The sequence below is a fragment of the Theropithecus gelada genome, chromosome 11, assembly GCF_003255815.1.
Source record: "Theropithecus gelada isolate Dixy chromosome 11, Tgel_1.0, whole genome shotgun sequence".
NCBI lineage: Eukaryota > Metazoa > Chordata > Mammalia > Primates > Cercopithecidae > Theropithecus > Theropithecus gelada.
In genome coordinates, this window is record NC_037679.1 from 60,881,888 (window position 1) to 60,953,597 (window position 71,710).

At 38.9% G+C, this 71,710-nt stretch overlaps 3 protein-coding genes and 1 non-coding gene across 6 annotated transcripts in view; 1 reads left to right on the plus strand and 3 right to left on the minus strand.

Annotated features, from left to right (window-relative positions):
* Positions 1 to 798: 798 nt before the first annotated feature.
* CHPT1 (choline phosphotransferase 1) lies at positions 799 to 30,530 on the plus strand. The gene is made up of 9 exons (XM_025401489.1): positions 799 to 1,309; positions 15,249 to 15,396; positions 15,666 to 15,807; positions 17,894 to 17,978; positions 21,291 to 21,422; positions 24,367 to 24,525; positions 24,926 to 25,051; positions 27,772 to 27,882; positions 30,357 to 30,530. Exons 1-9 carry the CDS (start codon positions 1,037 to 1,039, stop codon positions 30,399 to 30,401), a joined length of 1,221 nt encoding a protein of 406 aa, XP_025257274.1. The 5' UTR covers positions 799 to 1,036; the 3' UTR covers positions 30,402 to 30,530.
* SYCP3 (synaptonemal complex protein 3) lies at positions 30,106 to 40,897 on the minus strand. Of its 3 annotated transcripts, none has more exons than XM_025401490.1 (9): positions 40,795 to 40,897; positions 39,268 to 39,413; positions 38,684 to 38,750; positions 38,491 to 38,525; positions 36,387 to 36,504; positions 35,041 to 35,140; positions 33,022 to 33,120; positions 30,566 to 30,670; positions 30,106 to 30,436 (listed from the first exon to the last, which is right to left on the minus strand). In XM_025401490.1, the coding sequence occupies exons 2-9, from the start codon at positions 39,398 to 39,400 to the stop codon at positions 30,383 to 30,385; spliced, it is 711 nt and encodes a 236-aa protein (XP_025257275.1). In that variant the 5' UTR covers positions 39,401 to 39,413; positions 40,795 to 40,897; the 3' UTR covers positions 30,106 to 30,382. The 3 variants fall into 3 exon arrangements, with proteins under 3 accessions (XP_025257275.1, XP_025257277.1, XP_025257276.1); XM_025401492.1 differs by having other exon boundaries at positions 40,784 to 40,897; XM_025401491.1 differs by having other exon boundaries at positions 39,268 to 39,417; positions 40,784 to 40,897.
* Positions 40,898 to 46,919: 6,022 nt separating this feature from the next.
* GNPTAB (N-acetylglucosamine-1-phosphate transferase subunits alpha and beta) overlaps positions 46,920 to 71,710 on the minus strand; it is an 89,481-nt gene continuing 64,690 nt past the window's right edge. The window contains exons 11-21 of the mRNA XM_025401488.1: positions 70,865 to 70,988; positions 68,900 to 69,103; positions 66,980 to 68,082; positions 64,381 to 64,580; positions 63,944 to 64,163; positions 62,857 to 62,970; positions 60,771 to 60,856; positions 60,411 to 60,509; positions 56,528 to 56,695; positions 51,135 to 51,225; positions 46,920 to 48,687 (exon numbers count right to left, since the gene is read on the minus strand). Of these exons, the coding sequence (XP_025257273.1) occupies positions 48,610 to 48,687; positions 51,135 to 51,225; positions 56,528 to 56,695; positions 60,411 to 60,509; positions 60,771 to 60,856; positions 62,857 to 62,970; positions 63,944 to 64,163; positions 64,381 to 64,580; positions 66,980 to 68,082; positions 68,900 to 69,103; positions 70,865 to 70,988 (2,487 nt within the window). The 3' untranslated portion in view covers positions 46,920 to 48,609. The remainder of the gene's footprint in view (positions 48,688 to 51,134; positions 51,226 to 56,527; positions 56,696 to 60,410; positions 60,510 to 60,770; positions 60,857 to 62,856; positions 62,971 to 63,943; positions 64,164 to 64,380; positions 64,581 to 66,979; positions 68,083 to 68,899; positions 69,104 to 70,864; positions 70,989 to 71,710) is intronic.
* Positions 68,186 to 68,289, minus strand: LOC112635650. The gene has a single exon (XR_003121992.1). It is a non-coding gene; the product is annotated as a U6 spliceosomal RNA (small nuclear RNA).

Sequence of the window (71,710 nt, forward strand, 5' to 3'; positions counted from 1 at the left end):
TCAGAACCATGAAGTGAAGAGCAAAGCAAGAGACAGGCCTGTCTCAGGTTGTGCAACAGAACATGTTTATGACAGATGTCCCCTGTCCAAGTGAGCGCACTGTGAGATAAGGGGCCGGTGACCTACCAATGCGTGTGGCAAGCCAGCCTGTTCCCCCGTGCAGGGGGAGGACACTCCTGGGTTCCTGACCTCTATTCCAGGGAAAAGCATGTGTAAAAATATCCACCCTTGTTGGTATCAAATGCGCTGAAGAAAATAGGTATTGGGATTTCAGCCATTCGGTCTCCTTCTCAGTGTTTCTCAGCCTTGATTTTCAGTTTCAAAACCTTGGTCTCTGAACCCGCAGTGAGGGGTTTCTAGGGCGAATACATGGCAGAGCCGCCTTCCTCCGCGCAGAAAGGGAGAATCGTGCTTATGTGTTTTACCAAGCGGGACAGATGGGGTCGTCACCCCGGTGACCCCAGACCTGCAGAACTGTGTTCTCACACGAAAACCCCCAGGCTCTGCAGGCAGCGCGGTCCTGCAGCGGTTGACACTGGGCGACAGGAGTCGTGTTCCCACCCCTAGGAGAGAAACTGGCTAGGTCGCGGTGCAGCCCGCGAGGAGACGACCTCAGGGCGTAATCGGACGCCGCGGGTTAAGAAATCAGACCTCAGGCGCAGTGCAGCCGGCCCCTGGGGAGTCAGGGACCTGGATGCCAATAACAGGCTGCCGTTGGCTGGCGCCGAGGGTGACCCGCGAGCGCCGCGACCGCCTCCCCGCCCCTAGCCGGACCCCTCCGCCCCGCCCCCAGCCGGACCCCTCCCCAAGGCTCGGCCCCACCCGCGAGCCGCACCCGCGGCCCCACCGCTTCGGGGCTGGGGCCCCGGGACCCGGGCAGCCCGGCTTGACCTCGACCTCCGCCGTGCGGGCCCGACCGGTGAGTCCAGCCCGGCCGGCGCAGGTCCCGGCCGCCAGCCCCTCCCTCCGCCTCTCCCTGCCCCCAATACCAGGCGCGGGCTGCGCTCGGTGGCGGCGGCGGGGCCCGCAGGCGGCCATGGCGGCAGGCGTCGGGGCCAGGCCCGCGCCGCGCTGGCTGAGGGCGCTGAGCGAGCCGCTGAGCGCGGCGCAGCTGCGGCGACTGGAGGAGCACCGCTACAGCGCGGCGGGTGTCTCGCTGCTCGAGCCGCCGCTGCAGCTCTACTGGACCTGGCTGCTGCAGTGGATCCCACTCTGGATGGCCCCTAACTCCATCACCCTGCTCGGGCTCGCCGTCAACGTGGTCACCACGCTCGTGCTCATCTCCTACTGTCCCACGGCCACCGAGGAGGTAGGGCTGGCCGCTCGCCCGAGCCTGGCCCCAGATGCGCTGCGGGCGGGTCACTGCAAGCGCCGGGGAAAGGGCAGACCCACGCGCGGCTGAGCCTCTCCTGGGTCCCGGAGGGGCTGACTGGCCTCTGCCCCGGGCGGTGCCCACCCCGGGCCGCCTGGAGACTGTCACGCCACTATCCCAATCCTGTGACCATCCTGAGCCTTCCCTGGGCAGTGGAGGGGCTGTTAAGGTCACTGCCCCCGGGCCTATGTCCGCGCAGATCCTCCCTGCGGCCGCGGACCGGCCGGAGGGCCCCTGCCCAGCTGCCATCCCATGGGCGCCAACCTGTGGGATGGACCCGCGGTCGGGTGCTTTGCACACTAGGGGCTGAACACCCCCATCTCCGTCCTGCCTGGCACAGGGACTTGTGCCAAGCCCGAGACGCTCTTTGAATACTTTCATAACCGTTCGTTTCTGGAAGGTTGAACTAGTGATCTTGAAATGACTGATAGCGCTGATCAAAGATAAGTTAAGAGGTAACTTCCTCTTTGCTTCATCGACTTTTTCAAGAAAAACAAACTGGAATATTATCAAGGCAAATTTTTTTTTTGTCATCACAACCTAGGGATTAAAAAAGCCCAACATTTTATCAGCAATAATTACATTTGACCTTTGTCCAAAATAAGGAGTAAATTTAGGCTTTGGATAGCTGTTCATCAGAAGCACCCTTTGGGTTGACTGTGGAGAGATAGGGGGCAGAGTGGAGTTCACTCCCATCTATAGTTTATACTACGTGGGATAAATCTTACATTGCACATTCTGTGACATTACTTTCTATCCTCTGCTCCAAATAGTGAAGTCCCTTTATAATAATTTGAGTGTAGGCCTTGTGGAGGACTCATGGGGGTTGAGGTTGGATTAACAGAAATACAGTGGAAATATTTCATGCCCTCCATGCATGCATCCATTTTGTTGTTGTTTTTGAGACAGGGTTTTACTCTGTCACCCAGGGTGGAGTGCCGTGGCTCGATCTCAGCTCACCGCAACCTCCGCCTTCAGGGTTCAAGCCATTCTTCTGCCTCAGTCTTCCAAATAGCTGGGATTACAGGTGCGCGCGACCACGGCCGGACTAACTTTTGTATTTTTAGTAGATACGGGGTTTCACCATGTTGGCCAGGCTCATGGATCCTTTAAAAACAAAAATTTGATTGAGCCTACATTTTAAAATATCTTGTCAATTGATCGATATGCTTATTATGTATTTCTTTTCTTTTTCTTTCTTTCTTTTGAGACAGAGTCTCGCTCTCTCACCCAGGCTGGAGAGCAGTGTGGTGATGATCTTGGCTCACTGCAACCTCTGCCTCCCGGGTTCAAGCGATTCCCTTGCCTCAGCCTCCTGAGTAGCTGGGACTACAGGCGCCTGCCACCACGGCCAGCTAATTTTTGTATTTTTAGTAGAGACGGGGTTTCACCATGTTGACCAGGCTGGCCTCGAACCCCTGACCTCAAGTGATCCGCCTTCTTTGGCCTCCCAAAATGCTGGGATTACAGGAGTGGTGAGCCACTGCGCCAGGCTTATTACATATTTATTAGTAGACATTCCCATTGTCATTTGCCATTGCTATTCATTTACATATTACATATGAAAAGGTAAACTGCTTTAGTTTTTGGTTGTTTTGCTGCCTGTTTCTAGAATTTACCAGAGGGAGTGTATTAGAATGAAAGGATTGCTGGGTTGGAAGTGGAGGTCTTGGTTTCTAACTGACTCTTCCACCACAGACCTGCTGGGTCTGTGTTCCCACATATAAAATAGAAAATAATGCCTGCCAGAACAACTTGAGAAGGATGCAGTGAGGACCAAATGATATATATGCAGATAAATGTAAAAGATTGTGATGTGCCTAACAAATTAAAAATATTACTCAACACATTATAAATATTACTGTTATTAGACAACATCCTGAAAACACATAATGAAGTTTAGTTTTGATTGGGTCCAGATTTAGCTAACAGCATTTGGATGTTTCTGATATTGGCCAGTTAAGTTGTGGACTCTTCAATGTTATTATTAATTTAAGAAGCATTTGTTGAACACTTAGAAAGAGCAGGGCATACAAAAAAAGTCAAGACCTTCTGCTTAGGGAGGTAAATGGAGGCCTGATGGAAGAGGTACATTTATGATTAATTAGTCTTTAGGATCAGCCTCGTGAAAAAAAAAAAAGGGTGGAGGGTGGGGATTGGAGGCATTTAAAAATAAAGTGCAAAATCAAATGGCCCCAGAAGGGAAAATGAGAGTTAAAAACAAGAGTTTCTGAAATGTATGTCATTAGAACCTGCATATGCTTCTGAGTGACTGATGCAGGGAGGGGATATGCCGTTACAGGATCCACATTGTTTGTTTGGTGAAAGCCCAGCAATAGTGTGAAGAGCATAGCAGTTTCTGGCTATTTTCCCTTAAGGTCATAGAACTAGCAAATGACTGGATCAGGTAGGATTCAGATCTAAGTTGGTATGACTTCAAAAATAAAAAGATCTTATGTTTTATATAATACAAATATGTAAAGTGCTCTTACATCCATGGTTGCATTTGTGTCTTGTATCAGCCAAAGAGGTTGGCAAGTGTTCCTCTCCCTGCAATGGCCTTCCTACCACCTCAATATTTCTTCTATCCATCTATCCTAAAGTAACAGTAGTATATGATTTCATAAGAGGAAATTGAAGCCCAGAGATGTTACGTGACTTTCACCTAGCTTGAGACTTGTTTTCTGATTCTCTGACTTAAGAATTCTTAGTGCTTTTCAGACTTGACAGGTTGCTTTCAGAAAGGGTCAGAAAAAACACATAAGGTTTTTGGATTTAGATGCTTGGCCTTATCTACTCATATAGGCTTTAATACTGAGTGCATTAATAACAACATTTGATATGTTTTTAACTACAATGCTAATTTCTAGAACATGACTGGGGATAAAGGAAAACTAATAGAAAAGAAAGTTGTGATTAATATTTACCTTCTGCAAACTGCTTTTCAAGCCATCATTTCTTTTAAGGAACTTTCTACTCCAGCCAAATTGAACTTCTTACTATAGCAAGGATTTTTCTCCTTCTTATCCCTCTCTTTTCCCCTTCCTCTTCCTTTCTTCTGTACCAGTTATCCAACTATGTACCCATCTTTCAACACCCAATTCTAACACTATATCCTGATGAAAGTTATATTCCTTTTCCTAAGTGAAATCTACCACTCTGAATTCCCATGATAATGACAATAATAACTTTTACCGGGTATTTACTGTGTATCAGAGATGATTTTAAGTCACTTTTATCCTATTATCTCATTGAATCCTCTCACAACCTTATGAATAAGGTACTACTAATATCCTCATTTTATAGATGAGAAACTGAAGGAAAATTAACCTCTTCTAGAGTCACATACATTTAAGTGGGGGCCAGGATTCCAAGCCAGAAGCTATGCTTCCTTTGTAGGGCTTTGTAGCTCTCCTGTGGATCTTCACCATTTTATTTTGGTTATCTGTGTCCTTATTGCGCAGGACAACCTACTTGATTTTAAGTTCAGACAGCAATTGCTCGTTCATTTGTATAATCTCTATAGCACAGTGCTTTACATCAAACAGATGCTTATAATTTTGCATCAAACAGATGCATGAATGAAATAACACAATGTAATGTCAAGAGATGATGTTTTTCAATCCTTATTCAGTTTTAGCTGTTCTTGGGTTAAATACCTAGCAATTGTTTGGCCTTGGTAGTTTTAAGTAGAGTAAGCAAGTGTTAGGGCAAATGGAGAAAACAAGAACTTTGTCTCCTCACTTTGATGAAGCAGTTCTATCTGAACATCACCCTAAGTAGGTAGTCCCTGGTCCCCATTCCTTGGCTACCTAATCTTAAAATAGAATCACAGATTCTTAGAGTTTGGAAGGACCTTAGAGATTATTTAATGCAATTCCTACACACACACACACACACACACACACACACACACACACACATATATATATATATATATATATATATATATATATATATATATATATTCCTACCCAGTGATTTGAATCTAGTTCTTCTAGCTCCAGCCTAGTAGCATTCTCTCCTACTAACTCCATGCACTTGTGTTTGACTGGTATAAACTGTTACTCCATTCTCTATTACATATCTGATTAAATGTTTCTGCCCTGTCTTTGTGATCTGTACATATAAATCCATGTCAGTGTCTTTATTAAGAATATGTTTATAGCAGGAACAAGTGCCTAGCTTAAGGTCAGTTCAAAGGGCATTAATTAATGCATTTCTTGTGTTTATGATGATAAAGAGTTGAACTGAAAAGCAAGTATACCTGAGCATGCCAGAAACACCTTAAGAAATGGTTTATTCTCTGTTTAAATAACTCATTTAAATAACTCATATTTTAAACAGAGAATAAACCATTTCTTAAGGTTATCTTTGTACTAAATATTGTCTTTGTATTACATATTGAAGAGTTATTTTTTTGGGGGGGGAATAATAGAAAGAAAAGAAAATAACCTTTAGATTCCTACTCAGACTTTTTTTTATAGGTTTGGTTTCTTGAGATCTAGTATATTTCCTTTTTAATCACTCTTTTACTCCCACTTTTTTTTAAACCAGCTGAGTAACATTTCAAGCATCATTTATTAAGGCAGGACTCTTGTAAGGGCGTGACCTCTCTCATTAAAACAAAATGTAAACTCCAGAATGTGGAGGTAGCTTTCCCTTGATTCCTATGGCTTCACTATACTTAATTCCTAAAGAATAAAACTGTTTCTCCTTTCAAATTCTGGTTCAAGTGTGGATAAAACATGGCATTGTGGTATTTAGAAGAAGCTTTAAATTTTCCCCCTGGTGCATTTGATTGGGGTATAAGGCTACAACCAGACCACTTGAGTTTTGTGAAGTTAAAGAACAGAACAGAAGCTACCCAGTACAATTGATGTGGATAATACATTTGGCCTCAGGACAATTCTCTTCACACCTCTCGCTCTTTTTGTCCTCCTTAGCACAGTGACAGGCTGGCATTTTCAACAAGAACCCTAGTAAGTATTAAAGAAGAAAGAAAATCAAAATGATTCACACTAAATATAAAAATAAAGGCCACCTTTCAAAGTACAGATTTCTCAGGTCGTGAGAAAACCCCGTTGGCCCCGAAGTGCTGGTTTAACTGCATTTATGTGCGATGTCTGTCTGGTTTCCTTTGCTGCAGCTTATAACCTGCCTAATTTCCTAAAAATGGATGTGCTCTTCTCAAATGCTGATTCTTAAACTGAGCCAAGACCAAAGGTCTGGGTCGAAACCAGTAAGTCCCTAGGGCCTTCCTGATTGGCTTGGCAGAGAGTGGTCTTACCTTTTCTGACCACCAAGGCTCCTCTGGAGCCTCCGCAGGTCTCAGGTGGGAACCCTCCCTCTGTAAACAAGGAAGCGCTCTGCCTATCACAGGCTCCCAGTAAACAATGTCATAACCACATCTTAGGCACTTACTGGGTTAGAGCAGTTGCAGGAATGGAGCAATCAGTCATTTCTACTTCTTATGTCTTCCAGAGTCAGGTTAGCAGTCTATTAGAAATTCCATAAATTCTCTTTTAAAAATCATAGAGTCTCTTGTGACCCTTGGAATAATGAAATGAAAAAAAAAAAAAATCTTAAGAGTCACCTGTCTGGGTAGAAAGTCTACCTTTAACAGCATACTAACATTACATTTTTTTCACATATGCACAGTATGTCTTCTAATTTCCTTTCTTCCTACCTCTTAGAAATGCGGTTTCTATTTTCATGAAGAAAGAAGTCAATCAATATTTGGATAATTGAAATCTTCTTGTTACCAGCTGACCTAATGGTTATTGGTTATCTAATTCTCTTCTGCATAGCTGTCAATTCATCCAAGGCCATTTCAAGCAAAGAGTTGGTTTTTTTGTTTGTTTGTTTGTTTTCAGTATAAAAATTTACATAATGAACATTGTATAGTTCCAATATTTCCTAGTTTGGGAAGATTTTTGCTTTTATATATTATCTATACTCACTTTTATTTACTATTTTTCTTTACGTCAACTTTAAATCAACTCTCTTTTACAAACTTAGACTCTTACTCTGACTTAGTATTTATTAAATCATAGATATGATATGCTATTTTTCTTTTTTTTGAGATGGAGTTTCGCTGCTGTTGTCCAGGCTGGAGTGCAATGGTGCAATCTTGGCTCACTGCTACCTCTGCCTCCTGGCTTCAAGTGATTCTCCTGCCTCAGCCTCCCAAGCAGCTGGGATTACAGGTGTGTGCCACCATGCCTGGCTAATTTTGTGTTTTTAGTAGAGATGGGGTTTGACTATATTGGTCAGGCTGGGCTCGAACTCCTGGCCTCAGGTGATCCAACCACCTCAGCCTCCCAAAGTGCTGGGATTACAGTCATGAGCCACCACACCTGGCCCTATTTTTCAAAATACATTAAATTTTTTCAAAATATATTAAAATAAATATAAATATTCAGATGAAAAGTTTACCTACAGATCACCTAAAATTATCTGATGCAGTATCAGTAATAACAGTAACTAACAAATACTGAGCTCCTTCCATATGCCTAGCACTTTTATAAACATTTTACATGTGATAAGTCATTTAATTTTCACAATGAGAGAGGAGCAATGATTATTACCATTTTCAAATGGAGAGACTAAGGCACTGTAAAGTAATTCATCCAACTCACTTAGCCAGTAAGTAGCAGAGCAAATGTGGATGCAAGTAGAATATAGAGTCTATGCCCCTAACCACTCTGCAAGAAAAACCTGGGGCATGTATTCTTCCCGTTGCTTTTTTGTTTTGTTTGTTTGTTTTTGAGATAGGGTCTCACTTGGCTCACTGCAACCTTGGCCTACTGGCCTCAAGTGAACCTCCCACCTCAGCCTCCCGAGTAGCTAGGATTACAGGCGTGTACCCCCACGCCCAGCTAATTTTTGTATTTTTAGTAGAGACGGGGTTTCACTATGTTGGCCAGGCTGGTCTTGAACTCCTGGCCTCAAGTGATCTGCCTGCCTCAGCCTTCCAAAGTGGTGGGATTATAGGTGTGAGCTACCACACCCAGTCTGATTTTCATCATCTATGTATTTAGCTCCTATAGAAGATTTTTTAAAATAGAATACGTGGCCAGGCATGGTGGCTCATGCCTGTAATCCCAGCACTTTGGGAGGCTTAGGTGGGTGGATCACAAGGTCCGGAGTTTGAGACCAGCCTGACCAACTGGTGAAACCACGTCTCTACTAAAAACACAAAAACTAGCCAGGTATGGTGGTGCACACCTGTAATCCCAGCTACTCAGGAGGCTGAGGCAGGAGAATCACTTGAACCTGGGAGGCAGAGGTTGCAGTGAGCCAAGATTGCACCACTGCACTCCAACTTGGGTGACAGAGCGAGACTCTGTCTCAGAAAGAAAGAAAGAGAGAGAGAGAAAGAGAGAAAGAGAGAGAAAGAGAGAGGAAGAGAGGGAGAGAGGAAGAGAGATAAAGAAAATACGTGTCTCATGCCCATGAGAGGATTACATTCTAATATGAAAGAGAGGGCCACATACCAATGAGATCACATCAATCTAGACCTGAAACATACCTCAGAAACTATCTAGTCTACTATTTTCATTTAGAGAAGACCTAAGATGTTCCAGAAAAATCAGTATTTTGAGGCTGTAAGTGAAATTTGTCCAGTGAGCTCAGTGGATCTCAGCATGAGGCTTTCATCAGATGCCAGTGTCATGCTCTTGGGCTTCCCAGGCTCCAGAGCCATGAGCCAAATGAGTCTTTTCTTTCTAAATTATCCAGTGTCTAGTATTCTGTTATAGCAACAGAAAATGGAGTTAGACAACTCTTATTTGAAAAAATGGGAGGCTATAATTATGAAACAATGACTTATGTAGAATTACTTCCCTTGGTTAAATTAGATCTTTACTTCATTAACTAAAGACGATAATTTCAAAGCTTTGCTTTTTAAATTTGTTCTGCTGCCTGTGAAGTCATTTAAAATCAAGGAAACTATACAACCGAAATAGTACATTGTTATAAAGCCATGAACATCATCCTTATGTAGTTCCTTATATTTGTATACCTGAGGTACTAACCATCTAATGAGCATGTTTTGTACAACAGAAGACCTATATATTTGTGAAGACTGCTTTAACCCTGAAAAATATTTGTAGAAGGTGTATTTTTAAGGGAGTAGGTAGGAATGGAATGATTGGAGATAGGTAGGTTTGTGTCCTTTGATTTCTCCCTTACTCCACTCTCCCTAGGTGGAGTAAGAGGTATATCAGGCAGTCCTTGAAGGAGGGAGCACATGAGTGCTTTGCTGAATTGGGTGAGAAGAGTGTTTAGAAAGGAAAAAGCCATGAAATAGTATGAAGTCATAAATAAACAAGAGGACTTTGTGGGTGGAATGGAGCTGGAGTATGAAGGTGGGTGATTGAGAGTTATGCTGTGAAGAGACTCATAGTGAATAAAGAGCTTGTGGGCATTCTATATCTTTTACTTTTTCTAAGATTAGTTTAGGAGTGGCCAGAAGAGCTACTCCTAAACTCATGTGCTCCTTGATGTGCTCCTAAACTAAGCACGTGAAGGCCCTCCCCTAAATCTCCTGTAATACAAATAGAAAATTATTTCTGCACAAAGACCTTTATTGTCACACTTGGTCCATTAATTGAGGGATATTGGTTAAACATATAGTCTGTGCCAGAGTAATGTTCTACAGTCCTGGGAATGTAGGCGTGAGTGAGAAAGACACAATCCCTGCCCTCTCTGTGCTTTAATCAGTTCAGCCTTAGAAAATGAAATATCTTAGGTGAGAGGGCAAGGAAAAGGGAAGAGTTAATTTTGGAGTTTTGGATTGGGTATGTGGGGGGCACGTGGCGTTGATTAGGGAGACAGAGATGAAAGTACTAGTGCTGTTTCTCAGTGAGTCACAGGGTTGTGGGCAAGGAAGAAGAGAAGTAGATGCCTCCTCTCTCACCTCAATCTCTCCTTCAGTCACTGTGTACTTCTGTCTCTTAATATGGAAATGTTAAGATTCTTATACTTATGGGCCTTTTCCCAGAGAATGCAGAGAGCATACAGGATTTTGTCAGAGGTGCAGTTCACCTCTGGATGTTTTCTGGAAAAGTAAATCATGTGTAAAATTGAATAAATTGATGGACTATCAGACTTGGTTTGCTTTTTTCCAGTATAAGCTTTGTGTCTTTGAGACTATAGTGGGAGTGTATAACTTCCTGGCTAGGAAATTAGAAAAAAAGTGAGAATATGCAAACTATTTAATAGCTTTCACCTAGGAATGGAGGTGGTGACCAGTGGAAAAGAGAAGATAGGTCTGGCTTCTGAGGCCTTGGGAAGACTGGGAAAACTTGGAAAGATTTGGGAAGAATTGGAAAAGGAGTGAATCAAATATTGGCAGATCATTGTGCTTTTCTGGGTTTTAAAGAAAGACTCTTGTGGCTGGCACCATTTCCTGTGGCTCACTGCCACTTGAAACTGTATTGTGTGAGGGGGAAAGTGCTTATCAGCAGGTTTGATGGAATAGGGAGTTTGTGAAGATTTCAGGCAAAGAGTTCCATTCAGTCTGTGTGGCTTGTGGTAGGATAAACCTCATCAAAGGGCAAGTCGGAAGACTCGATCTAGTTCCTGGACCCAGCCTAAGTACTTACCTTGATGTAAATTATCACTCCTCCGTATGTTTCACTTTCATCTTTAATAAAAAGAATATGATAATAACTGCCCTATCTCTGTGGATTTCTTTATTAATTGAAATAATACATTAGAAGTGCCCTTTGTTAGCTGGGCACGGTGGCTCACGCCTGTAATCCCAGCACTTTGGGAGGCTGAGGCAGGTGGATCACCTGAGGTCAGAAGTTGGAGACCAGGCTGGGCAACATGGCGAAACCCTATCTCTACCAAAAATACAAAAATTTAGCTGGGTGTAGTGGTGTGTGCCTGTAATCCCAGCTATTCGGGAGACTGAGGGGGAGGTTCACTTGGGCCTGGGAGGCGGAGGTTGCAGTGAGCCACGATCCTCCACTGTACTCCAGCCTGGGCAACAGAGGGAGACCCTGTCTCAAGAACAAAAAAAAAGGAAAGAAAAGAAATGCCCTTTGTTATACTGTTTAAGATCACATTACCTTTGCAATATTATCTCTTGTAAATTACCTGTTCCAGGAACATGGATCTAGTCACTGACTCCAGTAAACCTTTTACTTTCAGCCGGAAACTTTGGTTTCTGCCTAGACTTCCTCTCTTCCCTGTTTAAATTCCCAGTCTCTCCCTATTTAAACGCCTCTAGTATCCTAATGAAGTACTTTTAAACGGTTGAACAGTCTTTATTTCCCTTTTCTAAATGAAGAGCGGGATATAATTTGGGACAGAGTCACCACCATGTGGTGTAAGGGTTAATCAAATTTATTTCAGTATGAATTTCTGTTAATACCTGACCATTAGACCTGCCTGCAGCTAGTTTCTCAGATCAGAGGTCAGAATTAAGCTTTAAATGTTGACTTTTAGAGTTCTCCTTGAGAAGCTCCAGATTTTCAGTATAAAGAGTTACATAGAGAAATGGAAGATCCCTCTGACATTTTGTCATTACAGAAATTTTGATAACTTCAACTTCCAATTTTACATATGTTTGACGTGTAACTTTGCTTTCCTTTAATCATCAAAATTAAAAACAATTTCTCATAGTAGAAAAAATGGGTAAGAATTGGCTAGTTTTATATGGCCAACTAATTTTTGACAAGGGCACCAAGAGGACACAATGGGGAAAGGATAGTCTGTTCAATAAATGATGCTGGGAAAATGATTTCCATAGGCCAAAAGAATGAAATTGGACCTTGTGTTACACTGTGTACAAAAATAAACACAAAATGATAAAATACCTAAATATAAGAACACAAACTATAAAACCATACCCAAAGGAAATGAAATCACCACCTTAAAAAGATATTTGGACTCCCATGATTGTTGTAGCATTATTCACAATAGCCAAAATACAGAAACAGCCTAAGTGTCTGTTAACCTATGAATGGATAAAGAAACTGTAGTATACACAATGGAATATTATTGAGCCCTAAAGAACAAAATCTTGCCATTTACCACAACATGGATGAGCCTGGGAGACATTATGCTAAGTGAAATAAGCCAGACACAGAAAGAGAAATACTGTGTGATCTTAATCTCACTTATATACAGAATCTGAAAAAAAAAAAATTCAAAGATAGAGAAAGAAACTGGTTATCACGAGCAGAGGGGCATAAAGGGGAGGAAATGGGAAGAAGCAGGTCAAAGGAAACAACATTACAGCTTTGGAAGATGAGCAGGTCTAGAGATCTGATGTACAACCTGAGGGGTATAGGTTAAAAAAAAAATTGAACTGTAAAATGAATAGATTTTAGCTGCTCTTGCCACAAAACAAAAACATGGGTAACTATGTGAGATGATGAATATGTTAATTTGCTTCAGTTTAGTACCGTTTCCATCTATCTATATATCCCATAACATCATGTTGTATACAGAATAAAATATATCTTTAAAAAAGAATGGACTAGTTGAAAAGAATTTACTAGGTTAACAGAATTGTTCTCTGCAAGACACTTTGGGATTCTTTCGAAAGATTCTAGGTGGGATGTGTTGTTTTTCATTTTTGTACTATCATGATGACTGCTCAGTTTTCTGTTTGCCCTTTCTTAAATTGTTTCATAGTTTCCAACATAAACTTTTAAGAACATGCTCATTGGAACCGAATATGATATTTTATTTATTTTGTGAGACAGGGTCTTGTTCTGTCACCCAGGCTGGAGTGCAGTGGCACTATCACTGCTCACTGCAGCTTCGACTTCCCCAGGCTTGGGTGATCCTCCCACCTCAGCCTCCTGAGTAGCTGGGACTACAAGTGTACGCCACCGCACCAGGCTACTTTTTATATCTTTTCTAGAGAAGGGGTTCGCCGTGTTGCCCAGGCTGGTCTTGAACTCCTGGGTTTAAGCAATACACCCACCTTGGCCTCCCAAAGTGCTAGGATTATAGGTGTGAGCCACCACACCTGGCCTGTGATTTTCTCCTTATTACTAGTTTTCATTGATTTGATTATGATGTGCCTTGATGGGTTTTTAAAAAATATTTATTCTGTTTGGGGTTTGTTGAGCTTCTTGGACATGTGGGTTTATAGATTTCATCAACTTTGGACATTTTTCATCCTTTATTTCTTCGTTTATTTTTCATGCCCCATCTGCTCTTTTCTCTAAGACTCCAGTTACGTATGTGCTAGACTGCTTTCTGTTGTCCCAGCACTCGCTGATGCACAGTTCAATTTTTTTTAGTCCTTCTTCTTTCGTCATTTTGAGTAGTTTTCATTGGTAGTCCATTGGTACACGCTCATTGATCTTTTCTTCTGTGGTGTCTAATATGCTGTTAATCTCACCCTGTTTATTTTACAATTCAAATATCGTATTTTTCATTTCTAGAGGTTTCACTTGAGTCTTTTCTTCCATTTCTGTTTATAATTTTCGTGTTTTCTTCTACTTTCTTGAACATGTGGAACATATTTATAATAACTATGTTAATGTCCTCATAGGCTAATTCTATTAACTTCTGTTCATATTGATTCTGATTGTATTCTGATTATATGGATTTTACTCCTAGTTGTCAATTATATTCTCCTGCTTCTTTGCATGACTGGTAATTTTTTACTGAATGCCAAACATTGTGAATTTTACATTTGGGATACTAGATTTTTTCCTCTAAGATGTACTTTGTGTTGACTGTAGTTAAGTTGCCAGGAATTACTTGGATCCTTTTGAGGCTGGATTTTAAGTTTCGTTAGGGCTGTCCAGAGAAGCCTTCAGTCTATGGTTAATTTATGCCTGCTGGTAAGGCAGTACACTTCTGAGAACTTTACCCAATGCCCCAAGTGTTAATGAGGCTTTTTGCTTTGCCTGGCGGGAACATGAATGTCCCAGCCTTGTATGAGCTTCGAGAATTGTCTGACCTTCTACGTTGCAGTGCTTCCCTCCCTGGCCTTTGTTAGTTTCATCTCATTCAGGCACAGGTGAGTTCTCAGCCGAAGACTGAAAGATACCCTTCTGTAAGACCTCCACAACTTGTGCTCCTCTCTTTGCAGCTCCATCCTCTCAGGCACTCTGCCTCACAAATCCTAACTGCCTTGACCTTCCTGAACTTTGTGTTTCTCTTCAACACAGCAAGAATGCTGGGCTTGTTCTGATCATGGGACCTGCACTGTGGCCTGGAAACTGACCCTGGGAAGTTAGCTGGAGCAATCGCAGGGCGTATCTCATTTGTTCCCCTTCTGTCAGGGATCACAAGCCTGCACTGCTTGTAGTGTTTGAAAATTGTAGTTTTGTTTATATATCTCTATCTATCTATCTATCTATCTATCTATCTATCTATCTATCTATCTATCTATCTATCTATCTATCTATCTATCTATCTATCTATCTATCTATCTATCTATCTATATAAAATTGCCTTTCTAGTTATATAGGGTGGGAGAGTAAATCTAGTCCCTGATATTCCATTGTGAATGGAAGCAGAGATCGGCAGTTGGCCCCTAAGGTCTTTTTTCACAGCAAAAATTTAACTGAGTAATTTCAAATCTGTGGCATAATGCATAGTATTATATTAAAAGAGCCATGGATGTAGGAATCAAGATCAGGGTCCTAACCCTTGCTCAGTTGCTTAACTTTCTGTTTCTCACATTATGGAGTTCTGCCACCCTCTACCTAGATGACTTAAAGCAGTTAATTTGATTTTGATTTCTCAGTTTAATTCTCATCAGTAGAATGAGGGTTAGGAACGTTCTTTATGACACACTGGGGTGCTACAAAGTGTGAAGCCTTAGGTTGAGCTGTTTTCAAAAAGCTTATTATCACTTAACAATCTTTATTTTATTTACATTTTTTAATAGGCACCATACTGGACATACCTTTTATGTGCACTGGGACTTTTTATCTACCAGTCACTGGATGCCATTGATGGGAAACAAGCCAGAAGAACAAACTCTTGTTCTCCTTTAGGGGAGCTCTTTGACCATGGTTGTGACTCTCTTTCCACAGGTAAATTAGTTAATTTTTTTTTTTCTTATGATACCTTAAAAATAAAATGAACTGAGTTGTTTGAATGGTCAGTTTTTTGGATGGATATACATTTGGGAGCAAATTTATGGAGTTGTTTATAAAGTATGTCAAGAATTCATTTTGATAAGTGTACTTTATTTTAATGCCATGATTATTTCCTTAGAACTCTGTATTTCTAAACAGCATAGGGCAATTATTTCATAAATTATTTTTAATTCTTAATGATTCTTAAACTTTGTTTCTTTCAGTATTTATGGCAGTGGGAGCTTCAATTGCTGCTCGCTTAGGAACTCATCCTGACTGGTTGTTTGTCTGCTCTTTTATTGGGATGTTTGTGTTTTATTGCGCTCATTGGCAGACCTATGTTTCAGGCGTGTTGAGATTTGGAAAGTAAGTATGTTTTTTAAGTTGTACATTTAAAAATATAATTGAATTTATTTGCACAATCTGTTATGTCATTCATTGATAATAAGGAGAACAAAGCTTCAATCAGTAATTTAAATTAATTCGTTGGAGTAATCATAAATGCTACACCTTTAGTCTTTTAGGTATTCTGTATGCTGTAAATAGTTACGTTATTTGATAATAATTGTATTTTTCTTCTCCCCTTCTCCAACTTAATCACTAGCCCAAGTTTACAACAGAGAGGATTAAAAGAAAATTAAGGGACCCGGATGATATAGAAAAGGGATATGCAGTACTTAAATAAGCATTTGATTCACATAATAAAATAATGCAGTATGGAGTCTAAGGTCCTTTTTTGGTCGAATCTTCATGTGCACAAAAAGGGAACCCCCCCTTGACAACAGTCATCGTGAGACTCTGAACTGTGGTAGGCAATTGGTGAGACAATGTAAAAGCACCTTGTAAATGCTAGTGCTAAACATTAGATAGTATTATCTGCCTCGGGTGCCTCTTTCTTAGAGACCAGGAAATAGTGCACAAAGCAGGAATGCTATTCTCTGTTCCTCTTTCTCATATAGCTCCCTCTCAGTCTGATCCTTTTAAGAACTTTGTCATTTGCTCATTTTTGGCTTTGGCTTCCCATGTCTACTGATTCTTTTTAGCCCCACTTTATTGCTGAAAAGGAGAAACAGTAGCTCCGAAAAAAATCTCTAATGATAAATGACAGGAGAAGCTCAAAACTATGGGTCATTTAGCAGAGGACAGGCTTCAGGCAGTTGATTCTAAATTATGGAATAATTGTATTTACCACCTATCAAGCACTTACATGTTTGAGGCATTGTACTAAGTGCTCCACAGGCATTATCTTATTTATTCCTTATATCTATCCCGTAAGGTGGGTATTACCTCCATCTAAAGACATTGGGGCATCCAGGCAGAGATGTAAAATATGTAGACAGATATCAAAATCTAGAGCTCAGGGAAAAAATGTAGATTGGAGATAAGGATTTAGAAGTCATTAGCATATAGATGGTAGTTTTAAGTATAGATAAAATTGTTCACAGGCTATAAAATTTCAGATGGAATTCTGAAAGCATCATTTAAGATATGGATGAAGAGGCAGTCTAGAAGGAGCATGAGAAGAGCTCCAGCAAAGTAGGAAAATCAGGAGAGAACATGGAATAGATAAAAACACAGCAGAACTTTTCAAGAAAGAGGATATGATCAGCATCTTAAATATTGTAAAGAAGTTATGCAAGATAATTAATGAAGTATATCCCTTAGATTTGTATCCTTTAATTGAAATTGAAAATTAAAGGTCAATTTACCTTAAACAATTTTAGTAGAATAATGGGGCCAAAAGCCAGGCTATGGTGGATTAGGCAACAAACATGAAGAGAGGAGAAAATTACAAATGTTGACTAATTTTCAGTGAGCCTATTAGTGGAGCATAGGAGAGAGAATGACAGCTTCAGGGGAATACAGACTAGAGGGACTGATGCTGGTTGGTTAGTGGTTTTTTGAAAAATTTAAGCATATTTATTAGGGGAAAAATGCCTATGGAAACTAAAAAAACTACAGTGATGATTAGTACCTCAATAAAGAAGACTATTGGGATTTTCCCTACTTTTTAAGTGAAACTGACCTGGGAGTGTTTAAATTTGCCTTAAATTGTATTTACCACCATTACCATGGTTGTTTTTATTATAATTTTTCCTATGTACACAAGTAGTGGGTAATTGTTGTAAAAAAAAACTTCAGACTTTACAGGAGTACCTAAATTAGAAAATAAAAGTCTTCATAACTTCAGTGATAACTATTAGCAATTTGATATATGGTACATATATATCTTCCCTCTCCTTATACTGTTAACTCTGTGTGAACACATGTTGTTCTGTAACCTTTTTAACTTAACAGTGTAGTCAGCTGATAATTCAATAATGGAAGTAAAGGTAAAAATAAACTAAGCCTACAGAGATTTTTACATCTTTGCTATTTAATACGTGATTAATCTCCATATTCAGGAATTTTATTTACAAACACCTTATCTATTTTTGTCCTTCCTCTTTAGAGTGGATGTAACTGAAATTCAGATAGCTTTAGTGATTGTCTTTGTATTGTCTGCATTTGGAGGAGCAACAATGTGGGACTATACGGTAAATCTGAATATTTAAATTTATATTTAAGTACTTTTCAAATATTTAGGAAAAAGTATTGTATTGTTAATTTTCTTCAAAAATCCTTGGCATTGTATTTATTTTTTTTCTTTTTTTCTTTTTTGTATTTAATATTTGTTCCATTTCTTAACATTTTTTTCTTCATTTTATAATGTGTATTATCTTATATACCTTATGGCATTTCCTCCTATGCATGAATATATTGCCACATGGAAGAAAACAACCTCATTTCCCTAATACTAAATAAAACAAAAACAACAACAAAAAACACACATTGGAATAACTTTTTCCAGGGTGAAATAAAATAAATATTTTAAAAATAAGTCCAGTAAAATATTTTACATTTAAAACTTGTCACTCAATATTAGGAAAGTAGTTAATTTGCATTTTTATAATCTACTTTGAGGTGAAGATTCCCATATTAAGGAATGTTTTTATTTTCTGCCTGCTTGGTGACCTCAGTATTTTCATAAAAGTTGGCTCTTAGGAGGCCACTGTCATAAATTGAAGCTTTTTTGCAAAAGAAGAACATTTCTGAAGAAACAATTGTCCTGTCACCACAACCTAAGTCCACCATACTGTCTAACTGGCTCACACTTTCTGCTCATAGTGTTAAGAATAATAATAAGGATATCAATAGTCAACAACTAACAGTCATTCAATACTTATGTTCCTAAACATTTACCATCAGTTTTATCTGCCCCTCCGAATAATCCTATGGAAATAGGTATGATTATTATTATGCTTTATAAATAAGTCTTAGGGTGATTAAGTAATTTGTCCAAGGACACATGAGAAGTACTGGAGTTTGGAATTAAACAAAACTGATTCCAGACTGTATGTAATCACTAAGCTATATATCTAGTAAAAATAGTAAGTGATACAAGACTGAACATAGTTTTACCACATGATCAGCAGTTGCACTCCTTGTTATTTACCTAAATGATTTGAAAACTTATGTCCACACAAAAACGTGTACACAAATGTTTATAGCAGCTTTATTCATAATTGCCAAAATTTGAAAGCAACTAAGATGTCCTTCATCTTAGTTGGATAAACTAATGCCAAAAAGAACTGAGCTATCAAGCCATGAAAAGAAGTTATGCGAGGAACTTATGGAGTTCCAAGAAGTTATGGAGGAACTTTAATTGTTTATTACTAAGAGAAAGAAGCCAATCTGAAAAGGCTGCATATTGTGTGATTCTAACTATATGACATTCTTTAAAAAGGCAAAATTATGGAGACCGTAAAAGGATCAGAAGTCACCATGGGTTGGAGGAGGAAGGGATGAATACGTGAAGCACAGAGAATTTTTAGGGCAATAAAACTATTTTGTATGATACTAAATGGTGGCTACATGTCATTATACATTTGTCATAGCACATAGAATATACAACGCCAAGATTGAACTCTCATGTAAACTATGAACTTTGGGTGATAATGATGTGTCAGTGTAGGTTCACCAGTTGTAACAAATGTACCACTCTGGTGTAGGATGTTGTTGGCAGAAGGAGGAGTGGCTATATACTTTTCCACTCAAATTTTGTTGCAAACCTAAAACCGCTCTAAAAAAATTAAGTCCATTAAAAACACAGTATGAGGCCAGGAGTTCAAGACCAGCCTGGGCAACTTAGCAAGACCTTGCCTCTACAAAAATTCTTTAAAATTTTAGCCAGGCATGGTGGCATGCATCTGTAGTCCCAACTACTCAGGAGGCTGAGGCGGGAGGGTCGATTGAACCCAGGAGTTCAAGGCTGCAGTGAGCCGTGATCATGCCACTGACTACACTCCTACCTGAGTGACAGAGCAAGACCCTATCTCTTAAAAAACAAACGAACAAAAAAAACCAAAAAACAAAAAAAAATTCCCTGTAGCATTTAGTGTCAGAATTGGCAATTATCATTTGTCAGTAGGCTCCGAAATAGAGTTTGGGCATGTTTTTAAATAGTAGTGGTACATTCCCCAGTACATTCATATTCCCTCTCATCATGTAAGAGTAAATAGAATCAAGGATACACTACTATAGGCCCATACAAGATAACAGAGGGATGCTATGTGTTTTTTATAGTAACTGTTCAGGTTGTGCCTGTAAGAAGGTAAATGTACGGGCGGATCACCTGAGGTCAGGAGTTAAAGACCAGCCTGGCCAACATGGCAAAACCCTGTCTCTGCTAAAAATACAAAAATTAGCCAGGTGTGGTGGTGGGCACCTGTAATCCCAGCTACTCGGGAGGCTGAGGCAGGAGAATCACTTGAACCTGGGAGGCAGAGGTTGCAGTGAGCCAAGATCGCGCCATTGTACTCCAGCCCTGGGCGACAGCAGACTGTGTCTCAAAAAAGTAAAAAATAAAAAAGAAGGTAAATGTAGACCTAGAAGCAGTTAGACAACTCTAGTTATTAAGTCAGGTGTGGTTGTCTTAAATTTGGAATTGAATCTTAAAATTGTTTCTTTCACTCAATGTTTTGGCAATATCATAGGAAGAAAACATACCTGCTTATTCTTACCAACAAGAATACTTACTTTTGATTCAGGTTTTCTAAATTTAATTATTAACCTGTAGTTTCCACAAATTTTGGTACATTATTTCAGTCTATTTTCTAAACATAGTAGCCTATAGCTTCTGGCAATTCATTGTTACTGTTTTTTAAATCCTTTGCTGCCTTTGGAAGTTTTCTTGAACAGCAGTTGACCAACAGGTAAATATATTGCTAGAGATTTAATCCTGGATATTAACTACACAGATTTTTTGCTTGCATACACATCATGATATTTGCTACATTTATGATGCAAATCATGGTGCCTCCCTTTCCTGTGATGCTACTTTTTAGAAGCTACTAAATTCAAGTGAACTATCCTTTTTCATGTTTAAATCAGATGAAAGCTTATGACATTAAACATTTAATCATAGTTATGTAAACAGACTAAGCTGGTTTGGTGGATTCATTTTTCACTTATGAAGAAAGCATTTTCAAAAAGAAGTCACTTTAGGCTGGTCCAATGATAGTTATCTCAGTTGATTGCTCACAGTCAGTTACAGGTCAAATTCCTTGTTTTTCTCTTTTCCCTCCTCACTACTGCACTTGACTACTCTAAAAAAAATAAAAATTTAAAAACTAAAAAAAAGTTAAATAAAAAAAGTTTTTAAGTTATTACTTTGGACTATATTCCAGAAGTTAAGGTTTGATCACAAGAAAAAGGATAGCTTATTGTATAGGGCTTATCATTGTTTATTATTTAATAAAAAACCAACATTCTGTTGTCTTAATTGTTTCTTTCTTCTACCCCTAAAGATTCCCATTCTAGAAATAAAATTGAAGATCCTTCCAGTTCTTGGATTTCTAGGTGGAGTAATATTTTCCTGTTCAAATTATTTCCATGTTATCCTCCATGGTGGTGTTGGCAAGAATGGATCCACTATAGCAGTAAGGCATTAATTTCATCATTCAGTATCAATTTTATGATAAATTTTCCTATCACCAGCTATAAAAAGATTAAAATATGCCAAAGTTCAAGAATGGGGAAGGAAACTAAGTATCTTAAAGAATTCATTTTAGGCACATAGTACAAAAGCATTTTAAAAACAGTTTAAACTGATACTTTCCTCTTTCTACAGGCTTGCTCTGCATAGACTTTTCTGACATCTAGTTTCATTGCCGCACATAATTAAGCATTGCCATTTGTATTCCTGCATTTTTTGCCTTGAACTAATAGGGGAGAGGAGGTAGGGGAGAGGAGGAAGGGTAGGGAATGTGAGTTCCTGATTGAAGGCAGGAAAGTGGCCAGAGGTCAATGGTTTCACGTATGGGGCAATTTATTACTCATCAAGTAAATTTTATTGAAATTTCGCTGAAATATATTTAAAAGAACTAATATTTCAAAAGGTAAAATTTTAGCCTTAATTCTTAAGTGGGTATACTTTGCGCTTGTGTTCTTTACACCTTGCTCATGCAAGTATTAAATATAATGCTTTTGTATTTTTTCATGTTTGTTTTTTAAGACTTCAGTAATTTTAAGTGGGCAAGAGTTGGAATTCCTGCAAACTTTTTAAACAAATATAACACCTATGTTTTTAAAAAGCCTACTGTCATTTTCAAGGTAGTTGAACAGAAGAAGACAAATACTTATTCCAGTGATACCATCTTATACCAAAACATTGTTAGAATGCCTTTTTTAGGGCTGGGCACAGTGGCTCATGCCTGTAATCCTACCAATTTGGGAGGCCGAGGCAGGTGGATCACTTGAGGTCAGGAGTTCGAGACCAGCCTGGCCAACATGGTGAAACCCTGTCTCTACCAAAAATACAAAAAAATTAGCTGGGCACGATGGCCCATGCTTTTGTAAATCCAGCTACTTGGGAGGCTGAGACAGGAGAATTGCTTGAACCAGGAGGCGGCGGTTGCAGTAAGCTGAGACGGTGCCACTGCACTCCAGCCTGGGTGACAGAGCGAGACTCTGTTTCCAAAGAAAAAAAAAAAAAAGAATGCCTTTCTAGGATTGCTTTAAACTATAGCATATTCACTTTAATTTCTTTTGTTGTATAGTTCAAAATTTCTATCCTTAAAGTCATTTGGAGCAAGGTCCAATAAGAGTATTAAACATTAGATGTGGCATTAGGTATAGCATTTTTAGTAAAAAAAAAAAAAAAAAGTCTCTTTTAAGACTCGTAAATAGACTTTCGAGACAATTTCAAAGGGATCCTCATAATTGATAAATTATCAATATTTATGAATACACTATATACATAATTCAAAAGCAAAGTATACAATTCATCTAGAAATATAAGTTTTGATATATTTGGAAAAGTTGTCATTTTTTGAGGTGTTTTGTCAGTTGATCTCAGTATAGTACTGTGCTTAGGAATACATGTTGCTTAACTGTGGATGATAACATAGAACATTAGTTGGAACATTAAGTTCCATTGAAGAAAACAAGATTTAGTAATGATCATTGTCTACTCTAAAGAATATTTTCGGCTGGGTGCGATGGCTCACGCTTATAATCCCAGCACTCTGGGAGGCCGAGGCAGGCAGATAATGAGGTCAGGAGTTCTAGGCCAGTCTGGCCAACACAGTGAAACCCCGTCTCTACTAAAAATACAAAATTAGCTGGGCTTAGTGGTGGGCGCCTTTAATCCCAGCTACTCGGGAGGCTGAGGCAGGAGAATCCATTGAACCTGGGAGGCAGAGGTTGCAGTAAGACAAGATCATGCCACTGCTCTCCAGCCTGGGTGACAGAGCTAGACTCCATCTCAAAAAAAAAAAAAAAAAAAATTTTTTTCATAAAAAATGTTAGATGGTTGAAGGATGACTTAAACAGAAGTTAGGAAGCGCTTGGTTTCAAATTCTTAAACTGGTATTTTTCCAACTTTTTTAGGAGCAGAATTTTTTTCTCAAATGAGATTTAAGAACCATAATATAAAGTGCTATTAGATTTTTATAATTTATTACTATACAGTGTCATGTATATAATTTTATAATATAGTATTACTGTAATTTTATAGTAAGTTCTAACTTAAAATATGTAAACTTAATAAACAAGAGTAAAGCTGTTCTTGTGAACCCATTCAAATTGGTTATAGATTTAATAACCTCAATACCAAATTTATTTCAATATTTTGTTTAGGATAAGTAGTGCCGAGAGGATACTAATTCACACAGATAAAAATGTAAGGTCTGGATTTTACAGTTTTACATAAAAGAACATTTGCAGTCTGAATGCAAAGAAAAAAAACAGGAGGTGGGGATGTTGGTGTAGAAAGAAACCAGGATAGGCTGGGTGCAGTGGCTCACACCTGTAATCCCAGCACTTTGGGAAGCTGAGGCTGGGAGGATCGCTTGAACCCGAGTTCGAGACTGGCCTGGGCAACATGGGGAAACCCTGTCTCTACTAAAAACACAAAAAAATTAGAAAAAAAAGAAAAGAAAAGAAAATAGGAAAAAAGAAGGAAACCTGGATAGAACTAAACTATTCTTACTCTTCTTCATCAGTGATGTTTTGTAGAATTGGCAGAATAAGCTCTATTTCAGTATCTCCGCAAAAATATGTTAATTTGACAATCCACATGTGGATGGCCTTCAACATAGTAAAAGTTGATATAGAATAAACTGCATTAATTTTTAGCCAGTTTAAAATGTGTGTAAATATCGAACTGGAATCAGACATCTGTAGCACTGTATTATGTCTCTGTCACCCTCAGGTTCTGTGAAAGCTTGAAAAGCACAACTCAGGTTTATATACTCCTGTAGGCCATACACTACATTACACTGTTCTTTAGGCGTCTTGCACAAAATAGATGGTCAGAAAATGTCTACATTGTAATAAATGCAGTGTTAAAGTACAATACTGATTTTCTGCTTTATCTCTTAGGGCACCAGTGTCTTGTCACCTGGACTCCACATAGGACTAATTATTATACTGGCAATAATGATCTATAAAAAGTCAGCAACTAATGTGTTTGAAAAGCATCCTTGTCTTTACACCCTAATGTTTGGATGTGTCTTTGCTAAAGTCTCACAAAAATTAGTGGTAAGAAATTTTTATGATTTATGATATAAATAATATACTGAATTCTCTAACACAAAGCTGGAAATTTCATAAAATGTATAGGTTTTCTTTTGTAGTGTCAAAATCATAATAATTAGCTATTTGTGCTCCAAGCAAACTGTGATAGGAATTATATTATATTCAGTTAAATTGTTTAGCTGCAGTTGTCATTGACAGTTTTCTGATATCAAGAAATTTTAACATTGGAAACTTTAATAAGCTACCCAATTGTGAATTTGAGAAGGTGTAGAAAACGATTCTTATATCAAATGTGAGATTAAATGGTCTGTTTTAATACTGAATTAAAGTTGTAATTAATTGTCTTAAAAGCTAACACATTTAAAACTTAATAGTAAAATTATTTTGTTTCATTTTTTTATAGATAGCTCACATGACCAAAAGTGAACTGTACCTTCAAGACACTGTCTTTTTGGGGCCAGGTCTTTTATTTTTAGACCAGTACTTTAATAATTTTATAGACGAATATGTTGTTCTATGGATAGCAATGGTAAGTATTTTTCTCCATTTTATTTATTTTTTAACCATGCTTAAGAGCTATTTCAGTGAGATATCAGTAGCCTCAAGATCTAGTCTAGGCCGGGCATGGTGGCTCACGCCTGTAATCCTAGCACTTTGGGAGGCTGAGGTGTACGGATCATTTGAGGTCAGGAGTTCGAGACCAACCTGGTCAACATGGTAAAACTCTGTCTGTACCAAAAAATACAAATTATCCGGGTGTGGTGGTGCATCCCTGTAATCCCAGCTACTCAGGAGGCTGAGGCAGGCCAGTCACTTGAACCTGCGAGGCAGAGGTTGCAGTGAGCCGAGATCATGCCACTGCACTCCAGCCTGGGTGACAGAGCGAGACTTTGTCTCAAAAAAAAAGATCTACTCTATACAATATATACAATAAATGTTTCTGAGTATTTGAAATTACTTCTTAGCTGTGAATAATTTCATATTGTGTGTAGAAATGGCCACATATCTATAGGCCAAGTTTCCAACAACCTAGATTCTTGGAAACACAACTGTGTACCTAAAAATAACTATTATTTTTCTTCCCCAAAATACCAGTACAAAGATGCCAAAAGCCACTTTACTCTGCCCAAAGGACTTTATTCCCAGTTTACAGCAAGTAACAGGAAAATTAGATGGGGTTAGTACTAGCAAAGGTGGGCACTTTATTGTATTGAGAATTGTCAGCTAATATTGAGGAAACAAAACAGAATAGACAGTGCTACAAAGTACAGGATTCTCAGACCATTTTATGCTAGACGTAAGGAACCCTTTATATGTGTATGGTCCTTGAGGATAGTGCACGATTCGTATTAATGATGACTCGGTCATCAATTAAATTAAATTCTCTTTGATTATATCCTGCTTAAGGAAAGGATGTGGATGTCATAGATATTAATTTCTATTCAAAATAATTATAAAATACAGAATATAGTGCTTGAGAGAGACACATTAGCCATCTAAGGAAAAGAAAATCAATATTGGTAACACTTCAATTACAAAGTTGGATAAATGGAGCATTATTGCATTTTTCTTCTATTGAGATATAGTTTTGTTGTATTTCTATTTCTGGACCCCACTGGTCGTCACCAAATTCATAGTGATATATAAATATACTGAAGTACACCAAAACAAAACTTGCCAAAACCCTGCAGTGAATCTTTTCATAATTCAAATAATCTCACCGTATTTGTTAGATTTGGATATTTTAAAAAATCTGTATCAATTCTGTGCATGGATTACAGGAATACATCTGATGATCCTTTACTAGGTTGTGTAGTATGCTTTTCTGGAGTAAGTTAATAACATAATATTCATTCATAGTCCATTCAGAAGTCTTCCATTCTTCCTATGGTGGCAATGAGATGTACTTAATTCTTTGAGGTGGACAATAAATGTTTTCAGACAAAATTTTTTAAAAAATGTTTAAAAATCAGAATAATGTCCTTTAATTTGGTATCCACTATAAATATTTTTAGGGCTCTAAAACAATCCAGTTTAAAAAATAGGGGGTAATTAATCAAAATATCTGAAAACTCAATGTAAGTTTTCTTTTAGTGAACTTAGGTATGTATTACCAAGTGGAATTGTTGAATTAAAATATCAGGTGTTAAAAAAATCAATCATCTTTTGTAACAAGTAATTGGCTTGGTTTATACTTGTGATGGAGACTGGTAAACTGAGGAAGTCAAATTCAGTTTTTATTTAAAACACTATGTGGATGACCAAAAAAAAAAAAAAAAAAAAAGCCACACCCACAATGTGGAGGTAAACATGGTGCTTTTCAAGTAGGCTTTTAACGTAAATGGTACAGATTTTCCCCTCATGGGCGAGAATTCCCTCTCCAAGGGCAGAGCTATAAGGCTCCTTTTTCTCCTGGGTTTCATTTTCTGAAGAGAAGCATTTGACTGTAGACTCTGGGCAAAGTTTCTAAATAGAGGCCATCTTTAAATTTGTCAACATAATTTTGTATATGCCTCAAGTATGGTATCTTTTTTAGACCTTTTACCTTCTTACAACTAACCTCAAAGAAATAGAAATGTTTGATGGAATTAGTTCATTATAAGATGACTGATAACCTCTTCTAGAAGGAAATTTGCTGCTTCGTGGCACAGCAGGAAGTTGAAACAATGTGGAATCAGGAGACTTGGGTTCTGTTACTTTCTAGCTTCTGTATTTTAGTCGTCTTTTTTTACCTCTGAGCCTCAGTGTCTATAACTGTGAAATAACCTGCATTTTCCAGAGGACTACAGTGAGGTCCAAATTTGAAATTATTAAAGTGCTTTAAAATGTAGTATTTGCCGGGCGTGGTGGCTCACGCCTGTAATCCCAGCACTTTGGGAGGCCGAGGCGGGTGGATCACCTGAGGTCAGGAGTTCGAGACCAGCCTGGCCAACATGGTGAAACCCCATCTCTACTAAAAATACACAAAATTAGCTGGGCATGGTGGTGGGCGCCTGTAATACAGGCTACTTGGGAGGCTGAGGCAGGAGAATTGCTTGGACCTGGGAGGTGGAGGTTGCAGTGAGCCGAGATCACGCCACTGCACTCCAGCCTGGGTGACAGAGCGAGACTCCATCTCAAAAAAAAAAAAAAGTATTTTTGGTGTAGAATTTTAGGTTAAGGTTTGATATTTGGGGGAGAAACAGAACAGTGCTACTTGAGAAAAGATACATCATAATTCATTTTATATTTTCTTTTTTGCTTCTAAAGGTGATTTCTTCATTTGATATGGTGATATACTTTAGTGCTTTGTGCCTGCAAATTTCAAGACACCTTCATCTAAATATATTCAAGACTACATGTCATCAAGCACCTGAACAGGTTCACAAGCATATTGACTGACTAATAGCCCAAGGAAAAGAGATGAAGTTAGGGGAATCTATGAGTGAAGGAAATCCCCCTGTGCAGGAGGCTAGTATACCATAAATAAGGTTATATTTGAATATAAAACATAAACCCTGTAGATTTTGTTGTGTCTATTTCAGTTATGACACCCCTATTGTGTGTATTATCATTTTTTATCACAGATGTTCTCAGAATAGTCTACATATTAATTAGAAACAAGACTAAAGAAAGAAAGGTCAATCCTGAGGGCAACAAAGTGAACCCTGTAATTCTAAGTAGCAGTTTGTCTCTGAGACGTATCAGACACAGGGTTTTCACTGCCAAAGGATTACATAAATATCCAGAACATAAAGGATTTTAGCCATCTTGAGGGTGCTTACCTTGATTGCTAAAAACTGAAAGTGAGCTCAATACTGCTTAAGTGCATGGCTTATAATATTGTAATTACTGAGTCAAGTGATGTTCTAAGAAATGTTTTATACTAATCATTTTTCAAAAGAGGCATGTTAATTAGTATGTCATAAAAAAATACTTGTTTTTAGTATACTAGAATTTAAAAGGGCTACAGGAATTTTTTAATAAAATGTGTATTTAATAAAAGGAATTTGTTGTACCAGTTCAGAAAAACATACGAATCTTTACACTGAAGGTAACTTGTTCCTTGATATTTTAAGTTAAAATTTCACTGTCACCAAAAAGTGGATGTTAAATATTCCCTTTCATGAAAAATGAAACAGTAGCTAAAAGTCAGTTGACATGTAAGAAAATTAGTAACTTAGAAAAACATGGTAAAAAAAAAATCTTCCTTTTAGAATATAAAAGTTACTTCAAGTATACATTGACTCATTTGAGGTGATAAGGGACAAAATAAGTAAAAGTTTTCAACCACTAAGTGCATTAGGTACTGATTCTTATCTTTCCCCTCTAATTTAAATGTATTTGGATTACTCATTGTGAACAGTACTAGAACTATTACAAAGGTCTCTGGGGATCCAAATCTTCAGATTCCCATCTGACCCTATTTTTAATTTTATGTAATAGTTCAGTAGACCGTATGCCATATGATGAAGTAATCAAAAAATAAAGGAGTAATTTATGTACTACATCTGTTTTAGGCAAGAAAAAGGTATATTGACGAAAACAGTAAAAGATGATATCCCTTAAAAGCAAAAAAACATACGGGAATGAAGTACACAGCAAACACTAGAGTACTTATTTTGCCTCTAACTATTGGTAAAACTTCCCAACTAAGGACTTTCTTACGAGGATGAATAGTACTTACAATTTATATTCCAATATATATATTGACTTAAAAGGAAAATCCTTTACAAAGTTCAAAAATTTAGGAAGTAATGTCAAATATTCATTAACGGTGGAAGACTAATTTCTTCCTGTACAAGTAGGTTGTCACAATTAGAAAAAGTTTATCTGTAGGCACCTGTTTTTTTAAAACGTGGAAAACCTTATAACTAAGATAAGGGTGAGTTATAGAGGCAAAAATTAGAAGTTAAAACATGGAAAAGCAGGAGACCAGGCATGGTGGCTCAAACCTGTAATCCCAGCACTTTGGGAGGTCGAGGCGGCCAGATCATTTGAAGTCAGGAGTTCGAGACCAGCCTGGCCAACATGGCGAAACCCCATATCTACTAAAAATACAAAAATAAGCTGGGCGTGGTGGCAAGTGCCTGTAGTCCCTTGGGAAACTGAAGCAGAATTGCTTGAACCTGGGAGGCAGAGGTTGCTGTGAGCTGAGATTGCACCACCACACTCCAGCCAGGGTGACAGAGTGAGACTCCATCTCAAAAAATAAATAAACACAGATGTGATATATGTAAACCATAAGTAATTAGGAGTGTTAATGATGTGCTCTTAATTGCAGACCAAGCCCAATTAAGTGACATTTTAATGTCTTTGTGGCAATGACATATTCACAAACCCATGTATTAAAACTGATATTTATATATTGTTCTATTGCTAGTAATTTAATGCTCAGAGGTTAATGATTTTAACAATTTATTCCAGAACACAAATTTAAATGCATCTTATTGTCATTAGAATTGGTTGTATAACTTAAGTATTATAGAAAAGGATGTACATGTAAAATAGATTTTGTATTCCGTTTTTTCCTTAAAGAATATAACCTTCTATACTTGCAGTTTCTACCTTTTGGGATTGATACACATACAATGAAGCCAAACCTAAACTTAAATCGTCTTTATTTAATTGACAGTGTTAGAGAGAAAAATTCCCTATCATTACTAAAGAGCTGAAAGCTTAATACATATTCTTTAGGAATAGTTGCTAACTCATATAACTATTTAGATTTGACTTAACAGAAAGGGAGGTCTTACAATGAAATAGGTTTATGATTAAAGATGTTACAATTAAACTATTCTAAAGACTTACAATATGCTTCTTAGCTAACATTATAATTGTATCATATTACTTAGGTTCAAGTTCTTTCTTCAAAGAGTCATCAGAATAACATGGATTGAAGAGACTTCCGAACACTTGCTATCTCTTGCTGCTGCTGTTTCATGGAAGGAGATATTAAACATTTGTTTAATTTTTAGTTAAGTGTTATACCTATTTCAGCAAATAAAATATTTCATTGCTTATATTAATCCTTATTTTTTTCAATTTCAGTATGATCACTTACAGTTTCCATCATAATTTTTTTTTGCAACATAGCCATTTCTTTTTTAAATTCATTTTGTGCACCAGTAAGTAGATTATCATGATTCTTCTCCAACTCTTCCATACTCTAAGAACACAAAAAACTAGTTAAGTTACAAAGCACCACTTTTCATCTCAGGTTCTAAACTCGTACAATTAATTTTCAAAAGTAGTAATTTTTAAATATTCAAATGCTCATTATTTATTTGAATAAAATATTCTAAGTAATACATGAATACCAAAATACCTACTATAAAAGAAAAAAATATCAGACATGAATAAAATGTTATAGGAAGTACAATGTAGTATACTTTACCCAAAATTGGTTTCCTGAACTGTTAAGGTCAAGATAAAAAAGACTGGAAGTCCTATATCAGTAAACACCATTTCTATTAAGCATTCCAAATATCAAGTAATAATCTACTTATGACTAATAGTGTGCCATGAATTCACTAGAGGGAATAAAATAATCTATAGTACAACCTCTTTCATGTTATGAAAAATAAAAATTATGTCTTACATCTTTATTATTCATTCAACAAATAGTTAATCTAGTGCCTACTATGTAAAAGGTGCTTTATTAAGCACTGTGGAGAAATTAAAAAATAATAATACATGATTGCTTCCTGATGGCAATGAGAAAAACATGTAGAAACAAAACAAAAATTTTGTAATAGGAATAGAAGCACAACTTGCTATGGCAATATAGTGGAAAATGGGGATTAATTCCAATTTAGTGGGCAAAACACTAAGATTTCAATAGATAAAGAAAAAGGAGTTAAAAATATTCTAGGGGAAGGGCATAAGCGAAGCATGGAAGTACATAGTGAGTTGAGAGAAAGCAGTTATGTGGAGGGGTGGGGTAATGCACAAATGCAGTAAATGAAGCTTACAAAGAGGGTCATGTCATAGAGGAATCTTGAATACCTAAGAATTTAGAATGGGAGGCTACTGACAGTTTTCAAGAGGGAAGAGATATATTTTTAAAAGATAGTATGACAGATCTAGGAAGGATAGATTGGAGAACAGAGAAATCAGTTAAGAATTTTAATGGTACAAGCAAATAATAATGAGGTCCTAAACTAGGGTAGTAGCAGTGGGCATTAAAAGAAAGAACCACTGCAGAAGTAAAAATTACAGAGCTACTAATAACTGGATGTGACAGAGAAAGGAGATGGAGGAATCAAAGGTTATACTATAGTTCCTATCCTAAACAGCAACATTTAGTGATAACATTTGGAAGAAATCTTCTAGTACTTTATCAAACCTTCACACAAATTACCAAATGGTTCTCGGAGCATTAGAACAAGTTTTCCACTTGGAAATACTTTTTAAAATAATGTGTGTGTGTGTGTGTGTGTATAATTTTTTTTTTTTTTTTTTTTTGAGGCAGGGTCTTGCTCTGTTGCCCAGGCTGGAGTACAGTAGTGTGATTTCAGCTCACTGCAACCTTTGCCTCAAGGGCTCAAGTGATCCTCCCACCTCAGCCTCCCCAGTAGCTGGGACTACAGGTGAGTGCCACCATGCCCAGCTATTTTTGTTTGTTTGTTCTTAATAGAGATGGGGTTTTGTCATGTTGCTCAGGCTGGTATTGAATTCCTGGGCTCAAGTGATCTCTTGCCTTGGCCTCCCAAAGTGTGAGCCACTGTGCTTGGCCATATATATTATTTTTAAGTTATTCTGAAATATTTATTTTAAAACAATTTTACTAGTTTACTCAGAGCGTCCCAATTCCTTTAATGTTATTTTAACATGTATTTGCACAAGAGTATCTAAAGGAACCACCACTGAAAAAAAGTATATGCAAGATTCCATTGAGCTTCTATGAAGAGTTACTAAAAGGTGTATTTCTGCCTGAACAAGAGGGGTACAGGCACAATTTGCTAATAGGTATGTGTCAGCAGATAATTATCAATCCACAGACTTTTAATCCTCAAATGTCTATTATATCTATTATTTTATGTTGGATTCATTTGTGGTCACTGTAATCATTCTAAAAGCAAATGTGCCATAAAATACTTCTATTATACATTTGAAAACAAGAGATTTCAATAATTTGGGTACTTTCTATTTAACAAACACTGGGGAAACAAAAACAAGTAAAATACAACCTAAAAATGATTACTATTGACTCTATTTTCAGTTAAACAGAGAACTATGACTAAAGTGTTATTAAAGTATGGATTTTATGCATGATAAATACATTTCTAAGTAAAATTCCCATTTTACCATTTCCTGTCTTGAATAATCCCAACAAAACCATTTGAATCCTCAAGTAAAAATACATTTATCACTTAAATCAGAAACAATGAATTCAAAATGGAAAAGTAGTTAAAGTCTAAAATTTTTTTTCCCATAAACTTAGAAAGAAAATAATTATCTTCTACTTCTATAAATAATGTTTTATAACAACGTATTGTGTTACCACATACAACAAACCTTTATGAACTGCTCATATAACTGTCTAATTGTTTTCAGTCTCTGGCTCTGAACAATTCTAGATTGTTGAAGAATCTTTTGTTGCTGTCGAAACATATTCTACAAATAGAAAAAAACTTAATAACAATTTGGGTAAAATTTTAAATTTAGAAAAAATAATTCTACATTAAAAGAATGTGTTAAAAATCAATGCTTTTAAAATTTAGTTTTAACAACTATTATGACTATGTTTAGATAATTTACGTTCACCACTAATATGTAACAATACATTAATCCTACCAGTTGCTGAATGGGAAATTTTAACAATAATCAAGACGTCTTAATTCTTGGTGATTTCAGTGTCCACACAGATGATCCTTCCAATAATAATGGTTTTCCATTCCATCACCTGTTTCTCAATGATTTTGGCCTCCACCCTACTTTAGCCATTGACTTACATACTCCCACCCTAGATTTTGTCATTACCAATAACCACTACACAGCACTAATAATGGTAAACTAAGAGATAGATACTCATTCCCCTTTCATAGATGAGTAAACTGAGGCATAATCTGTCCATGGTTTCACAGCTACAATTGCTCAAACAAGAATTTGATCCCAAACAGTACTGTTGCTGGCATCCAGGCTCTAACCATTACACAAACTGTCTCCCTATATATCCTAGTATTTAACCACTACTTCTTTACCATTCTAACTTACTCTCTTTAGTACTACAGCTCAATAATCTATCAGCACCACAAATCCATCCTATCTATTTTACACTGTCATCCCTACCCCTAATATCCTCACTTGCAGGTTAACACAAGTCTGGCCATTAAAAGTCAACAATGTTCTGACTACAGACATCCCTAGGTATCCTGGGGGACCAGTTCCAGGACACCCAACCCTTCAGGAGACCAAAATGTGCAGATGCTCGAGTTCCTGATACAAATTGGCATCATATTTGCATATAACCAATGCACATCCTTCCACAAACTTTAAATCATTTCTAGATCTCTTATAACGCCTAACACAATGTAAATGCTATATAGTTGTAACACTGGATTATTTTTCTAATTTGTACCTTTTTTGATTTGTACTTTTTGTTTTCTTTTTTTTTTTTTTTTTTTTTTAAGAAAGGGTCTCCCCCTGTCACCCAGGCTGTCATGCAGTGGCACGATCTCGGCTCACTGCAACCTCCGCCTCCTAGGTTCAAGTGATTCTCCCGCCTCAGCCTCCTGAGTAACTTGGATTATAGGCACGCGCCACCACAGCCTGGCTAATTTTTGTATTTTGAGTAGAGATGGGTTTTCACCATATTGGTCAGGCTGGTGTCAAACTCCTGAACTCAGGTGATCCACCCACCTTGGCCTCCCAAAATCCTGGAATTACAGGCATGAATCACTGCACCCAGCCTCTTCCAAATATTTTTCGTCCACGATTGGTTGAATACAGATGTGGAGCCCTTATGTACAGAGGGCTAACTATACAATGATTGGTTCAAGAATGGACAAATGATCCAAACTACATCAGTCATATTTTCCCACAGGAATTTTTTGCCAGAGCTATTGAAAAAGATTTTCTCAGTCCACTGGGGTTACTAAATTTCTAATAAGCCTAGGACTGTACAAACTATCTTGCTACTACATCGAGACACCTTACTGAGAACTGATGACAGAACCCAGATGACACTACATGAGCAACCCCCTTCCCTGTTCCTATCTGGCTATGCCTGAAGCTAAACTGCCCCAACTTCTTTTGTATAAACCAATAATCCTTCTTTTGCACTTTGACAAATTTCTGTCACTTGGAAATGCAAGAATCCCAAACAATATCAAAAGCAAAGACCAATGCCTTTTATGAGTATGGTAAGTGCCTATATGTCTGTGGTTTACAGTTCAGCAGGACTAAAACACGTGGCCAGCAATGATTAATGAAACCTGGCTTAGTTCCATTGGTCACAGGAAAAGGCTAGGTTCTCCATTCCTACTTGAGACTTAGTTATAACGGATTAATTATAAACCTAATCATGATACCAACAAGTATTTTTTCTTCTTGTTCCTCAGCTTTCTGCATATCTAAATCCCACTGCTGAAACAAAGTCAGAAACTGCTGAGAATATTCTTGGTTTAGCTTCTGCCTGTAAGACATAATGATGAATTCTTGTCATATTTCATAACAATATAAAAAGAATTTAAAACAAAACTGAGTTGACATATTTATACTATATAAGAAAAGGAAATACCTGCAGCTTAAGTCTTCTAATGGGAAACCAAAAAGTAAAATTATGATTTACACTGATTCCAGAAGTATTTTTTTTTCTAACAAACTAATAGAAGAAAAGCCCTGTCACAAGCTTTAGCTCTTGAAAACTAAGGAAGTTTTATTATATATATAAATTTTCAAAAAGAAATTCATCTTATCTCTAAGCAGTTTTTCATTTTTTTCCTATTGAACATAGGTTCCGATATAATAAATAGATTAAATAAGGTGATTGTATTTATCCTATAAGATTTCTAAATAGAAATAGTTCACTTAATTTTTTTTCCTATTTTGGCTTAACAAAGATTTTATGCAAAAGAAGAGTTAAGTCAGCTAAAACATACAAATTATATATAAGATTGGTGTTTTTCTACATTGTTGAACATAATTCACCATCATAAGACTAACGGTTTTTATGACATTTACCTTTTATTCAACTAGTGTATTTCTAGAATGAATATAAATTACTTTTAGGCTAGGCATAGTGGCTCAGGCCTATAATCCCAGCACTTTGGCAGGCTGGGGTGTGAGGATCACTTGAGCCTAGGAGTTCAACACCAGCCTGGGCAACATAATGAGACCCCCATCTCATCAAACAACAACAAAAAAAGAAATTACTTTTATAATCTCACTTGTTACCTAAAAGGAAAAAAGTGATCTTTATTCATTTTTTAGGAAATAATGTCAATTCTATGAAGGAGTGAGGTTATAGGGCTACAGGACTATCATACTTAGAGAAAAATCAAGCCAAATACATTTTCACTAGAAACCCCAGTAACTAGAATAGTATTTTTCTTTTCTTTTCTTTTCTTTTTTTGACAGTCTCACTCTGTTGCCCAGGCTACAGTGCAGTGTCACGATCTTGGCTCACTGTAACCTCTGCCTTCTGGGTTCAAGCAAGCACGCCTGGTTAACTTTTGTATTTTCAGTAGAGATGAGGTTTCACTACGTTGGCCAGGCTGGTCTCTAACTCCTGACCTCAAGTGATCTGCCCGCCTTGGCCTCCCAAAGTGCTGGGATTACCGGCATGAGCCACCATGCCCAGCCTAGAATAGTATTTTTCATAAGTAATTTACACCAGTAAATACTAAGAAATGTGGCTCTAAAAAAAACAGCCACCTTACCTTTGATCTTGTTGTGTTTTCCAAACATGTTCGATTTTCTGGTTACTAGTTTTGAGAGAAGCCTTTGTATACATTTCTAGTCTCTTTCTCTTGGCAAGAAGAGCCTTGTTAATGTCAACTAGATTGAAAATAATAATTCATTAAAATTTAATGTTGAAAAAAGTATTTTGTTCCCACATATTCAAGTAAATATGGGTAAGGTTGGTTCAGCAATATTGGAAAGACATTTAAACATAAATTTAGAAATATGCATAATTTCAAAATGCAGAATTATTTGCTTACTTTTTTTTCTGAGAAAACTTTGTATTACTAGCACCCAAATTCTGATTTTCCTAACTGGAGATAATTTTTTAACTTAGGAACAATAAAAAAGAGCTAATAAACAAAACAATGTGTAAAGGACAGACTTCAAATTTCCCCATGAGAAAACACTGTTAATAAAGACTAAATTTAGGCCAGGCGCAGTGGCTCACACCTGTTAATCCCAGCACTTTGGGAGTCCGAGGCGGGCGGATCACAAGGTCAAAAGATCGAGACTATCCTGGCCAACATGATGAAATCCTGTCTCTACTAAAAATACAAAAATTAGCTGGGCGTGGTGGCGCGCGCCTGTAGTTACAACTACTCGGCAGGCTGAGGCAGGAGAATCGCTTGAACCTGGGAGGCAGAGGTTGCAGTGAGCTGAGATTGCACCACTGCACTCCAGCCTGGGGACAGAGTGAGACTCCGTCTCAAAAATTAAAAAAAAAAAAATTTTAAGGCTAAATTTTTCTAAATTTATAAAATATGCCCCAATTAAAAGGACACATTTCAATGAATTATTGTTAGAACTCATTATAGAAAATATGTAAAAGTACTCTGTTAAAATACAGAATCCAAAAAGGATAAAAATAGTTAAAGAAGAAAACTATTTTAAATATAATCAATTATATATATATATATATATATATATATATATATATTTTTTTTTTTTAAAGACATGGGGGTCTCACTATGCTGACCAAGCTGGTCTCGAATTCCTGGCCTCAAGCAATCCTCCTGCCTTGGCCTTCCAAAGTGCTGGAATTGTAAGTGTGAGCCCCTGTGCCTGGCCATCAGTGATACTTTTAAATACATTTTTTACTAAAAGAGACAAAGACCAAGGACAGAAAAAATCTTAGTTTAAGTAAATTTCTAGATAAATTAATTCAAGATCACTTTATTTTTCAATGAGAAATAGGTGAGTAAGATCAGTTTTAAATGCTTTTGTGGAGCTCTTTATTGGGCATTTTTACCCATAAGAACTGCATTTCATAAAATGTTTACTACTTCAAAGAATGCTTTGCTAAACATAAGCCTTTATCTTATGGATCTATCATAAATAGGCATCTTTCAGTAATCATGCTGGAGCTGTACTATTACATAAATATTTTATACTTTCAATATTATCTATAATAAATTTATAAAACAAGTACTTTTTCACCACTGGACAGGGCAGAGCTTTCAAAAAAGATTTGAATGTGTGAATAATCCATTTAGAGGAGCTAAATATTAACTTTTTTTTAAGATAACTAATCCCTAACAAAGCTCATATTACTGATACGTCACATATTATTTAAAATTTGAGAATTTTTGAACCTAATTATAAAACTCTCACTAGCAAAACTGTCTTTAGTATCAACTACATAGTTTATTACTGTAAAAAGAGTTATTTTAGAGGCTTAATTTACACTGTCCTCCCTAAAGAAAAGAACACAGGAAAAGTCAGAAAATAACTAAACTGAAAAAATGAAAAACTTGTATACAAATATATGTATGTATGTGTGTGTGTGTATCACTTAGTCTGTGAATACAAAGAAGGGTAAAGACTTTTTCTATTTTTCTTCTAAAATTCCATATCCATTAAATACACATATGTATAAAATAAAAGCACCTCACTCTTAACATCATGGAAAAGATTAACTATGAAAATCTATGATGCTCAATCACAAAGACACGCAGAATCTTCTATGTGAGAACAAAGCATTAAATAACAGTCTTATAGTCCATTATTAACATTTGCTATTATACAAATTATATGGCTTAAAATAATTTTCTTTAAATACAAGTATCTCCTAAAACATACCTCCAACTCCTTCCAGCATATTCTGTACTTCACCCCTGGAAAGAAATTACATTTTAAACACTTTTGAAGATCCACAAAATACCATGTTTGTTTTGGAAGAAATACCAGATGTCAAGTATTGTACATATATTATTTGTTAGCAACTTTTCTTGAAGTGCTTTATCTAAGAAACAAAAATTATTTTGAACGTTACCCCATATCTTCAACTACTCCTGCAGAAGACCTTTTCTTCCTACGTTTCTCAATGACTGCAGTCTTCCCTGTGTTGACAATTAAAAAAATAAAATAAAAAAATAACAACAACTTTTGAAACTAAGTAGGCTATTTTGGTAAATTTTAATGAAACATCTTCATTTGGGGATTTTTAGGCTTTTTGCCAACATACAGTTTCAAAGCAGACATACAAACGCAGTATAATCTGCAGGTTAGATGAAATTAAATCAGGATTCAGGACCATTTTATAGGAATAATTTTTCAAGTCTGCCTGGGTTAATGTCACAGTAAGCCACATACTATATATCAGATATTTTGGAAATAACTGTAAAAGCAAGAGTTGCCGAATAAGCTTCTGTAACTCCGATACTGCAATATGAGGATCAAATGAGAAACACAAAGTACAGCTGGCCATCCGTGTCAGCAGGTTCTGAAACCACAAATACCGGGGGATAAAAGACTATACCTGAAAATCCTTTACAAACTAAGTTGTACGATAGTCTTTAATGGGTTCAAAACAAATTAACTGAAGGACATCACTGCCCAACATGAGATGTACTGCACCTTCAATAACATCTTCCTCTGAACCACTCAGATCTTTCTTTTCTTCAGTCTCAAAGTCATAGGCTCTCGTAAACTGATCTTCCATGGATGGCTTCCCAGATTTCCTGGAATACTTTTTTCCGGAGGACACCATATTTAGATGCTTCCTGACTTTAAAAAACAAATTTCTTGAACCTTCTGAATCCAAAGGCATCATTTTAATACACTGGTAAACGTTTAAATATCAAAGCAGATATCGAACAAGGATTGTTGAATACAATTTTAACAGTTTCCTCATTTGGGGGGCCAAAATTTAAGAAGATAATGATATTTGTTAAAAACTAAATAGGCCAAGCACGGTAGTTCACGCCTGAAATCCCAGCACTTTGGAAGGCTGAGGCAGGCAGATCACCTGAGGTCAGGAGTTCAAGACCAGCCTGGCCAACATGGTGAAACCCCGTCTCTACTGAAAAAAAAAAAATACAAAATTAACCGGGCGTGGTGGCGCATGCCTATAGTCCCAGCTGCTCAGGAGGCTGAGGCGGAAGAATCGCTTGAAACCCGGGAGACAGAGGTTACGGTGAGCCTAGATCGCGCCACTGCACTCCAGCCTGGGTGACAAGAGTGAAACTTCGTCTCAAAAAAGAACAACAACAAAAAGGCCCGCAGTGGCTCATGCCTGTAATCCCATCACTTTGGGAGGCTGAGGCGGGCGGATAACTTGAGGTCAGGAGTTCGAGACCAGCCTGGCCAACATGGTGAAACCCCATCTCTACTAAAAATACAAAATTAGCCGGGCTTAGTGGCAGGTGCCCGTAATCCCAGCTACTAGGGAGGCTGAAGCAGAAGAATCGCTTCAACCCGGGAGGCGGAGGTTGCAGTGAGCCGAGATGGCCCCACTGCACTCCAGCCTGGGTGACAGAGCGAGACTTCGTCTCAATCAGTCAATTGATGAGGGAATGACAGCGTCCACCCCGACTCCAAGCGCGCTGTGCTGGACAGGTGGCCCCTGAGGCCTGGGAGATCCGAATTTTGGGAGCGCCTCTGCCAGATGCTGGCTACATCTGGGCAACTCGAGCAGGCCGCTCAGTCACACGGGGAAATTACAGTTGCTGGCGGAACACGTCATGAGGATGCCAGAAATAAGCTCATAATAATCAAGACAAATACACAATAAAAACGTTCCGCAATTTAGGTCTCGGAAAGTGAACGTCGGCAAAAGATTTCGACAACAGATAATACTGAGGAACCACGAAAGGCGCCCTCGGTGTGGAGCCGGCAGGAGGGAGACACGCGCCGAGCGAGGTAGGGCCCTGCCCGGCCCCGCCGCATCTCTGCGTCAGTGGTCCCAGGGTGTAGCGATGGGGCCCGGCCCGGCCCAGCCCAGCCCGCCCGCCCGCCCCTCTCTCCAGTGAGGTTCGCGGCCTCCGTTTTCTCGTCAGAGGCCCCAGGCAACACCAGGAGGTAAGATTTACCTCACTGGTCGAGGGCAGCCTCTGGCCTGGACACCTAAGATAGACGCCTCCCCTGCTCACACCTGAAACAAACCGCAATGGCTGAGGCCCAGTTACCGGTCGTCGACAGGCGTCCTCCACAACCTCCACACGCGCGCTTCCCCTCAAGCGGCCCCTTCTCCGCGGCGCTTCTGAGGCAAGCTGGGATTCGCACAGGAAAAAAGCGCGTCTCGCCTCATCCGGACACGTCGCTGATTGGCTGGACGCAGAGCGCAGGCGTGAACTGAGTGGCGAGGCTCCGCCCCCATGGTGCGATTGCGCGCCCAAATCGCCGGCCCTGGGTGCTTTGGCCGCCCGGGCGGGCTGCGAGTACAGTTGAGGCCTGGTGCCTTCCAGTTTTTAAGTTGTAAATGTTTATGATCGAAAATTGCGGCTGGGCGCAGTGGCTCACACCTGTAATCCCAGCATTTTGGGAGGCCGAGGCGGACGGATCACTTGAGGCCAGGAGTTCGAGACCAGCCTGGCCTCGTCTCTACTAAAAATACAAAAATTAGCCGGACGTGGGGACGTGGTGGAGGGGGCGCCTGTAATCCCAGCTACTCGGGAAGCTGAGGCAGGAGAATCGCTTGAACCCAGGAGGCGGAGCTTGCAGTGAGCAAGACCGCGCCATTGCCAGCCTGGGTGACAGAGTGAGACTCCGTGTCAAAAAAAAAAGAAAAAAGAAAAAAAAATTGCAGAATAATATGTAAATTATGAAACATGATGAACATACCACCTAATTTATGAAGTAGAGCTTTACCAACATTCACTGAATCTCCTCAGGCAGGCCTTTCCATCTGATCCTCACCTGGTCCCCCACCCTTCCCCATTCAGGGATATAAGAAAATTACCCTAAATTTATGTAAATCATTCACCCTCCCTCATTTTCTAAGTTTCATTACCACATGAAAATGTGTCGTTGAACAACACGGCTTAGTTCCGTTCGCATTTGGCATTACAAAAAATTGTCCCATAGTCTATGTAGTGTTTTGACAGTCCACTACAATGGCAAAACTACAAAATCTGACTACATGGAGTGATGATGAATCTGTGTAACCAAGGGAACCCATTCAGTGGGTGGGAGTATAATTGTAAAATTATTTGGTGTCAAACAATTATTTGTAATTCGTATCAATTGCAAAACAATTTTTGAAGATATAATTAATAAAGGAAATGAAACCGATAATCTCACTACCTAGAAATAATATACAGTTTAAAATTGGGGGTATTATTTCCTTTCATCCTTTTTTCTGTGCTTGTATGTATTTTCCCCAAAATAATTTTAAAATATATTTCAACCTTTGTACTTGCCTTAGTTTGCTCATAGCTCTGCAATCCTTTTTCTATTTGAAATCATACATTTTATCTTTTTTTTTTTGAGAGAGTTTTGCTCTATTGCCTAGGCTGAAGTGCAGTGGCATGATCATGGCTCACTGCAGCCTTGATTTCCTGGGCCCAAATGATCCCCCGTCTCTGCCTCCTGAGTACCTGGGACTCAGGCACATGCCACCATGCCTGGCTAATTAAGAAAAAAAACAAAAAAGTTTGCGGAGATGGGGTCTCACTATGTTGCCCAGGCTGGTCTCAAACTCCTAGGCTCAAATGATCCTCTCACCTCAGCCTTCCAAAGTGCTGGGATTATAGGCATGAGCCAACTTTCCTGGCCTATATTTTACTTCTTTAATATTTGGCAAAGGCTTCAAGATCTTATTGACGCCAATCACTTTTCAACTGCCTAGTTCAAGTAAGAAATTCAAAGGAACCCTCCTGTTTACTGTTTTGCTTTGAATCCTCTTCCTTATGATGCTCAGCAATCCACTGGCTCGTTTAAATACACCAGTGTATTGGGTAAGGAATGACTGATGACGACTCCCAGACTTGTTCCTGTAATTCCATTCACTACATCAAACCTGTTGATACAGGATACAGTGAACCTCGTAAATTTTTCATTACTAAAAGGATTCAAAAAGTTTGTAAAGCATAGTACAGTACCTGCCACATAATAAATGCACCATAAATGGTGGCTTTTATGATTGACAATTGGTCCCAATTGGAATCCTGCTTTTCCTCTCTCTCGCCAGCCTCATTCTTGGCCTCATACTACATCAGCCACGTTACATTTTCCCAAATGTGCTGTGCACTCTTATGCCTCCATACCCTTATACATGCTGTTATTATTAAGTAGTTCCATTCACTACATCATCATATTCAGTTGTTTTTCCTACAGTGACCCTTACAGAAGATCATCTGTCATTTTTCATCTTTATTCGTAGTAAAAATTTCCCAAGATTATCTCCAGCACCTTGGCATTTCACTGCTATAAAGAGCATGTCTGGAGATTTCACCATGTGCTTCAGCAGGTAATTTACAGATAATTTTTAACAGACACACCAATATTTCAAGACTTGTCTCAGTATTCATTCTTAGATGACCACATTGTTAATACTTTCCCATACAGATCATCACCCATTTATTCCAATTATCTGGATTCCTAACATTTTCCCATTTTCTTTAGTAACCAATGGTGTAGAATCTTGTGATTGTTTGAAAACCTAAATATTACATCCCTTTTTTCCTTATTCAGTCTTGAAGAACTCAGGTAATATAGTCGAAATTTTAGAGGCCAGGAGCAGTGGGGCTCATGCCTGTAATCTTGGCATTTTTGGAGGCTGAGGCAGGAGGATCGTTTAAGCACAAGAGTTTGAGACCAGTCTGGACAAAATGGCGGGACCCCATCTCTATTTATAATTTTTAAAAACTCATAGAAATGTCTCCATAAACTACTCTGTAGATAATAAGAACAGCATGTATAAGGGTATGGAGGCATAAGAGTGCACAGCACATTTGGAAAATGCAATGTGGCTGATGTAGTATGAGGCCAAGAATGAGGCTGGCAAGAGAGAAGCAAGATTCCAATTGGGACCAACTGTGAATCATAAAAGCCATCATTTATGGCGCATTTGTTACGTGGCAGGTACTGTACGAATGCTTTACATTTTTTAAAAATTCTTTCAGTAATGAAAAATTTACAAGGTTCACTGTACTCTGTATCAACAGATTTTTCCAATTGCTTTCAAGTATGGCGGCTTGCCTTCACCTCGAGTACCTAATCCAGGAACTTGGTCTTCCACCTGCACCGTCTCTAATCTGTGAAACTGGAAGGTGATGTTTTTGTCGGCCCAGCATCACTCCCCTCATTCCTTCGGTAAAAATCTCCATCCCTCTGGCTACAGAGGTGGGCACAGAGCCCAGAATGAGCCAATCACAGTAACTCATCTCCCACCAGGGTTTTCTATTTTGAAGTCAGAGAGGAAACTTCCTGCCTCTCTGGAGTATGTGAGCCAGGAAATGCCATGTCCTCACCAAGGGGAGAAAAGCTGATGTGCAGAGAGGCACAGATAGACGGTACTGAGTGACGGTTCAGGAAGAGCACCTTCCTCCTGTACCCCTCTTTGTTTTTCTTAAGAAGCTTGAATTAGATTTGTCCCTTGGAATCCACGTTTCTGTGGTGGCTAAAAATTTTGTAGAGACTTGGGTGGAAAAGCTGTCTCTATTAATTAATAGTGAGACCTGAGGTGAGGCACTAAACCTAGTTAGGCCCCAGTTCCCTCACTGATAAATGGGGGTATGTTGTGGATGAAATGAGATGATGAACTTAAAGCATTTAGCACATAGATTGTGTGCAGTTAGGATGTAGCTGTTATTAGGGCAAGTGAGAGGAGAAAAGCAATTAGACTGACGAGAAGCCCCCTTCACATCCCTTTAATCACCATGGCTCTGTACTCCTGTCACAATGAAGCCTGGGATTTCCCTTACAATATATCACAAAGAAAAACAGATAGAGCATGAATAAATGTGGCAAAGTCTTGATAACTGTTGAGCAGGTAAGAATTCATCTATTGGTCTTTTTAACAATTTTTATGGTCTTTTTTAAAGAAAGATCTGTTGAGATTATCATCGTTTCCCTTTTGGTCTTGCTGACGTGGTAAATTGATTTTCAAGTGTTGGGCCAAATTTGCATTCCTGGAGTAGGCCCCGCTTGACTGTGAAGTGTTGTTCTTCTGGGAATAACTGAATTTGGCTTGCTAGTGTTTTGTTTGGGGTTCTTTTGGAGTAGACTGCCCATGGTTTTTGTCTTGTGGTATCTGAGGCAAGTGTTAGTGTTGGGGTTGTGTTTCAAGGGATGACTTGGATGATACTATATTTTCCTTTTTTCTGCTCTCTGGAAGAATTTGTGTGGGACTGGTGCTGTTTCCTCCTTAGATGTTTTGACCTAAGTAGTGATTACACTTCAGTTTAAATCCTTGATCTGTTATTATTTGTATACACTTCTTGGTATATGTAGAAATAATTTTCAAAATGAACACTTTTGCCAGGCGCAGTGGCTCACACCTATAATCCCAGCACCGTGGAAGGCCGAGGCAGAAGTATTGCCTGAGCCCAGGAGTTTGAGACAACCTGGATAACATAGTGAGACCCTGTTTCTAAAAAAAAATAAACAAAATTAGTCAGGTGTGGTGGACCACACCTGTAGTCACAGCTGCTCAGGAGGCTGAGGTGAGAGGACTACTTGAGCCTGAGAGGTTGACGCTGCAGTCAGCTGAGATCACGCCACTGCTCTCCAGCCTAGGGCAACAGAGTGAGATCCTGTCTCAAAAGAAACAAACAAAAAAACAATTTTGAAGACATAAGGTAGGTTAAAAAAAATCCTCTTTTTAATTAGAAAATGTATCACTTTTTTAGCTAAGAGCAATGTAATAATCTCACCCTGATGACTAGACTAGGAGCCTCACCTCTGGCCTGGACAACAGTCTTTTACAAGAATTTTCATAATTCCCATCATCACCACTGACATTTAGCAGGCAGGACTATTTGCCAGGCACTGGGTTGCGTGTGTTGCACATGTCATTTCCTTTAATTATCACCATAAGCCTCTGTGGTAGCTACCAGTATTGCCTCCCACATTTTGGCAGAGAAAGCTAAATCATGGCAAGCAGTGTCCAGGATCCAGGACTTGAACTCCTGTAGTCTGACTGCTGGGTGTGCTCTTCACCCACATGTGCCACAGTCCTGGGGAGGCAGCATGGGCTGGTGGGGACAGGAAAGAGGGACAACCTGGGTTCCCACCGTACCTCTTCCTCTAACTGGTTGTAAGACCTTGAGCAACTCATGTCATCCCCTGGCCTTGGTGTCCTTGATGATAAAAAGCAAGGCTTGGTCCAGACAGTTGTTTTGAAACTCTGCCTGAAGGACCTGGGAGCTAGAGGCAACACCTTGAGAATCAGGCAGGAGGAGCAGCCTTCCTTCTTTTGTGTCACAGAATGCTGTGGTTAATATTTTTATCTGTCCAAAATTCATGTTGAAACTTAACTGGCAATTTAAAAGTATTATGAGGTGGGGCTTTCAGAGGGTAATAAGTCATGGGAACAGAGCCCTCATGAATTCAATTAGATGCCTTTTTTAGAGGGCTTGACAGAGGCAGTTTGTGCCTTCTTGCCCTTCTGCTCTGTGAGGACATGGCATTCAAGAAGCCATCTTAAAAGCAGAAAGCAGCCCTCAGCAGACAACCAAACCTGCTAGCCCCTTGATCTTGGACTCTCAGCCTCCAGAACCATAAGAAAACGAAGTCCTGTTCTTTGTAAATTACCCAGTCTGAAGTATTTTGTTACAGCAGCACAAAAAAACTAAAACACATAGTGACCTTCTATAGGATTTCATTTGAACAATCGGTTCTGACCATCTGACTGCTCATCAACTTCTGAGGTTCCTCTGTTCTAATGATTCTACTGAATCACAGAATCATTAGAATGAGTCTATGAATAGCCTATGATTATATTATCCATCCCATTATCAAGCTCCTAATTAGGTATGGACTATATTCATCTAACCATAGAAATCGTCATTACAGACAAATGTTCATTTCTCTAACTTTTCTAGAATAAATCTCAGCTTTTATAATGATACCAACATATCCTAAATTTTTACCATATGATAAAGTCCATTTAGAAACTATTTTCCCCCCTATAAAGCAACATTCTTCTGTATAATACTAATCTTTCCTTACTTTCCACTTAATTTTAGTAATGTTCAGCACAGAACCTGATACACAGTAAAGGCACTCAAGTGACTGCTGAATCTGAGTAACAGTAAACTCAATCCTCAAAGATTTAAAACTCAAAGTGTCAGACAAAAATTTAACTTTTTATGAGATTTCAGTTTTTGAAATACACAACTCTTACAGCACAAACACAGTATTTACATTTCAAGTTCTTTGTACAAAAGATGTACGCCATTTTGAAAGAATATTGTTGAGATCATGATCTAAAATACCTGTCAGAGTTACTCATGGAATCTGGTCTTCACAAATCCATTGTATTATGACATAAACAAAATATGGCTAGATGCCAAGGTCTAACCACACATAAAAATACTAATTCTCAGCTGGGCGCAGTGGCTTACACCTGTAATCTCAGCACTTTGGGAGGCAGAGGCGGGTGGATCGCCTGAGGTCAGGAGTTCGAGACCAGCCTGACCAATATAGTGGAACCCCGTCTCTACTAAAAATACAAAGATTAGCCAGGTGTGGCAGCGTGCACCTGTAGTCCCAGTTACTTAGGAGGCTGAGACAGGAGAACTGCTTGAACCTGGGAGGCGGACGTTGCAGTGAGCTGAGATTGCGCCACTGCACTCTAGCCTGGGCGACAGAGCAAGACTTTGTCTCAAAAAAAAAAAAAAAAAAAAACCACCACCACCACCAAAAACTGATTCACAGTGATTGGCAAATGATGGCCTGAGGGTCACATCTGGCTGGTGGCCAGTTTTTGTACGGCTGCAAGTTAAACATGGTTTTTACATTTTTAGAGGGTTGTTTGAAAAAAACAAACTAAACAACAAGAAGAATATATGACAAAGACACAGGTGGCCTGCAATAATTTACTATCCAGCCTTTTACAAAGAAAGTTTGCTGGCCTCTGTTCTATCTAAAACTGACTGAGAGAGATAGCTACTGGAATATACTGATGAGTATTCAACAAGACACCACTGTAATGTGCCAGTGCCATCAGCACTACTCATTTCTAAAATGAGGCACTTCTGTTTGAATATGTACATTTCCAAAACATAATTACATCTGGTAAGTAGCACTGTTACTAACTCTAGCCCTTTGAAATTAGACCTGCACATGAAATCATAGTATTCTTAGGGGCTGAAGTCAATAATTACAAAGCATTTCAGATGTCAATCATTGACCTCTTCAGTAGTTAGTGGTTTAAGACCATTTACAGTCTTAAACATTAGTAAAACCCATAATTTAGGTTATTGTCAGTAAGAGGTGATATTGCTGCATTATTTAAATAACATCTATAAAAATAGGTTTAGACATCCCAATTCATTATACTCAGAAGCAAGAATAACTAGTTAACTTAGTAACTACTTATTTTAAAAATGGGAAATGAAAAAAAAAGTGCAAAACTTCAGCAAAAGGCTTTGGAATGCAAAGACTGGGGCCTCTTAGCAATCACTCCCAGCTGGCATAGGCTTCTCATAATAAAGTTAGTCTGCAATGACTGCTGTGGGAAATTAGCAGCTGTCTCTTGCCAGTGAGCCTTTTTATAAAAAGGATGACAGGTCCATGAGCAAATTCTTGAAAAGTAAAATCAGTTCAGAGCTGCTCAACACACAAGTTTTCAGTGGGTTGGTTAAATAATTCCTGGTCAGTGGGCTATATTCATGCCACAAAACAGCATGGTACTGGATATTTTCCTTCTTCGAGCCAAACTGCTAAGCATCACATCGCAAAGACATCTCTGTGAAGCTGAGTTTTAAAATGCTCAGTAAATGCTGAGGTAGATGGTTTTCAAATGAAGATCTTCTATACTCTGATTCGATTGGGACTAGCTTCTTTGTGTATCCTCCTTCTGGGAAATATCTTCCGCTTAAGTGCAATTAACTAAATGATGAAAGACACAAAATACATTTTAATTATCACGCTGATGAAAGAATATAAGTGCATCATACTTTCTAAGAGCCATATGACCTTAATCATTTCCACAATCTTATACATAAAAAACAGACAACAAACAAATCTCCATCATTCCTCCTCCAAAACAAAAACAAACATTAGTTTTGTTTAGCTTTGTAGGGTCAATATGCCTAGATATGTGCCCACAAAGAGACCCAAGAGGATTGCAATTATTTTGGCCCGCGCTTCATTTTTCTAAGACCTACAACTACAGACTTTTACACAGCTATTACCAAAGCATATTTATTTACAAGATATCCATTTGTCAAGTCTTTCTACTGAAGGAAACTGTCTCTATTTAGTGATAAGACACTGTCTGTGGGTTTGAAAATGACTACGTATGTAAAAAAAAAAAAAAAACCACACACCTATATTGAAAATCTTATCAGCATTTCTCCCCCGCTATTTAACCTAATCATAATCATTGGAGAACACAGGCAACACTCAATTTAAAATGGATTGTAATGTAAAAGTTCATTTGTAAATTAGTAGCTTAGAACTTGAATACTTTTTTCCTCATAAAAAGTTTGCCTATAATACATCTGAAACAGAAAACCAAATCAACACTATAATAAAATTTCAATTTAAAAATTTGGGGTTTATTTTCTTTGAACAGAGTCTCACTCACTCTGTTGCCCAACCTGGAGTCCAGTGGCATGATCTTGGCTCACCGCAACCTCCACCTCCAGGGTTCAAGCGATTCTCCTACCTCAGCGTCCCAAGTACCTGAGACTACAGATGCACACCACCACACCCAGCTAATTTTTGCATTTTTTGTAAAGATGAGGTTTCACCATGTTGGCCACGCTGGTCTTGAATTCCTGATTTCAAGTGATCTGCCTACCTTGGCTTCCCAAAGTGCTGGGATTACCGGCATGAGCCACCACACCCAGCCCAAAATGTGCTCTTTATGTTTTCCATCTAGGATCTCTGTGTTTACCCTGTCTTCCCTCTCCCCAACCATGTAGGACTGGCTTGTTCCTTCATCTCTAGGTGGAGGCAGGGCTTTGTCCAAACATAAGCCACCATGGACTGAATGATGAACTGGGATTTGGGAGGGAAGGAAGAGGCAGCATTGGCTGATTTGTTTGTGAAGGTGGTAGGTATGGCAGGAGGAAGGAGTTTGACTCCAGTAGGTAGAGAGCAGGGTGCTGGGATTTAACCTGCCCTTCCCTTCCCTCTTCCTGCCTCTCTAGTTCCCTATTCTCTGCTGGTATAGATGACACAGAGGAAAGACTAACACTCCTCTTCCTTTCCACTACCACGACTGCTCCTTTCGGTCAGGGCTCCTTTCCTTCCCCATCCTAGGTCAGCACAGCAGACTCAAAGGTTCCTCACTGGACCCTGTTCCAAAAGCAGGCACAGCCTTTCTGAGATTTTTCATAAGACTTTTACCTGCCATGAACAATGGTAACAAACATCAAGAACAAGATGTACAATCCCTGGGAAGCAGATGAAGGTTAAGTTGCTGTCCTGTTCACCTGCCCAGTCTCTGTTTCCTGAATTTCCTTCCATTTGCAGCAAGAAGCCCAGTCGTTTTTCCTAAAGCTCTCAGTACTTAGGTGCCTGTCCTTCTTGGTATAAGTCAATTTGGTGTATGTTTCATTTGAGTGACAGCTAGAAAAGCTCCACTCAATAGTCACCTTGATTGGAGGCAGAGGCCAAGTCACTTGCCCAACCCAAGTCAGGTCGGTAAAGATGCCCATTCCCCTCCTTCAATCCTTTTCTTCAGAGTATTTCATATGTGAATAGCCTAATGAGGACTCTCTTATCCCTTTCTTTTTACCTCACAAATCTCCCTCCTACTTCTGGTCGCTCACCTCAAGGAGGCTGCGTGTGTACATGCATGCAGAGGAAAGCCCAGGTGTAGAGGGGCTGATGAGGAGAGGAGGGAGGAGGAGAGAGGAGGGAGAACTCCTAGCAACTGAAAGAAAGATAAATGGGAGCTACCGGTGTGAGTGGGACAACACGACGGAACTGTGGGATGTCTGAAGACACTGTACTCACTCAAGGAAGGGTGAAAGAGGAAGAAAATTGGAGACCCATAGAAAATTAACATTAGATAAGGATCCTAGATGATTTTTTGGTTATAAATACTTAGAGCTACTTGGTTTTAGCTTGGTATCTACAAGTTAATCTGTTGAGTTCCAGATAAAAAGAATACTGGTAATGGATTTAGAAGAGAAATGAATAAAAGACTGTTATATTTGCTGCCTGAATATTGTGAAACATATTTAACATATTCACATATGAGCTATAAGACAATAAGAGAAGCTAAAATTTTGATTGTAAGTGTATATCATTTTCTAAAACATTCAGACACTAGTATACCAAGAAATACCATTTAATATCCACACAAAATATACAAAACTTACCTGCTCAGCAAAAAATGAGAATATAGTAAACATAATCAATGTTGCTAGTACACAATGGGTCCAAAACTTCAATTTGTCTCGATAAGCCCTCCTGTGCAGAGAGAGAAGAAAGCAACTATGTACTTCTGTATATGGTTTCACTACCATTGGTTAAGCATTATGTATGTACTAGTTTTATAAAAACTATGTTGGGAAACACAAAAATATTGTCTTGCAATTCTAAAATGCTCACACAATACAATATACATTTCCAACATGAGTTCAGATTTTTTATTATGTCATAGTAAATATTATACTTGAATTAGTAAAGTTATCCAGGCAGGGGAAAGGATTTCAAAAGAAAATTACTTCTGGCACTTAAACAAAACCACTCTTTCATTCATTTTTATTCATTCATACTTATTTATTCACTCAGTTACTTGATAAATACTTCCTGTGGATATGGAGAGATGAACAAGATGAAGTCCCTGCTTTAAGTGTTTAGAAACCTGAGGCGTTGCTGACATGCTGACTGATGACTTGCCGTCACATAAGACAAGACAGAAATACGCATTATCAAAAGCAGTCTTGTGGGAAAACTTAGAGAAATGAGGACAGCACCACAGAGATGGCGGCATTTCCTGTGAGCCTTGAAGGGGACAGGAAGCATAAGGATGAGAAAGAGAAGGAGCAGTAGAGTGGCACAGTGGCCAGCTGGACCCTGCAGGACTGAGTGGAGTGAATCCATGCAGCAGCATGGGGGGAGCTAAGCCAGGTGAAGGTGAGAAGGTGTGAACTGCAGCTGCTCTGCAAAACCACACAGTGGGGTCTGGACAGAACACTCTAGTGGGAAAGTGGATGAAACAGACAGGTGGAAGTGTTTGTGACATAATCAGGGTAAACATGGTGGCCATTTGAAGGATGGACAAACAAGAAAGGCAGGCATTTTAGTTTTAGACCAGGCATGAAAGGAAGCAGTGACAATGAAAAGAAATAAGCAACAGAAGAGACATTCCTGAGGTAGAATCAACTGGACCTGGAGCCAACAGAAAACTGGGGATAAAAAGAGGCAGTATAGCCATTTCCTCATCCGTAATTTGGAAATAATGAACAATTGGTTATGAAGATTAAATAAAAATGCTTACCATAGGTTTGGAAGATATGCTAGTAATTACCAAACTCTGGCCTCTGTGCTGAGTTACAGATTCTCATTTTCCACTGTTTGGGTGTGGATGTCTCTACCTCAAGTCACACATCCAAAATGGCACTCTCCCACACACAGGTCTTCCCCCCATATTTCCCACATCTGTTAATAGGATCATAACTAGCTCTGTCAACTAATGTCTAGTGTCATTCAGAATCAATGTGGATTCTTAAAGAGCTAAGCAGCCACAGACTACAGACAGTTAACGTGCTGCCCCAGCTGCAAGAGAACCCATGAAATGAGCGCCTGCTATGTACTAGGGAGGCACTGTGGACTCAGCAGTAAGACACCACCTTTGCCCTGGAAGAGGACTCATAGTCTATCGGGAGAGACAAACACAACCAGACAGATGGCTGTGCAGTGCTATACCCCAAAAGGAATGGGCTTCTGTGGGGACAGGAAGAAAGTCAATGCAGGCAACTAGGGAAAGATGGCAGGGAACTCATGGAGGAAAAGAGAAACAAGACAATTTCTAGGAAGCAGGGCTAGCAGTGAGAGACGATGCAGAGCTGAGCAGGAGGAGGAGCAAGCAGCCCCCAGGGCAGGGGAATGACTGCAAGAGCACCCACACCTGATTCACACCATTTGTATAGCACAGAAATCAAGGACCTCTCAAATTACTTTTAAGCCCACTCTTTTCTTATTCAAATGGACCATTGAGGGTAAATTTAGTCACAAATTGGATTTGGGGAGTTAACACTTAGATCCACCTAAAGATCTTTTTCCTCTGAGTTAAGGGAAAGTGAAAATGGTGAGAAGCCATTCCTTGTCATTTCTGGGAGAGAACACCCATGATTCAGTAATAACTTCTCCTTATGAAAATAAACACATAAAGATAGCAGCAATATTCATCCTAATTGTCTCATTTGCCCAACTCCAAGACAGCGAGGAGTTCTAGTGCCAAGGTCTGCCAATTTCCCTTTTAAAATGTCTCCCTATTCGTCTACTGCTTTTTCTTTATTGCCTGGGCTGTATCCTTGGTTCACACCTGACTGTTTCTAGTACTATTGAAATGCTTACTTGTCTCCCTGCCTCCAGTTCCCAGACAACCCTGCCCCACTCTTAAGTACTTCTCCAACACTCCAACCTCCACTCTAATACTAATTATCATCTCAAATCATGAAGTCTGATCATGACAAACATCTAAAAAAAAATGTCTCCTGGGGGTCCATTCTCAAAAGAAAAAAGTCTAATTCAAATACAGTCTTTCACAATCTTCTTCCTTGACACAGGATTATCTTACACCTCTGTGCCTTTGCACATGCCATTTCTTCTACCAGGAATGCTCTTTCTTACCTGGAGAAGTCATTTTCATAATTCAAACCCAAGTCCAAATGTCACCTTCCTATAATAGAATCAGCTGGTCCTTCCTACATACACCAACTGCACTGAACTCTTATTGCTGCCCTCAATATACTGTATCACAATTTGCCTAGTATCTGTCTCCCTGGATAGACTGTGAACATCTCAAAGCCTGGTACCACATACCTTTTATCTTAGTATTCCTAGCACCTGGCACAGAGAGGCAAGCAAAGGGTCAAAAATCTTCCTGTTACCAGGGGGTTCCTTGCAGGGGTTCCTTGCTCCCAGAGCTCCCAAGATGGTGGCAGGCTGCTTCCAAAATGGCGGCAGGCCACTTCCAAGATGGTGGCAAGCCTCGTGTTCTCTGACCTGGGGTTCTTGGCCTCACAGATTCCAAGGAATGGAGTCTTGGGCCATGCGGTGAGTGTTATAGCTCTATTAGAAGCCATGGGTCACGGAAGAGAACCACGGAACCCAATGACTAGTGTTCAGCTCGATTAGGACGAACCCCGGCACTTAGCCACGCAGGAACAATGGCAAGCCTTTAGCCCGATCGGGGGAGTGGCAATGGGCGCCTGGCTGGATCAGGAGCCCAGCAGACACCCTGCTGGGTCCGGAGGGATGGAAGTCATCACCAGGTCTGTGACGGCGGCAAACAGCAGTGGTGGACAGTGAGTGAAAGCTCAGCTCAAGCCGTAACAAACAGGGACCAAAAGAATGTGCAGTTGCAAGATTTAATAGAGTGAAGACAGAGCTCCCATACAAAGGGAGGGGACCCAAAGAGGGTAGCCATTGCCAGCTCGAATGCCTGGGTTTATATCCTGATCATTGTCCCTCCTGCTGTGCTCTCAGGCAATAGATGATTGGCTATTCTTTATCACCTGTTTTTGCCTAATTAGCATTTTAGTGAGCTCTCTCTACTATCTGATTGGTCGGGTGTGAGCTAAGTTGCAAGCCCCATGTTTAAAGGTGGAAGCGGTCACCTTCTCAGCTAGGCTTAGGGATTCTTAGTCGGCCTAGGAAATCTAGCTAGTCCTGTCTCTTATTCCTAAACCAAAAGATAAAATTATTTTTATAATTAAATGTTGGCAATTGCAGTAGAATGAAAGATGAAGAAAACTTATAAAGCAGCTTTGGAATATAGTGGAATGTGCAGAGGGTTGGGAGTCAGGCTGGATCAGCCACTTGCCAGCTACTTCAGCAGGAGCAAGTTACTCAACTCACATTACTATGTTCTCATCTTTAACGTGGCAGTAACAATACTTTTAACTGTAGAGAGTAAATATCTTGCCTAGCACAGTGTTTAACAGACAACAGGTTCTTAAGAAAAAGGGTAGCTACTCTGATGGCAGTGATGATGATGACGCACACTTAGCCGGTGTTGTAGGCAGAATCTGGTGAATGGGCTGCCCAGGTTCATACATGGGCTCCCCCATTCAGGAGCCAAGATGCCTTATGCAAGTTACTTCCTTTTGCTGTACTGAGGATAAAATGGACCTACTACAGAGTTGTTAGAAGAGTTAAATGAGAATGTGCAAGAAAAGCTCTTAGTCAAGTACCATGTTACAATTAAGTTAAAAAAAAAAAAAGGTCTTAGTAAGTATTGCTAGTGATTATTCCCACAGCAGATACTCAATAAATTAGCTGATTTAACAAATATAAGAATGAAAATTAGGGCCGGATGCGGTGGCTCACGCCTGTAATCTCAGCACTTTGGAAGCCTGAGGTGGAAGGATCGCTCGAGCCAAGGAGTTTGAGACCAGCCTGGCCAACCTGGCAAAACCCTGTCTCTACTAAAAATAACAAAAATTAGCTGGGCGTGGTGGCACATGCCTGTAATCCCAGCTACTCAGGAGGCTGAGGCATTAGAATCGCTTGAACCCGGGAGGTGGAGATTGCAGTGAGTAGACATCATGCCACTGCACTCCAGCCTGGGTGACAGAGCAAGGCTCTGTCTCAAAGCAAAAGAAAACAAAACAAACTGCTTAACTCAATCCTTTACTCATTATAAAGTTTCCCAGTTGATTATAAAGGCTAACCAGATAGTCTGGTTGTTGAAGTACTGAATGAAATGGCTCCTAATACCTTTTCAGATTTACATTCCACGATTTCAATATATGAATTCTCCAACTAAGCTGGGCTAGCCCTCAAATTGCCCAGATCATTCCCACCTCCAAGCTTTTGCTCATTGTTCCCTTCTCACCACTTCTGAGATTCTGCCTTCAGGACTTAGTTTAATTCATTTTCCCCAAAGTCTTTGACTATCAGCGCAGCACATACTGACCTCATGTACCTCTCATTTTATACTAAACAATTCCTTCACTTACACATTGGTCAACAAACAGCTGAATAAATGAAGTTCCAAATAGACTGAAAGAACCCAGTTATGCATTTTTTCAAATCCCTTAAAATGCAAATAAATGTCTTTCAAATATTAAACTCAATAAAAATTATAACTATACTTTTACGAATAAATTACAGAGCAAATAACACATTAAAGAAATTTCAGCTGGGCACGGTGGCTCACACCTGTAATCCCAGCACTTTGGGAGGCCAAGGCGGGCGCATCACCTGAGGTCAGGAGTTTGAGACCAGTCTGGCTAACATGTTGAAACCCTGTTTCTACTAAAAATACAAAAAATTAGCCGGGCTTGGTGGCGCATGCCTATAATCCCAGCTACTCAGGAGGCTGAGGCAGGAGAATCACTGAACCCAGGAGGCGGAGGTTGCAGTGAGCTGAGATTGCACCATTGCACTCCAGCTTGGGCAACAAGAGCAAAACTCCGTCTCAAAAAAAAAAAAAAAAAAAGAAATTAAAAAATTTCATCACTAACATATAGATACATACGTATGTATAATGTATACACTCATACACACACACATATATATAAAAAACATGAGAATTTACCATTCCTGCAGCTCATGCATATGAAGGAAACGGTTTCGATACTCTCTTGGCAGCTCAAACTGGGAAGGTATGGGGAACATGGATTCATAGAAGTCCCTGAGAACAGCCTTCACTGTCTGGGCATCTTTATGATTGTGGTCAATGTTGTCATTCAGGCAAACAAACTTCCTGAAATAACAGAGAGTCAGGGTTATTAGTTACATACGGATAATCCTGACCTAACAAAACAAGGATGTGGATTCCAAATATATTTTAAATGGACTTATGTCCCAAGTTGGTATATTTGCTGATATGATTCTCTGGGAGAATGATGTTCTATACAGTTTTTCTTTAGATATTCCTCACCTATAAAACAAGAGAACTAGGGTAGATGGCCTTTTAACTATGGGAGTAAATTAATTTAATGACTTCTTTTTAGAGTGTCCCGAATTAATTGTTCAATAAATGTAGTTAATAGAGTGTCCTGAATTAATTGTTCAATAAATGTAGTTAACTGACTAGAATATTTTGTTGGCAGCTAGGAAAGACAATCAGTGGCCAGGCATGGTGGTTCACACCTGTTATCCCAGCACTTTGGGAGGCAGAGGTGGGAAGATCACCTGAGGTCAGGAGTTTGAGACCAGTTTGACCAACATGGCAAAACCCCATCTCTACTACAAATACAAAAATTAGCCAGATGTGGTGGCATGTGCCTGTAGTCCCAGCTCTTCGGGAAGCTGAGGCAGGAGAATCGCTTGAACTTGGGAAGCAGAGGCTGTGGTGAGGCAAAAAAAAAGACAATCCATAAGTACCTAAAACCAAGTTCTCTGAAGGCCACGCATGGTGGCTCATGCCTGTAATCCCAGCACCTTGGGAGATCAAGGTAGGCTGATCACTTGAGGTCTGAAATTTGAGACCAGCCTGGCCAACAGGGTGAAACCCCGTCTCTACTAAAAATACAAAAAAATTAGCCGGGCATGGTGGCGTGCCTGTAATCCCAGCTACTCAAAAGAATGAGGCACGAGAATTGCTTAACTCGGGAGGAAGAGGTTGCAGTGAGCAATCTTTAGATTGCACCATTGCACTCCAGCCTGGATGACAGAGTGAGACTGTCTCAAAAAGATTAAAAAAAAAAAAAAATCAAAACTAAGTTCTCTGAACTGATAGTTATATTACAAAGAAAAATCATGTAAATAATTGAGAGAGAGAGACAGTGCCTTATAGCTACAGATTCTATGAATTTGATAATTTCTGCTTACTATGTCTCTAACCAAGTTGTAAGATACTAGAGTTCTGGCAAAAAAGCAGATTACAGTGGTGCTTCCTTGCTTGTTTCAAGTTCCTTTCAAGGCAAAGGTCACTAAACTGAGGGCCCATTAAACTGGCTTGTAGGTATGCCAACACTTTTGAAGTAGATTCACCAAAATTAAAAAAAAAAAAAAAATCACACAAACCTGATAAAGCCTTCAGATCCAACTACCAATTTATGGGAAATACAAGAGACATAGAAACATGTTAAACAACTAGGATTCAATCAGAGAAGGACAAAGTGTAAGATAGCTATAGAATCTATAATCAGATTTCTTCATATACACATGCAAAAAATTATATGGTTAAAAAAAGAGAGATGGAGGGAAAACCCATAGATTTAACTTCAAACCAACAAACTTAAAAACCAAAAAACACATAAGTCCTTATGAAAGTTAAGAGGAGTGAAAGATGTACATTGACAAAGTAGTTGGTCATATTAAGGAATCGTTATTGATTTTTTTAGGGTGATAATGGTATTGTGGTTATATATACAAAAAATATGGAGCTAAAATGATACAATCTTTGAGATTCACTTACTATTAATCAGGTAGCAGTGATAGAGTGGGTGTGTTTAGATGAAACAAGGTTAAATATAAATGGAAGTAAATAAATGTAAATCACTCGTCTTCCTTCTGAAGAAGGATTCGATCAGGATTCAATCTTTCTGAAGAAGGAAGACAAGTGACGGGTATGTGCGAGCTCACTAATCTTTCTCTAAACCTGGAGACTGCTTTAAATTAAAGGATACGAAAGAGCTATGTCAACCTAATATCATATATGAGCCTTGGCTGTATCTTGGATTTAAAAACAAACAAAAGAGGCAGACAACAGCTATCAAGGGCATTTGGAGGCAACTGGGGAAATGTGAAGACAGGCTATTAGATGGTATTATTTAATCAATGGTAAAGTTCTTGAATGTGTTAATGGTCTGTGGCCTGATGATGAAGCCAACACAAGCAAAGCTAAGAAAATCAAAGAAAAATAAAGCCTGGATATTGTCTATCCCAGACTCCCTGTTAACGGGATAAACATGTCCTTCGAGCTGAAGTCAGTCTGAAGTCTAGTTTTCCACACCTGACTTAAAATAAGCCTTCATTAAAGTAAAACAAAACAACATAAACAAGAGTTAATGATAAAATCTGTTCAGGTACACAAACAGCAGCTGGGCCTGGCAAACTGTGGAAAAAGCCTGGCTTGCCATGTGTCTTTCTACTAAACCCCTGTCCCTTTAAGTACCATGAAAATGTCTATGAATACTCTAACCCAGTAACTTTCAAATTGGCACAAAGACCTAAAAGTATTGGCTACAACTAAAAACTGCAAATTCTCACATTATTACTACTCATGAATGAGACAGCTCATCAAGAAAATAGGGGGAAGTCTGTACTCCCATCAAAATTGGTTCTTAAAAGCTAAAGTTATTTTAAGAAATTGAAACAGTACACTTCAAGTGGAGGGAACAGCATATGCAAAGAGGGCTGTATGCTGGCTAATTATTATTGTACCTTATGGTTTGGTTGGCTTGTGGGAAACATTTTGTAAAAAATCAAGTATTTTACTGGATTACTGAAGACACTAAATGGGTGTTAAAGATATTTTTACTTTTTTGAAAATTCCAATTTCTTTCTCCTCCAAACGAGAACAGGATTTGTAGAAAAAATATAATGGCTTTAAAATGTCTATAAGGTTCACATCTTTGATCATTTGTAATTAGAATCCTAATTTCAGCGAGGTAAAACTAAAGACCTCCTAATGCATTTAAAAGACTCAGAAATTAAAAATACTCAATTTTAGCTGGGTGCAGCAGCTCATGCCTGTGGTTCCAGCTACTCAGGAGGCTGAGGTGGGAGGATTGCTCGAGCCCAGGAGGTGGAGGCTACAGTGAGCCGTGTTTGCATTACTGCACTCCAGCTTGGGCAACAGAGTGAGATCCTATCTCAAAAATATATAGTTTATATGCCAGTGTCTTTATTTTCCAAAGAAGTTGATGAAACACCTATTTCCCACTAAAGTTAAAAACTCAAAAATGCATATTTTTAGCACATTTTATCAAACCTGCTAAAGTAACAGTTAAGGGGCTGGTAAAGAAATTGTTAAGGCTTAGGTAAACCTGAAAATTTATTCATCCCCAAAGGATGGCTGGAGTATACTGGATTAATGTTCCCATTTATGGTAGCATTCCGTTTTCCTCAAAAGCTAATCTGAACTTTACTTTGAATTGCTACGATAAATCTAACCATCTAAACAACTGTTCTGGAAGCACCTTTTTAGAAATGCCACAATTCTAAAAAGGCATTTCTAGAATGTCCCAGCTGCCTGGCCTCACCTCCCCACAATGAGATCTGCCCCAGCTCTCCCTGAACAGCTTGTTATTAACAGAACCCAGTTCTTAGAAGTTCAGGCTCATCCCTTTGCATGGAGGACCCCACCTCAACTTGCAACTCCTATCTCTCACTCAACCCCCAACACTGCCTCCACTGTTCGGCCTTTTGGTATGTTCCATACAGAAATAAGCTACTCCCTTCTCTCCAGTCCTGCTGCCTTTTATTCAGGTTTATTTGCATAATTAAAAATTATATATAAAAATCAATACCTAGGGTTTTTTCTTATGTCATCCAACTGGCCAACCACATGAGAAACGTTGGTACGAATCATTTTAAAAGCGATTTCTTCTTCTCCCATGATTTCAAACCTAATTATCAAACATATTTGAAGAGTTTAAATAATTACATGGATATAAAAAATAAAACTTCAATAGAAAATACATTTTTAAAAACTGTAGTGGACTCAACATCCACAGGAATAACTTAAACTTTTAATACTACTACAGCAAACAATCTCATACAAATTTTAGAAGAGTGCTTAACAGACAAAATATTGTAGATTTATGAAAAAGCCAGACTTTTATAATTACTCTTATACTAAACAAAGGGAATATGTGTGTACTACTTACCTATATTTGTTTTTGTCCTTATATGCTTTGTGGATTTTGTCAGTTACTGGTTTACAGTTTGTTACTAGACTTTTAGTGACCGGTGGCTATGAGAAAACATAAGTAGATCAGATATCACATCAGAGCTGAAAATAGGGCAATTTAGTCCTAAGTTCTGATTTTTAAAACTTTGATTCTATTCTCTTCGGAAGTAAGAAAAACACCAACTGTGACTACATATACATCTTTTTCATCTTTAAGAACACATTGGCAAACAATTACTACGATTTATATAATAGAGAGTTTATAATGCATTTTTCACAAACAAACCTGAAGTACTTTATCCTACTGGATCATGCCAAAAACCCAAAAGGAACTGCTGAAGTACATAGACAAGCTGCTCCTCTGTTATTAGCCTGACTGCATACCAGCTCTACATGAGGCATCTGGTGAATTCCCAACTCACAAGTAGTCTCACAGTCTCATTCTTTTTTTTTTTTTTTGGAGACGGAGTCTCACTCTATTGCCCAGGCTGGAGTGCAGTGGCGCGATCTCAGCTCACCGCAACTTCTGCCTCTCGGGTTCAAGTGATTCTCCTGTCTCAGCCTCCTGAGAAGCTGGGATTACAGGAACCTGCCACCACACCCAACTCATTTTTGTATTTTTAGAAGATACGGGGTTTCACCATGTTGGCCAGGCTGGTCTCGAACTCCTGACCTCAAGTGATCCGCCCGCCTTGGCCTCCCAAAGTGGTGGGATTACAGGCATGAGCCATTGTGCCCGGCTGATTTTTGTATTTTTTAGTATAGATGGGGTTTCCCCATGTTGGCCAGGCTGGTCTTGAACTCCTGCCCTCAGGTGATCCACCCACCTGGGCCTCCCAAAGTGCTGAGATTATAGGCATGTGCCACCGTGCCCAGCCCTAGTCTCATTCTTGACCTGCTGATTCCTATCTGTTAATCTCACTAGAGCAAATTCCTTTAGGGCTGATACCAGGTCTTTACTCCTCTATTTATCTCAACTTTATTAATTTAGTAATGTTAAGTCTTAGCACATTTAGAGAATTGGCTTTTAAGTGGCACATATCTATATACTAACCCACGCCATATGCTAAACTAATCTACATATGATAGGCAATACTCATACTGTATGCTCTGATGGCTGCTATGCTGACCTCTTTCACCAATGGCTGCCACTTGTCACACTATGTCCCCTCATGAGGGAGGAGGTGTCCTATCTGCAGTCATTATTTATACATGGCTTGAAGATTTGCAAGATAGTAATTTTTTTAAATACCATTTTATTCTGATTATGAAAGCAAAATCTACTCATTATAGAAAACGTGAAAAATTCTAGTGTACAAAAAGGATATTAAAAACTACCTGTGATTTAACCTACTGTCATTTCTGTTGTCTTTTGGGGTATGTGTGTTGTATATGTATTTGTGGGATTTCTACAGTTCAAATCATACTGTCTATATGATAGTACCCATTATTTCCCCACCTAATTATATAAGAAGTTTTCCATTTATCAGTAAAAAATTAACAGAAAATATCTAATGGCTGTATTATATTCATTTCATCAATTCTACGATTTTCTTCACATTTTAACTTCTCTGAAACTAAAGTGTCTCTCATAATCTACAGTCTTCCAATTATTTCAGCCAAATGATATCCCAATGTAGTTGTGTGTTAGTCACCCACTGCCCCTACTGGTGAAATGGAGTAAGTGCCAGCATTAAAGCAATTGAGCTTTGATGAACGATGACATTCCATGTGATGAATATTTTCTTGATTGTTAAACCTCAGGATTGTTCTCTCTGGCCAATGAGAATAATCTGGGGCTATTTTCTGTCACCCTCAGCGAACAGGACATCTGTTTATGGAGTACAAGCAACAAATCCAAATTACGCATCTATGGGGTGAACAGGAAGATTCCAAAGCAAGCCATGAATGATTCTGGATTTCCTGTGCTACTATTTTGCAACAAAGCCATATAAAACCATAGAGCCTGCTTCTAGTTCTGAAGTGCTATACAGAAATGCTGTAAATAACACTTGATAAGGATGTACTTTCTGTTGTACATAAAAGTAACCCATTCCACTTACCAGATTGGGATCATAGTAGGCTTCCTGAGTTGGTGGAATATTATTTAGCTGAGTGATATCAGCAGGCAGCATTTTTGAGCAATTTATTAGCATGTGTTCCAGACCTGTCAAATCCTAACAAAGAAAAAGAAGAAGATAAACCTGTTATGTGCATTGTAAGTAATGACTGTGGTTTTGAAAATAAAAATTAAGTGAAAGCTTCCAAAAATGGTTTAAATGCTATCTTCAAAGAGAGTCTGACTACATGATTCTTAAGATAAAGGCACTCTAAGAGGAGCAGAATGAGACAATGCCAACACAAATATTTCATCTTCATCTCAAAGAACGTTCTGGCTTCTGAGATACCCATTTACACAAGGTGGTCCAGGGCTCAGGAGAAATCATGCCCTGCAGCTAGATTCATCTGGGCACTTCCATTAGTTAGTTTCCTACTCCTGGGACTAGAGGATGCCATGAAGGAGGGGCCTGGCTGAGCTCTCTGGTTAGCCACATCTGAAGTCCTAGAATGGATATACCACAAGAATCTTATATGCAGGTATGGTCTGGCTCTTTTCCAGACAATCAAGATCAATCTCTACTGAAAAACCTACAAAAAGTAATTTCATAAAATACGAACCTCAAATTTGGTTATAATTCTGGCACTAAAACAGACTAGCTATGAATACCCACAGTAAATATTAAGAGTTATTTTTACTTGCAATAAATTATGTAGGGGAAAAAGAGACATGGTCAGAATTAAAATTTTCTCTTTGTTTTGAGACAGAGTCTGACTCTGTTGCCCAGCCTGGAGGGCAGTGGCACGATCTTGGCTCACTGCAACCTCCACCTCCCCAGGTTGAAGCAGTTCTCCTATTTCAGCCTTCCAAGTAGCTGGAATGACAGGTGCATGCCACCATGTCTGGCTAATTTTTTGTATTTTTAGTAGAGACGGGGTTTCACTGTGTCGCCCAGGTTGGTCTTAAACTCCTGAGCTCAGCCGACTAGGCCTCCCAAAGTGCTGGGATTACAGGTGTGAGCCACCGTGCCTGACCAGAATTAAAATTCTCATTTAAAACATCAAAAAGTTTAGAATAAGACAATACGACACCTGCAAACTTAATGGCAGTTCGTGAATTCTGGTAGCCAGTGTTCGGATTTCTCTGTCAGACAAGACACCAGATTGGTCTGTATCAACTTCATCAAAGACTTGAGATATATTCAGTGGCTGAACTGCACTCATGAGATAGTAAAAATAAGAGAAGGCAAACTGCATATCCTCAGAATGGCGCACTTTGTGAAATGACGTCTTGTCAAATTCTTCAGGGAACCTGTCCAAATATAACATATTACAAACTCTGGATATTCAAAGTATGTACCGTATCTAACATTTGCAGAGATGGACTTTTTTCTTTCGCACTTAGATCATACCTTTAACATATTAGTCATCAAATATTAGAGCCATAAATTTAGTATGGTAAATATGCAAACTTCAAGTAGCCTTAGTTCTGAACACAAGCCAACAACTCAAACATGAGGAAGACTTACATATCTTGCAGCTCTTGCATAACAATCCGGTCAATCATGTGAGGCATGTGAGCGGGGACTTTCCGTGATGTGAATCCAAACTTGCTATTTAGAATTTTATTTACATATCTGAGGGAATCTGCAAACGTATCCTTCAGTTGCCTCCCAGTATTTTTGCTATCAGTGAAGTATGCCAATTGTGTCTTCAATGACTCTTCTTCCTGAAAAGAGAATTCTACATGTAACTCAGCATTATGTTTAGTGCACAAGTATACTTTGTTACAAGACATTTTATATAATGTGGTAATAACTAGTCACGAACTCTCCATTAGGAGCAAATGCAATGCATGTTAACAAGTCACTTTTAAGGATCTAAACTGGATTTAGCAGGACTCAACTGGATTTCAGTGCAAGTATCACCAATATTGGTTTGAGAACAACAGCTGTATGAGGGAGATCTACGTAACAACAGTCACATATGGAGGATATTCTTCAAGGACTGGTCATTGTGAGATTTCAAAGCCAATTCAATGCAACATTTAGAAAATTTATTTACATATAAATTTGATAGTACTTTCAGTAACAAGCTAATTCTGCAGATGATATCAAATGTGCAAGTCTTTGAGTTGTAAGCACAAGGACTAGAAACAAATTTGGTTTCATCGTATAATAGTTTTAATATTATAAAATCAAAACCAGTTAAGTGGCAGAACTAAATAGGCAAAGAAAATTGGTAAAGCATTCAAATACTTTACAGAAATACTTTTGCTTCTCAAACTGATAAAAATGTAAGGAGACTGATATTAACTGGTGTTGGTTAGACTGCAGTGAAGCAAGCACTCCTGTATACTTTTTGTGGAAATATGAAGTGGTACAACATTTCAGAAAGACATATTTAAAGTTTATATCTGCTAACCTAGTAATCCTAGCCACAGAACTAAAACTCACTGAAGTGTAAGATATATGTACAAGAGTATTCACTGCAACACTATTTGTAATCACAAAACATTGGAAATAACTAACCTGCAGCTATTAAAAAGAATAATGGCATTGGCATGGGTATAAATAAATAAATAAATAATGGCATTTGCCCACATACTACAACTGCAGGGAAATACATGTAAATTTACACTATATATATATATTTCTCTCTATATAACCATACATACATATAGGTATGTTTGCATAGCTATAGAAAGATACTGGAAGAATACCCATCAAAGTATTAACAGTGATTATCTCCAGGAGGGAGACTGAAGAAGGAAGAACTTCCCTTTTTTTACTGTATTTTTTTGAATTGCTTGCAATTTTTACTACTAACCTATAATGCTTCTGTAAATTAAAAAAAAAAAAAAAAAAGGAAAGAAGCCAGGCATGGTGGCTCACGCCTGTAGTCCTAGCACTTTGGGAGGCCAAGACGGGCAGATCACCTGAAATCAGGAGTTCAAGACGAGCCTGGCTAACATGGTGAAACCCCGTCTCCACTAAAAATACAAAAAATTAGCTGGGCGTGCTAGCATGCGCCTGTAATCCCAGCCACTCAGGAGGCTGAGGCAGGAGAATCGCTTGAACCTAGGAGGCAGAGATTGCAGTGAGCCGAGATCACGCCATTGCACCACTCCAGCTTGGGAAAAAGAGCGAAACTCCATCTCAAAAAAAAAAAAAAGGAAAGGAAAGAAAACAGGGGAAACTGAGGAAATAAACATCGTCAAGAACACTGCAGTCCTTCATTAGATCTGTAAATGCCTCATGTGCAAGGCACAAGATACTTCCTAAAATGCTGAGGACATAGTTCCTCCTTCCCCCTCTTTTCTCCCAGTCTAACACCCACTCGTGGCTGTGTGCCTTCACTATCCAGCCTAGACTGCGTATTTTTGTCTTGGTCTGTCAACTCCCACCTCTTTGAAGGTCAGTCCACAGGGAACTTCCTCCTGTATGCCTTCCTAGTACTTCTAGGCAGAGCTAAGGAGTCCTCCCCTCCGGATTTTTTGCCCATATCTCAACACAAACACACCTCTTTGTTACAGTTATCTCCCCACAAATTTGTCTTCTCTACTGGTCCCTGAGCTTCCATGAGCAGTGGCTATGTTCCTGTCATCTTGCATTCCCCCGTGGTTAGCACTGTGAGAGCACTGAGGAGAGGTACAGATGACACCACAGCACAGTGGAGCCATGGTACAGGGGACGAGCACTCCAACTTTGAGGCTTGGCTCACACTGATTTGCTGTTATAATGTTGGGGAAGCGAATGAACTTAATTGAACTCCAGGGTTTTTTCATCAGTAGAGCTGGAGAAATACCAGATCTGAAATGTCAAGACAAGACAACATACCACTTCCCGCTCTCCTTCCTCGAAGTATGCCCCTGGCTAAATCCCTTACTCATTCACACTTGGGCTGTTTCCTAAACTACAAAATGTGGATAACAATAATAAATACCTTCATGTGGCATTTTTTATTATTAGGGTTATTGGGTAAATTAAATGAAACCACATAAGAAAAGCATTTAGCTCCGTGGCCGGCACAAGGAAGTGCTGAATAAATGGTAGCTATAATGATATTATCACGAGATTTATTTACCCTTCCTGAGCATGAGAAAGAATGAGGCTGGATGGAACTTACATCAAGAAGATCTTGGAAATATTTTTTTTTCTCCCATGGCAAAAAGCCCAAGTAACTCTCCGTGTAATGCTGCAGCTTTCTTCCAAGTAACACTTCAGTAACGCCTATGTGATTTTCGGCATTTTCCTCCATTCTGTTGTTCTCTTTTTCTTTCCCTGTGATTTTCTTTTCTTTTGTCATCTGGCTTGCCAGTGGAACAATCAGAGATGAGAGCTTTTCTTTTGTCACATTTCCACCTACAGTTTTTTGGGTGTGAGTTTCCGATCTAAATCTTGCTGTGGTCTCCAAGTCCAGGGGTAGATTCTGACCCTGGTCATGACCATTCACTTTTACACTCACTGCAGGAAAAGTCAACCTCTGTAATCTTTCAGACACTCCTAAGCTGTTTGGCAAGATGCTTTGATGAACCTGTTTTTCCTGTGGAGTCACCAAACTGTCATTTGTTTCATCTGTTATTATAGCTTGATTTTTTACTTTAGCATGCTGTGAGTTCATCAGAAACGATCTCAGCAAGGCTGACTTGGACAAATTGTATCCTTTCAAAGTGATGTCTCCATGTTCCAGTTGCAAATCCAATTTATTGAGACTTAACTGGGCCTCTTTTGGAAGGAGTGAAATATTTACCAGGGGAATTTTCACCTCTTCCTGGGCTCTCCTTGTTGAGTTAACATCATGTCGCCTGAACTTCGGGAAGCGTTTTTCTTTGGGAATATCCTCAAAAAGGATTTCCGCCTCCGGAAGAAGTGTTGTGGGACTAACTAAATTTTCGTAACCTTTCTGGGCCGTGGAATTCAGTTTTGGTCCCTCCCTTGTGTCCACCTCCACTGTTATCTGGATTTTGAACTCTTCGTCATTTCTATTTTGAAATGTGAGATTAAAATGTATTGTGGTGGCATTCATTCCGCTGTGCATTATGAGGTGGATGGTTTTCCACTTGTTGGCAATAGAAGCATGTCGAATTATTGGATTGTCACTATAGGCACCTTCAACTCCTCTTTTGGCTATTTCTGCAAAGCTGAAATAAGGCAGGCATTCACCTTTTGGAATAATATAGTGAGTCTGGTTTGGGAGAAGGGTCACTTTATACAATTCATGAAAATGATCTAGAGGAAAAAACAGAAACATGATTTTTTTTTAAAAACTAGGCATTTTTCCTCTGTTTTCCTTTAATTCTTTGGGTCTGAGTTTTCACTTTCTTTAAAAAAAAATAATAGGGAATGCATCACGAATTTGCATGTCATCCTTGTGCAGGGGCCATACTCACGCCTAAACTGTTCTAATTTCAGTATATGTGCTGCTGAAGTAAGCACTGAGTTTTCACTTTCTAAGAGTGACTTTAATTTCAAAATAATCAGATATCCTAATACAACAGTTACTGGTACAGGGCTCATTTCACTATCTGAGGCAGTCACAATAATTACCATGAAATAGTGATCCTGACTCACTACAGAGATATGGCATGATTCTTAACAATAAATTACAATAATCAATTTCCATGTTTTTATCCATTTGAAAAAAACTTTCTGCCAAAACAAACTCCATTTATATGTTACCAACAAAATCCAGGATTTGAACCATCTTTATTTAATGAATTATTGATGGATATCAATAATTTTTTGTTTAATTTGGAAACAAAAAATTTTTGTTTCCAAATTAAAACTTCACCACATATTTTCAGCTAAGGTAAATCTGCTTGGTCAAAACAAAACAAAACAAAACACCAGACTGCAACAATAACACTAAAGAAATAACACTCTTTAGTGATTTATGTTGTTCTCTTACTTTTATAACGAGTCTGAATGTAAGGCTGGAAAAAGGATACACAGAGAATCATTATTGTAAATAACAAAAGCCATTCAAAACTCTACCTGTCAAGGACTTTTTATCCTCCTATTCTTGTTTGTTTGGCAGTAAACATACCTTGCCCACAGTCGCCAGCATCAAACCCACAGGACAAGACATTGCACGCTTGGTCACAGAACTTATCAGCAAGCCAGGAATTTGCACATCCCTGATTACAGTAAGAGACACTGTTTATTCCTCCACCAAACTGCCAGGGCTGTCCAACTCCAATACTCCCAGTACCTCCACCTCCTGCAATATAGCGACTCCCTCCACTGTTACCTGTAGAGTGGAGGAAGAAGAGGGAATCTTGCTGTAATTACAATTTTGAAAGGCAGTTCTGAACTGGGCACGGTGGCTCACGCCTGTAATCTCAACACTTTGGGAGGCCAAGGCGGCTGGATCACCTGAGGTCAGGAGTTTGAGACCAGCCTGGTCAACATGGTAAACCCCATCTCTGCTAAAAACACAAAAATTAGCTGGGCGTGGTGGTGGGCACCTGTAATCCCAACTACTTGGGAGGCTGAGGTGGGAGAATTGCTCGAACCCAGGAGGTGGAGGTTGCAGTGAATCAAGATTACTCCACTGCACTCCAGCCTGGGCAACAAGATTGAAACTCCATCTCAAAAAACAAACAAAAAAGACAATTCCTTATTTCATATTAATGTTTTCAAGGTTGATGTGTAAGTTTTAGTCATAAAAGGTTCATCTCATTCTTTAGTAAAAGATCTCATGTACCTTAAGAAGAAAATAAACTGAAAAGGGAGTCACTTGACAGAAGTGTGATGAACAGGCCCTAGCATTTTGTAGCTGTGCAACCTACAAGTACAGGCCTTACATTTGCTCAAGCGGCACGTGCTGACAGAAATGGAGGAGCACGAAAACAAAAAGAGATTATTCCAAAGACTGTGACTATCAGAACTGCCAAAAACATGTCCAAATGTGGGTATCGTGTTTGATACCCCTTGTTATCAAATGTTAATGTTCTAGTAGAGTCTGACTTCTCTGGTCTACACAGATCTACTTTGCACATCTGTATTCTCTCCCCACAGTTAAAGAGCATCTGACATATCTGACTGAAATACAACTTGAAGCTTTGTTTTCTCCAATGTGCAAACATTTCCAAATCCGTTTCTTCATATGGAAATGGGGATGATAACATTTGTCTACATACTCACTCTCAGGTGACAAACAAAATTCAAGTGAATATAATGAATAATGCTGTATACATTTAATGCTTTATAATTGAAAGGCAGTAAGTAAATGTAACAAATTGCTATTATCAGTAAGTCAAAATATAAGTATGTGAGGGAGGGAGAAGAGTTGCTGAGGAAAATACTTATTTCTTTTGCAACTCTTTAGTCATTCTGTGACCTATCATAATCTGCTGCTGACGGCGACCAGCAGTGAGCTCCTATAAGAACCAGTGGGAGTGATGCTTGCTCTTGGGTTTATAGAACTAAGTATATTCCAGATTTTCATATTTTAAATAAGATGACATTTTCAAGTGTATTTTCTCTTGTTCAATGCCCTCAACAACGAATAAACTGGGCCACATGGGAGCACTAATTACCACCTCCAAAGAGTCTACTGATTACTGATATATACATATACACACACACACATTCATATATATATATATTTTTTGAGACAGGGTGTCACTCTGCCGCCCAGATTGGAATACAGAGGCGCTATCACAGCTCACGGCAGCCTCGGACTCCTAGGCTCAAGTGATCCTCCTGCCTTAGCCTCCCAAGCACCTAGGACTACAGGTGTGCACCACCACACTTGGCTAATTTTTTTTGATAGAGATGGGGTCTTACTATGTTGCCCAGGCTGGTCTTGAACTCCTGGCCTCAAGCAATCCTCCCAGTTCAGCTTTGCAAAGCACTGGATTATAAGCTTGAGTCACCATGTCCAGCATTACTGATTCTTTATTAATACATAAAGAATGTTTGGTTACGTCTATAGTACATGTTCAATAATGATTAAGAAGAAAATATTCCATAAAAATGAACGAACGACAGTTTAACACATCCTTACCAGAGCAATCGCCACCATCCCAATCGCAGGCTGAATTATTACAAGCCTTGTCACAATAGCCATCTTTAATCCAGGAACCAGGGCAGCCCTCGGCACAGTTTGGCACAGGCCACGTCAAATAAACCTACGATAAAACCAAAGAGAAAATAAAATGACTTCTGGCTTCTGATACGTTTTATTCTTAAGATTCCCTTTATAAAAAGAAATTAAGTCTCTAGAAAGATTAAAATTTTCAAAGGGCTGAGTGTTCACACTCACAAGCGCTTTAAGTTTGCCTGTACCTATAGTGATTGTTTAGATCCTGCTGTGTTGACCATTCTTACTGAGCATATTTACTTTTTTCCATTACTCAAGGAAAGCAGACAAGGATTCAACTCATGGATTAGCCTCTCACAGCATGCTTTGATAATCTACTGTGAAATAAAGTAACACCATGCCAGACTTGACTGCAAGTACCAAAGCATGTCAAAGCTGGTGGGAAGTAGGCACGGTCACTGCTTTTCTGCAACAACTATCCGTAGCTCATCAGTGTATTTGTGCATAATCTTGTCTCAAGGCTGAGAGACAATATCCTCTATCTTCATGCATAAGGCCCTGTGATAAATTAATCGGCACAGCATTCTGAGCTGTGCATTCACCTGCTCTAAAAATGAGTGATGGGGTACATGGTTACTTTTTAAATTCAAAATCATTGAAAAAAAATACACTCCTCTTTAAAAATCTCTGTGCCTTTGCATATTCTGTCTGATTGGAATATCTTTTTTCACCTAAACTAACTCTTACTTGTTAAAGTACGTGTCAATTCGGATGGGCATTCTTCCCTATCCCATCTGATTTAAGCCTCCT

Excerpts from the sequence above, each read along its gene's own strand:
- CHPT1 (XM_025401489.1), top strand. The coding sequence starts at position 1,037 with ATGGCGGCAGGCGTCGGGGCCAGGCCCGCGCCGCGCTGGCTGAGGGCG. Across the intron at positions 1,310-15,248 it reads GTCCCACGGCCACCGAGGAG|GCACCATACTGGACATACCT; the intron begins GTAGGGCTGGCC and ends ATTTTTTAATAG. Across the intron at positions 24,526-24,925 it reads AAGTCTCACAAAAATTAGTG|ATAGCTCACATGACCAAAAG; the intron begins GTAAGAAATTTT and ends ATTTTTTTATAG.
- SYCP3 (XM_025401490.1), bottom strand. The coding sequence starts at position 39,400 with ATGGTGTCCTCCGGAAAAAAGTATTCCAGGAAATCTGGGAAGCCATCC. Across the intron at positions 35,141-36,386 it reads AAAACACAACAAGATCAAAG|GCAGAAGCTAAACCAAGAAT; the intron begins GTAAGGTGGCTG and ends TATGTCTTACAG. Across the intron at positions 30,671-33,021 it reads TATATGAGCAGTTCATAAAG|AGTATGGAAGAGTTGGAGAA; the intron begins GTTTGTTGTATG and ends TTGTGTTCTTAG.